Source organism: Humulus lupulus, chromosome 2 (assembly GCF_963169125.1).
Source record: "Humulus lupulus chromosome 2, drHumLupu1.1, whole genome shotgun sequence".
NCBI classification, from domain to species: domain Eukaryota; kingdom Viridiplantae; phylum Streptophyta; class Magnoliopsida; order Rosales; family Cannabaceae; genus Humulus; species Humulus lupulus.
Genome location: NC_084794.1, coordinates 228,804,169 through 228,876,257, shown reverse-complemented (window position 1 = coordinate 228,876,257; position 72,089 = coordinate 228,804,169). Strand labels below are relative to the sequence as shown.

The window sequence follows — 72,089 nt, the reverse complement described above, 5'->3', positions numbered from 1 at the left end:
TTTGTATAATTTTCCCATCTCATGTGTTGATAATTGCCCACCCTAGTCTAGGTGATCAAAGGTAATTGTGGAAGACTGTGTAGTTTGAAGATCCAATTCACTTTCTCATCATTATTCTACAACAGGAGGAACAAGGGTTAGAGAGAGTGAATGAAGGAGTCTCAATATCCACTGCGTAAAAGTAAGATTCTTAAACTTTGTTATTTGATTTACTTTATGAAATTCATTAGAAACATGTTTCTAGGTTGTTTTATATGTTAATTTGTTTTAAATATGAAATATACATGAAAATATTTATGATCCTGTCAAATGTATTCCCAACATTGAGAACATCTTGTAAATCAGAAAATTTCCCACCAGTACTCTACATGCCCACGCACGTCTTGAGTTGTAGAGATACATCTTGTAAGATCTTGGTCTGAGTATTCACAAGTCTACTTTGGATTGGATGTTCGTTAGAGTTACTAAAAGATATCGAGGATTCTTGATTGTTCTACAATTGGTAAATCCTCATCTTTTTCTTTCTCTTTGATTAATATTTTTCATATTAATGGATCCGATTATTTAAATATTTTTTAAATAATCTTTTTTGAAATCTCTGTACCTCGTGCTTTCCACTACGCATATGATAAACCAGTTACCAACAGTTTCAAGTTTGGAGGTTGACAAAATTTTGGATTCTAGTTAAGGATTCACTCTTTTGGAGTATTGTTGGTTCTTTGCTAGCTATACTTTCTACTTTGTCTTCTACCAACTTTTCTACACTCCTCATTTATGCGTGGACTATTTGGGGAGAACAAAACAATGCAAAGCATGGTTCTCCTTATCGTACTGGTTTTTTTCTTCTTCACTGGGCAAATCAGTATTATGAGATGTGGTTAAGAGCTCATCTTTTTCAACCATATTCTTAGTCACGTCCAATTTTAGTGAACTCAATTTTATGGACAACCCTTCCTCTAGATGTTAGGAATGGTGTCCTTGAAAGCATATGTATTGGACAATGCCTTATGAAATAAATAATTGAGATGAATGTTTACATATATTGATTATTTATTATTATTAGAAGAACGATATTATATGAATATCATAAAACTCCCAAATTTGTTATCATGACTACAATCTTGTATTGGTACTAGCAGATTAAGATTGTAGGGAACGAATTTAAACAGTTCACAGTAAACACAAAGTTATATGGAATCTTTGGATTAAATATTGTAAGTACGGTTCACTAATATTATGAATACATGTAATCTACATATAGATTACTGATGTAGTAGGACATCTTAGTGGAGGTACTTTGAATGTGGTTATACAAGAACTAGACTCGATATGTTATTAATACTTAACTGAATATCGTTTTGTTTTATAAGTATTAATTACATATCAATAAGATGATCATATACAAATTGATCTCAATTCTAAAGTTACCATAAACTCCTATTTATGTCATTTTATTCACTCGTTATGGTTGGTCAAAATGATCAGGCTAAAAAAAATTTTTTTGTGGACTCATTGATGTAAGTGGTTGGGGACATATATGTAATCTATACCTTTCCGATAGGAATTGACTAATGGTTCCCTTAAGGGTTAGCTTTTGGAACTGAAAGGTTATTTACCTCAAATTCATAAATCAGTTTATGAATTAACTTTCACTAGTAAAGCTAATGGTGTAGGATCTTGGAATTTAAATCTAGATGCATGCTTCCTATTATTTTTCCAAACACATAATAGAAACATAGAATAACATGACATACATATGAACATCAATTCGTAAATTAACATAAACACAAAGATGTAGAAACTTATGAATACGCAGCGGAATTGGAACAACTCATTCCTTCAATCTCTCTAACCCTTGATTCCTTTTTGTAGCAGAGTATTATCAAGAGATTGAATGTAACGACCCAAAATTACTAATAAGGCTTAGGAGCCTTTATTAGTGTGCTGGGAGGGCATAATTGGTTTATGTGTGATTTAAATGATTTAATGCATGATTATTTGATAAGCATGCTTATATGATTATATGCATATGTGAAATGCATGACTACGAGTATTAGTATGCATATAGGCCCTGTTTAGCTTATAGGGGCATATTTGTAATTTTGGCCCGTTGAGTGCATAAATGTGATTATTTGTGATAAATTGTTGAGACCACATTATTATGTGGATTTATTTGCAGCATATGGCTCGAGACGGTCCTAGTGAGCGATTTGGAAAAATAGTCACAGCAGGGATTTATACCCGGCTCGAGGGAGCCTGGGGGTATTTTTGGGAATTTAGGAGATATATTGGAGATTATTAGACTTTGGGTAGATAATTGGTGATTAATTGGATGACGGGATTTAAGTGGTAAATATTAGGAACACTTGAGGAGTTAGTGGGAATTGGGAACAAATGACAATTATACCCCTAGTTTAAGTTAAGGTTAGCTTTATTTTGGGAGGGCAAAATGGTCTTTTCCTAAACTAAGGATATATTCAACTTCTCTTAGAACCAAGGCAGAAAGTAGTGGAATTGTGAAGAAGGAAATAAAAGACTCCTTCAGCTCACTTCTCTCTCTCTCACCCACGCATCTCTCTCTCTCGCTCCTCCTTGTTGAAGCTTGAAGCTAGGCTTGGGCTGGTGAAATTTTAAAGGAACATAGAAAGAATTGAGGAGGATTCAAGCTAGGAGTTAAGGCTAAAACTTGTGTGGAATCAAGTCTTAATTGAGGTAAGTATTGGTCTGTTAGTTTGCTGAGATTATAGCTTTAATTGTGTAAGAATTTGACTGAGGAATTTAAGAGTTAAACATGATTTAGTATGGGGTTTGAGTAGAATTAGACATGGGTTTGGAGTACTGTATTCTGGTTAAATTGAGTGGGTAATTGAAGTATAATTACTGAGTTGTTGGGTGATTAAAATGTGTAGTTTAATTCTGAGTATGTTGTTGTGTGGTGTTGAATTTGGGGAGGTTTTGAGGGAAAAATCTAGGTAGAACTTAGGTGTTCTTGGCTGGGAGAAGGAGGAGAAAACCCAAGTTTTCTCTGGGTTCGCAGGGCACGCCACGACCCAGCATGGGGGCACCGCGGCGCGTGTGGCCCTTCTGGTCGTGGGAGCTCTCTGGCTTGGGGGCGCGCCGCGACTTGCTTGGCCAAGTCGCGACCCACCTCCCCTTTGGCTTGGGAGGTTGCTCTCTAACTTGGGCCAAGTCGCGACCCGCTTGGGGGTTTTGAGCTTGGAAGTGTTTTTAGTGTTGTTAGGGCTCGAGGGTTCGAACCTAGGGGCTCGGGACAATTTTTACTGCTTGGTTTAGTAGAAATTGAGGTCCCGGAGGCTAGTTTTGCTACCTAAGTATTTTATTTCTGATTGGAAGTTGATAGATACATATGACTCTTGTGACTAGGTTTGTCACCAAGGCTCGAGGCTAGGGATCGTGCTCGAAACCAGTTCACTTTCTCCACTCGAAATCAAATGTAAGAAAACTACACCCTGTTGTGTGATTATGATGGGACTAAGAGTTCCCTATACTTGTATGCAATATCGTATGATGGTATTATGCCATGTGAACATGAAATTAAACGGCCTGAGAGTGTCGGAATTAATATTGGTGCACAAGGACGTGACTCGGCCATTGGTAGCTGAGGTTAATGATATAATCACTAAGCTCGGCCTAAGCGAGCTAGAGTCAGTGGGATAAACAAAGGGTGCAGCCTAAGGGCGTCGACCTTGGATATTGAATGATATGTTTACTGTTATTAATCTGATGATTATGGCATGTTTATTACCTGGATGATTGATTTTTTATTTGCATATTGATATCGCTGATTATGTGAACAATGTGGTATGGTGAATATATAATTAATGATTTGTGAATTATTTTACTATTGATTTTTAATTATGCTATGTATATGGTTTTCTTGCTGGGCCTTGGCTCACGGGTGCTACATGGTGCAGGTAAAGGCAAGGGTAAGCTAGACCAACCCTAAATTGGAGAGCTTTGGGAGTGAAATGTACATTGTCGGCTGCTCGGCCGCCACGACCAAGGGATGATATAGGGACAAGAGAACCTAAAATGCCTATTTTTCCATTAAAGTGGCATGTGGTTGTATATCTCCTTTGAAATTTTGTAAACTGTTCTTTAACCCTGTTTATTTTTGGGATCCCGTGTAACAAACATCTATTTGAATGAAAGTTTATCTTTTACGAGAAAAATTTTTTAACCCTAGTTCAATAATGGTTTAGCGACACATTTTCAACTAAATGACTAGATTAGCAAGTCTTGCACCTTTATTAACACACAGTGTAACTGTCTTGGTTATCCAGGGCGTTACAACTTGGTATCAAAGCGGTCTAGGTTTAAGGGTTCTTGAAGGCTGGCTGGACATGTACATTCGTCGCTAAAGATAAACTCGACTCAGGATTTGGTAATTGTGTATACATGATTATGTGCTTAAGTGACTGAAAAGAAATATGAATGTTGATATATGTTTGATTAATAGGGAGCATGAGATACTGATAGGGCCTGGCTCTTGACTATTGTGTGATGATATTGAGGCATGCTTATTAACATAGTTGTTTCATGTGAATGAATACTTGGATGAACTGTTATTCTTGATTGCTTGTGATTAGTTGTGTTCTAATGGTGATGCATGGAAAGATTGTTACCCTATCATCATAGTATGACCGTTAAGTCATTGATTGCAGATTAACTTGGATAGTTATGTATCCAAGATGATCTGTATGACTAACCAACACTGGGCCTAAGGCAAGAGATGGTGACCAGAGCCACAACCCTTCGCCAGTCCCTGAGAACTGGCAGTAGATTATGGCAGATATGCAAGCCCGGCTTCAGAGCCAAGATGAGAAGATTCAACTTCTGAGACAGCAGGCTCCATCAGGGAGTGATGCATCTATTGTGCCACCAGCAGTGGCACCAGTTATACAGGCATTGGAGGTTGGGAATAGGTGGGAACCGTTGTATGAGCGATTCAAGAGATAGGATCTTCCAACTTTTGAGGGGGGACCGAATCCACTAAAGGTCAAGCAATGGATGAGTATGATTACCGCTATCCTAGACTTCATGAGGGTAGAGGGTCATGGCAGGGTGGCCTATGCCACATATATGCTGAGAGAGGATGCCCGCATTTGGTGGGAAGTGGCATCACAGACCAAAGATGTTACTACTCTGGGTTGGGACGAATTCAAGGATTTGTTCGGTCAAAAGTATTACAATGTTGCCATCAGGGCAGCAAAGGTGATTGAATTTGTGGGGTTGGTTCAGGGCAACATGACAGTTACAGAGTATGCCCTGAAGTTTGATAGACTTGAGAAGTTTGCACCAGATCTTATGCCTACAGATGCAGCTAGGCAGGATAGATTTATCATAGGGCTTAATGCTATGATAGCCCAGGATGTGAGAATTACAACAGTACCTACGGGTACGACTTATGCCCAGGCTGTTGAGAAGGCTCTTACTGTTGAGGATGCAGAGAACAAGATCTGGAGGGAGAATGTTGCAAGACGGGAGGGTCGCAGAGCGGTGCCTCCATATTCTGGGTCTGGTAGGGGCGAAGGCCCCAGTGATCTGAAGAGGAAGATCCATGACACTTCGACCACTGCTAGTCCTGACAGGAGAGGTCGGGGTATCCAGGGTGGCCGTCAGGGAGGCGGTGATACATGGAGAAGCTATCTAGAGTGCACGAGGTGCAGAAGACGCCATCCGGGCGAATGTCAGGCTAAGGCCTATTATGTGTGTGGGGTGGTGGGACACCTCAAGAAGGACTTGCTAATAATGAAGAAAGGGGGAGCAAGGAAGGTGGACAGCTTGACTCCAGCTCGAGTGTTCACCTTGACGCAGGCAGAGGCCGAGGCTAGTCCCTCGGTGGTGACAGGTCAGCTTTCTAGCGCTGGCTCTAATTTTACTGTATTGATTGACTTTGGTGCTACACATTCATTTTTTTATAGTAAGGAAATTGATAGATTGTGTAGATCTAGTGAGTATTGTACTGCGGGGTTTGGGACTATATTGCCTACAGAGGAACTAGTGGTTTCTAAGAGGTAGATTAGAGCACTGTCAGTGATGGTTGAAGGTAGGGAACTATCAGTGTACTTGATTGAGTTAGGTATGGAGGATTTTGACATGATTTTGGGGATGGATTGGCTGGCTATGATACGGGGCTACTATTGATTGTAAGAAGAAGATAGTGACCTCTGAGCCGGAGGGAGAGGATCCCTTTATTTTCGTGGGAGCAGTATGTGGACCCCGCATACCCATGATTTCAGCACTGAGAGCCAGGGACTTATTATAGGGAGGATGTATAGGCTTTCTGGCTAGTGTGGTGGATACCACTAGGGTTTTGCAAACATGGCCGAGGGATGATACAGGGACAAGAGAACCTAAAATGCCTATTTTGCCATTAGAGTGGTCTGTGGTTGTATATAACCTTTGAAATTTTTTAAACTGTTCTTTAACCCTGTTTATTTTTGGGATCATGTGTAACAAACACTTATTTTAATGAAAGTTTATCTTTTATGAACAAAATCTTTTAACCCTAGTTCAATAATGGTTTAGCGACACATTTTCAACTAAATGACTTGATTAGCAAGTCTTGCACCTTTATTAACACACAGTGTAACTGTCTTGGTTATCCAGGGCGTTACAACTACAGGCCCGGGGGAGACTAGATTGGTTCATGAATTTTTGGATGTATTCCCTGAGGATTTACTAGGGTTGCCGCCGCACAGGGAGATTCAGTTCGTCATTGAGTTGGCACCAGGGACAGAGCCAGTGTCGAGGGCACCATATAGAATGGAACCGTTAGAACTAAAAGAATTGAAGATACAGTTGCAGGAACTTTTGGACTTAGGGTTTATCAGGCCTAGCTGCTCGCCTTAGGGTGCTCCAGTTCTGTTTGTAAAGAAGAAGGACGAGACTTTGAGGATGTGTATAGACTACAGAGAATTTAACAAGTTGATCATCAAGAATAAGTATCATCTACCAAGGATTGACGATTTGTTTGATCAGCTGCATGGAAAGATGGTATTTTGAAAGATTGGTCTTCGATCTGGTTATCACCAGCTGAGGATCAAGGACGAGGATATACCGAAGATGACCTTCCGAATGAGGTATGGGCATTATGAGTTTCTGGTCATGTCGTTTGGTTTGAGCAATGCCCCAGCAGCCTTCATGGACTTAATGAACAGGGTATTCAAGGACTTTTTGGATCAATTCGTCATTGTCTTCATCGATGAAATTTTAGTGTACTCCTGTTCAGAGGCAGAGCACGAGCTACATCTTCGACAGGTCTTGCAGAGGTTGAGAGCATCGATTGTACGCCAAGTTTAAGAAGTGTGAGTTTTGGCTACCAGAAGTGACAGTCCTTGGACACATAGTTGGTGCAGATGGGATTAAGGTGGATCCATCTAAGGTGGAGGCTGTGAGAGAATGGCCGAGGCCAAGGAATGCCTCGAAGGTTCATAGTTTCCTCGGGTTGGCGGGTTACTACATACGGTTTGTGGAAGGGTTCTCGAAGATTGTTGCACCGATGACAGAATTGACACGGAAGAATTTGAAGTTTGTCTGGTCAGACAAGTGTGAGAACAGTTTTCAAGAGTTGAAGCGGCAACTTATTACTGCACCTGTGCTGAGTCTTCCTTCGGAGGGAGGAAATTTCGTGGTATATTGTGATGCATCGAGGTTGGGTTTGGGCTGTGTGTTGATGCAGAGAGGGAAGGTTATAGCTTATGCATCACGACAGCTGAAGGAGTATGAGCAGCGGTATCCTACCCATTACTTAGAGTTGGCAGCAGTGGTATTCACACTGAAGGTTTGGAAGCATTATCTGTATGGGGAGAAGTGCGAGATATACACCAATCATAAGAGTTTGAAGTACTTCTTCACGTAGAAGGACCTGAACATGAGGCAGAGGCGTTGGCTGGAATTGGTAAAGGACTATGACTGTGATATTCTTTACCACCCAGGGAAAGCCAACATAGTGGTAAATGCATTGAGTCAGAGGGGCTTGGGGCAGTTATTTAGTTCCACTCAAATTTCGAGGGAGTTAGCTGATGAGATGTCTAGAGCGAGGATAGAGTTGGTGGTGGGCCAATTGGCCAACATTACTTTGCAGTCGACCCTACTATAGCGGATTAAGGAAGGTCAGTTGGTGGATGCTCAGCTACGGGAGGTTAGAGAGAATGTCTTAGCGAGGGCATCTAAGGACTATTCTATTTCTGAGGTTGGTCTGCTACGGTATCAGGGTCGGATTTGTGTTCCGACTGATGTGGGGATCAGATGAGAGATACTAGATGAATCACATACTACGTCGTACTCGCTTCATCCGTGTACCACGAAGATGTATCAAGATCTACAGACGTTGTATTTGTGGCCCGGAATGAAGAAGGATGTGGTGGAGTACGTGGTCAGGTGTTTGACTTGTCAACAGGTGAAGGCTGAGCATCAGTGACCAACAGGGTTGCTTCAGCCTTTGGGTATTCCTGAGTGGAAATGGGATGATGTTACAATGGACTTTGTGGGAGGTTTACCCTGGACAGTGGGGTTTCATGACTTAGTGTGGGTGATAGTGGACAGATACACCAATTCAGCTCATTTTCTTCCAGTGAAGACGACATATACGGTGGATCAGTATGCATAGTTGTATGTGAGGGAGATTGTACGTCTTCACGGGGTTCCTAAGTCTATAGTGTCAGACCGGGATCCTATCTTCACCTCCAAGTTTTGGGGTACTTTGCAGAAGGCTATGGGGACTCAGTTGAAGTTCAGCACAGCCTTTCATCCTCAGACTGATGGACAGTCTGAGAGGATGATTCAGGTGTTGGAGGATATTCTTAGGGCATGCGTGATCGACTTTGAGGGATCTTGGAGTAAGTATCTCCCGTTGATTGAATTCTCATATAACAACAGTTATCAATCAACGATTGGAGTTGATCCTTATGAGATGTTATATGGGAGGAAATGTAGATCGCCCATTCATTGTGATAAGATGGGTGAGAGGAAGTATTTGGGGCCGGACATAGTTCAGAAGACTAGTGAAGCTATCGAGAATATCCGAACTAGGATGCTTGCTTCACAGAGTAGGCAGAAAATCTACGCTGATCCTAAGTGTAGGGGCGTGGCGTTCCAGGTTGGGGACCACGTGTTTTTGCAAGTTTCTCCATTGCGAGGGGTAAGGAGGTTTCGGAAGAAGGGCAAGCTGAGCCCGAGATTTATTGGACCTTTTGAGATCCTGGAGAGGATCGGAAAAGTGGCTTGCAGGTTAGCCTTGCCACCATCATTGTCGGGAGTTCATGACGTATTTCATGTTTCTATGGTTCGGAAGTATGTCTCAAATACGACATATGTGTTGAAGTATGAAGACTTGGAATTACAGACAGATTTGTCCTATGAGGAGCGACCAGTTCAGGTCTTGGATCGGAAAGATAAGGTTCTACGGAACAAGAAAATTCCTCTGGTTAAAGTGTTATGGAGGAATAGTAAGGTTGAGGAGGTGACCTGGGAGCTTGAGTCAGCGATGTGGGATCAGTATCCCAAGTTATTCAGGTAAATTTCGAGGACAAAATTCTCAGTAGGAGGGGATAGTTGTAACGACCCAAAATTACTAATAAGGCTTAAGGGCCTTGATTAGTGTGTCGGGAGGGCATAATTGGTTTATGTGTGATTTAAATGATTTAATGCATGATTATGTGATAAGCTTGCTTATGTGACTACGAGTATTAGTATGCATATAGGCCATGTTTAGCTTATAGGAGCATATTTGTAATTTTGGCCGTTGAGGGCATAAATGTGATTATTTGTGATAAATTATTGAGACCACATTATTATGTGGATATATTTGCAGCATATGGCTCGAGACGGTCCTAGTGAGCGATTTGGCGAAATAGTCACGACGGGGTTTATACCCGGCTCGGGAGAGCCTTGGGGTATTTTTGGGAATTTAGGAGATATATTGGAGATTATTAGACTTTGGGTAGATAATTGGTGATTAATTGGATGACGGGATTTAAGTGGTAAATATTAGGAACACTCAAGGAGTTAGTGGGAATTGGGAACAAATGACAATTATACCCCTAGTTTAAGTTAAGGTTAGCTTTATTTTGGGAGACGAAATGGTCTTTTCCTAAACTAAGGATATATTCAGCTTCTCTTAGAACCAAGGAAGAAAGTAGTGGAATTGTGAAGAAGGAAATAGAAGACTCCCTCGGCTCACTTCTCTCTCTCTCTCCTCCTTGTTGAAGCTTGAAGCTAGGCTTGGGCTGGTGAAATTTTAAAGGAACACAGAAGGAAATGAGGAGGATTCAAGCTAGGAGTTAAGGCTAAAACTTGTGTGGAATCAAGTCTTAATTGAGGTAAGTATTGGTCTGTTAGTTTGTTGAGATTGTAGCTTTAATTGTGTAAGAATTGGACTGAGGAATTTAAGAGTTAAACATGATTTAGTATGGGGTTTGAGTAGAATTAGACTTGGGTTTGGAGTACTGTATTCTGGTTAAATTGAGTGGGTAATTGAAGTATAATTGCTGAGTTGTTGGGTGATTAAAATGTATAGTTCAATTATGAGTATGTTGAAGTGTGGTGTTGAATTTGGGGAGGTTTTGAGGGAAAACTCTAGGTAGAACTTAGGTGTTCTTGGCTGGGAGAAGAAGGAGAAACCCCAAGTTTTCTCTATGTTCGCAGGGCACGTCGCGACCCAGCATGGGGACGCCGCGGCGCGTGTGGCCCTTCTGGTCATGGGAGCTCTCTGACTTGGGGGCGCGCCGCGACTTGCTTGGCCAAGTCGCGACCCACCTCCCCTTTGGCTTGGGAGGTTGCTCTTTAACTTGGGGCAAGTCGCGACTTGCTAAGCCAAGTCGTGACCCACCTGGGGGTTTTGAGCTTGGAAGTGTTCTTAGTGTTGTTAGGGCTCGGGGGTTCGCACCTAGGGGCTCGAGACAATTTCTACTGCCTGGTTTAGTAAAAATTGAGGTCTCAGAGGCTAGTTTTGCTACCTAAGTATTTTATTTCTGATTGGAAGTTGATAGCTACCTATGACTCCTGTGACTAGGTTTGTTGCCAAGGCTCGAGGCTAGGGATCGTGCTCGGAACCAGTTCACTTTCTCCACTCGAAATCAATGGTAAGAAAACTGCACCCGGTTGTGTGATTATGTTGGGACTAAGAGTTCCCTATACTTGTATGCAATTTCGTATGATGGTATTATGCCATGTGAACATGAAATTAAACGGCCTATGAGTACCGAAATTAATATTGGCGCACAAGGACGTAGCTCGGCCACTGGTAGCTGAGGTTAATGATATAATCACTGAGCTCGGCCTAAGCGAGCCAGAGGCAATGGGATAAACAGAGGGTGCGGCCTAAGGGCGTCGACCTTGAATATTGAATGATATGTTTACTATTACTAATCTAATGATTATGGCATGTTTATTACATGGATGATTGATTATTGGTTTGCAGATTGATATCACTGATTATGTGAACAATGTGGTCTGGTGAATATTTGATTAATGATTTGTGAATTATTTGACTATTGATTATTAATTATGCTCTGTATATGATTTTCTTGCTGGGCCTTGGCTCACGGGTGCTACGTGGTGCAGGTAAAGGCAAGAGTAAGCTGGACCAACCCTGAATTGGAGAGCTCTGGGGGTGAAATGTACATAGTCGGCTACTTGGCCGCCACGACCTAGGGATGATACAGGGATAAGAGAACCTAAAATTCCTTGTTTTTTATTACAGTGGCATGTGGTTGTATAAATCCTTTGAAATTTTGTAAACTATTCTTTAACCTTGTTTATTTTTGGGATCCCCTGTAAAAAACACTTATTTGAATGAAAGTTTATCTTTTACGACCAAAATCTTTTAACCCTAGTTCAATAATGGTTTAGCGACACATTTTCAACTAAATGACTTGATTAGCAAGTCTTGCACCTTTATTAACACACAGTGTAATGGTCTTGGTTATCCAGGGCGTTACTGTAACGCCCCACGTCACTATGGTTGCTTCCTGGAATGACGACTGGCCCTACAAACCAACACGAGTGTTTCTAGCGTGCTTTGTCCTCACTCGCACGCTTCCCGGGAAAACTTCCCTGAAGGTCACCCATCATCAGATTGCTCCAGGTCAAACACGCTTAACTTTGGAGTTCTCAAGTAATGGGCTACCGAAAAGAATATGCATCTTTTTGGCATAGGTAGTACCCATCAATCCATTTAAGCCATCTTCAACTGTGTAGTCCCATACCTACACAGTCTTAGAATCATCACACTTGACCTTCCCCAGGCGATGTGGGTTTAGTGACTACCCATCAGTCATTCATCTGTTTAAGTTAGTGACTATCCATCAGTCACTCATCTGACTAGAGCCAGGGCCAGAAGACCCAAGTGACTGCATCGTCACATGGCTATGGGTGCTGAGCCCCGTAGTGACTTGCTCGTCAGTCACTCATTATGGTTAACGAAACCTTAAAGTGTTAAATCACTCATCTAATTAGGATTGACTTGATATTCATCCATTCAGGAGGGCAGGATTCCTCATCATGAATCCCCCGTCATTATCTGAACTTGTTTGCATGCATGATTAAGGCTATTATTGCTAGGCATGCACATTATGATTTGATGACATCTTATTACTATTCATGAGCATATTGATTTTTCTTGTTGGTCTTCGGCTCACGGGTGCTATGTGGTGCAGGTAAAGGCAAAAGAAAGTTGGACCATCCTTGAGTTGGAGAGCTTAGGTAACGATGTGTACATATGCGGCTGCTCAACTGCCACGGCCAAGGGTTGAAAGAGGAACTAGGGTTAAATCCTATTTTGCCGCTTAGATCGGCTGGTTATAAATATTTTTCCTGTAATTAACCTTTAAATTATATTTTTGGGATCTCAATGTATACAGTAAACGTTTTAGTGAAACGTTATATCTTAACCAAAAATTTTAACCCTAAACCGCTAATCATACTTAGTTACACGATTATGGCCAAATGACTCGATTAGCGAGTTTAGCACTGTTTAAAATGCACACTGTAATGGTCCCTAGAGTTTAGGGCGTTACAAGTTGGTATCAGAGCGAGCCAAGGTTAAGGGTTCCTGAAGAAAAGCTGGGCATGTACACTCGTCATCATAGATAGCTTCACTCAGGGAATGGTAACTATTTGTGTAGTTATGTGTTTAATTGCTTAAATAGAATGTAAATGCTTTACCTGGATATTGTATTAGGGAGCATGAGATTTTGTTAGAGCCAATCTCTTGACTATATGATTACCTGCTCCATGTATATATATATATATAAATGTGATATTTGCATGCTGGAGTTGGAGACATGGTAGGTATGTTGGAAGAGCAGTGATTATAATTGATGTATGAATGTTATAGGCATGTTTTTAGCACTGCAGTGGGTTGTGATTATAGTGTGGTATGATTGTTCCCATGGAGAAATGTAACGACCCAAAATCACTAATGTGGCTTAAGGGCCTTGGTTAGTGCGCTGGGAAGGCATAATTGGTTTATGTGTGAATTTATTGACATAATGCATGATTATATGATAAGCATGTTTGTATGATTATATGAATGTAAATGTGGTTAAATGTTATATCTGTGAGAACCACATTATTATGTGTATAGATCTGCAGCGTGCGACTTGAGGCGATCCTAGGGAGCCAGTTAGCGGGAAGTCACAACGGGGCTTAATGTTTGACTTGGGGTAAGTCAAGGGGTAATTCAGGTATTAGATGACTATTTGGGTTATCGGGTTATGGAAATAAATATATGGAGATATATTTGAGGTTAGGAGACTTAGGCGGGAATATTGGGGAATTTTACCGTTTTGCCCTCGGGGACATTTCCGGTACCCCAAGCCTCGGGATTGACTTAACTGACTAAGATTAGACTAAGTTAATGGAAAGCAGTAGAACAAAAAGACACAAACCGACCTATTTAGCTCCTCTCTTCCTTCTCTTCTCTCTTTCAAGAAAAACACTGGAATTTAAGGGAAATCAGCTCAGAAATTCAGTTGTTTGGGCAGGAATTTTGAAGGTTTAATCTAGTGCTCAGCTAAGGGACACTCAACCAGGATCAAGGTAAGAATTGAGTTTTGTTTTTGGGTGTTAGAACTCTGAGTGTTTCGCTGAATATTAAGGTGTTTATGGTTTTGATGTTAAGGGCTGAATTGAAGCTGAGAGCTTGGGTTTTAGCTCAGGAATTTGTTAAGGAAGTGGTTCAACAAAGAAGGTAAGCTTCAATTCATAATTTAGAGGTTAAAATTTGAGTTTGCATGACTGGTTTTTGGTGTTTTGAGCTGCTGGGTTACAGAAATCAAAATGGAATTTTAGTAGGTTTTTAAGCTAGATTTATATTGGATTACGTTGTTAGAATAATGTTAAAAGTTTTATGATTAATGGGCTTTGAATTAGGGTGCTTTGGGGTTGTTTTGAAGGAGGTTAGGATGCTAGAAATGGTGAATTTTCTGGGCACGAAGGGGTGGGTCGCGGCTCTGTTCTAGAGCGCCGCGGCCCTATGAAGTAAGGAAGCCAGGGAGGCTCGGCCAAAGGGGAGGCCACGGCGACACAGGGCAGGGCCACGGCGCGTGTTTGCCCACTGAGGAGATTGGGTTCTGTTTTAGGGGCGGGCTGTGGCTAGGTTTCAAGGGCCGCAGCCCTTAGGTTCATTCTTAATCTTTTGGGGATTTTAAGCGCGTGAATATAACCTAGGGTGCTCGGGATCGATTTCACCATCGTGTTTGGTGGAATTCGATATCCCGGAAGCTAGCATTGTATCCCGAAACCTTTATTTGAGTATTAATGGAATACATTACCTTGGTTGTGACTAGGTGTTAAAGCTAGGGCTCGAGAAACGGATCGTGCTCGAGGGACGTCGCTCGTAGTCAGTGAATGTAGGAATTAAAGGTAAGAAAACTGCACCCGGTTGTGTAATTGTAATGGGACTAAGGGTTCCCTAATATGTATGCTTTGAAAGGATGGTATTATGCCATGTAAACAATAAACCAACCGGCCTAAGAGTGCCAAGGTTACACTAGCGCACAGGGCGCGTCTCGGCCACTGGTAGCCGAGGACAGCTTATTATACACTGAGCTCGGTTTAAGCGGGCCGGAGTCAGTGGGGTAAACAGAGGGTGCGGCCTAAGTTTTCGGCCCCGATAACCATGAAACTTGATTGTTATTAATGTGTAATTGCATCCTTGATTCTGAGTACATGATATATGATTAATATGAGTGGTAAGTGTTTGATCATGCTTAAAGGAATAATTATCTGTTATTGTTGTTTGTGATGTATACTATGTTTTCTTGCTGGGCCTTGGCTCACGGGTGCTACGTGGTGCAGGTAAAGGCAAGGGCAAGCTTGACCAGCCCTGACTTGGAGAGCTCTGAGAGCATAATGTACATGACCAGCTACTCAGCTGCCACGGTTGAGAGGATAACAGGAACAGAAGAGCTATAAATATATGTTTTGCCTTAGAGTGGCTGACGGTAGTCTGTGTTTTGGAAATTTTGTAAACCAACACTTAAACGCTGTTTCTTTTTGGGATCCCATACATAAATCTGTTTGAATATATGAAATGTACCTTTTGAGACCAAAACCATTTTAACCCTAGCACATTTATGGTTTAGTGACACGTTTTGACTAACTGACTTGATTGGCAAGTCCTGCAACTTTTCAAGTACACAGTGTAGTAGTCCTGGCTATCCAGGGCGTTACAGGAAAGCTCTTGATATGCTCATCATGTTTAATGGGTCAAGTTATTGACTACAGATTCAATCAGAAGGTGTGTATTCAAGGCAGATTATGAGGCCTAGTGGTGGTTATACTGAGGCAGGGAGTTTCAGCCAGGGGTTGAGTTCTTCATCTACTCCTCAGAATTTCCACCAGGTGCTTACAGATGTGCAATTAAGATTGCAGAGGCAAGAGGAAGAGATTAGGTGTTTAAAGCAACAGTGAAACATGTCGGGAGACACCTCTTCCTTTGTTATGCCAGGAGTGGCACCAGTCTTGGCTCAGCCTAGGGTTGAGAACAGGTGGGAATTTCTCTGTGGAAGATTCTAGGAGTTTTATCCTCCAGTCTTTGAGGGAGGCCTAGATCCATTCAGAGCTGAGCAATGGATGGGCATGATCATTTCCATTCTTGACAGTATGGGGCTGGTAGGTCACGATAGGGTGATTTGTGCTACATATGTATTGTGGGATGATGCTCAAACGTGGTGGGAAGTAGTATCCCAGACGCGAGATACAGCTGTGATGGATTGGAAAGAATTTAGGCAGCTTTTCAATTAAAGGTATTACTGTGATGCAGCCTAGACTACTAAGATGAATGAGTTTCTGAATCTCGTTCAGGGAAAGGCATAAGTAACCGAGTATGTTAGTAGATTTGATGGTTTGGCCAAGTTTGCTTTTGACATGGTACCCATAGATGTAGCTTGGAAGGAAATGTTTATTCAGGGATTGAATCTCGAGATAGCTCAGGGCATTAGAGTTGCCCCAGTGTATGAGATCTCTACCTACGCTCAGGTGGTAGGGAAGGCTCTTGCTGTTGAGAGCACAGGAAATCAGATTGAGAAGGAGAGTGCTGGAGAGCACGGAGTTCAAGCAGTGATGCCTCCATTTATTGGAGTAAGCAATAATGAAAACTAGAAGACTTATCCAGTATGTGCTCGGTGCAGGAGGCGTCATCTGAGAGAATGCCGAGCAAGGGCATGTTTCTTATGTAAAATGGTTGGGCATTTCAAGAAGGATTTCCCAAAGCTAAGAAAGGATGAGCAAAAGGGGATGGACAGCTCGACTCTATCTCGAGTGTTCATTCCGAGGCAGTCAAAATCGGAGACTGAGACTAGTTCCTCAGGGGTGGCAGGTCAGCTTTCTAGTTCTGATTTTTGTATTGTGCTGGCAGGTTCTGGTGCCATGATGTTTCTTTGTTTGTTGCATATAGAGAAGCATAGAGATGATATGCATATCACATGGTTATGTTATGATGGGATGTAATACTATATTGGCGATTTAAGAGATGAGTTGGATTATGGTAAAAAGGACTCATCAGTGATATGATAAGGTTGGTTATGAGTGATTTCAAGATGATCCTGGATTTGGATTGGTTAGCCAAGAGTGAGTGTAATGCCCCAGAATCCCTAATGCGGTTTAATGGCGGGATTAGTAGGCCGGGAGGACCATACTTGTTTAATTATGCCATTAATTGATAATATGCATGTATATGTGAATTATATTATAATATGATGTTAAATGCATGCATGTGGGTGCACATTTTAATTACAGGGGTGTTTTGGTAATTTGGCCCGTTGAGGGTATAATTGTATATTTGTATGCATGTCGGTGACCTATTGTTGAGACCAAATTATAATGTGGGTTTGTTCGAGCTATTCGGCATGAGACGATCTTGGAATATTAATTAGTGGTCTAGTCATAACAGGTTTAAGTTCGGGGCTCGGGATGAGTCTCGGGGTAATTTTAATGATTAGAGCGTTGCCGGGAATTAAAGGGTAACGGGATATGGATTATTGGTGTTTGAGATTATCCAGAATAGCGGGAATTGGAGAGTGTTAATTATGATTAACGAGATAAGTGGGAAATACCAGATTTGTCCTTGGGAGCCTTTAGAAACCCTTAATCGACCTAGGGGTATTTTGGTCTTTTCACCCCTAGGATTGATATAAGCCATTTTAGGCTGTGAAAGAAGAGGAAAAACAGAGTAAGTTCAAGAGCTTTCTCGTACCTATTTTCCTTCAGCTCTCCTTGTGAGTTTTGAAACATTCTTGAGGATTCAAGCTTGGGAAGTAAGCCTTGGGAGTTTGGGAGAGTGTTCCACCATTGAAGAGCATCATAATCTGAGTTTGAGGTAAGTTTCTAGCCATTGAATTCTCTGGTTTTCCATGTTTTAGCTCTGGATTTTAGTTGGGATTCCTAGGTTGAATACTTGGTTTTGTTGGGAGTTTTGGCTAGGGTTCTTATGGTTATGATGTTTGGGATATGTGAGGATGGTTTTTGGGTTCATTTGGCATCAAAAATGGGATTTGGAAGCATTGGAATCAGGTTAGAATCGAAGGTGTCGAAGAAGAAGGTTTCAGGGGAGTGCTGTTACGGGGGTAATGCTACAGCGCCCACCCTAGGGCGCTATAGCGCTACATAGGATGGTTTCTGGGTGGTTGGGGGGTTCTGAGTATAGCGCTGGGGCACTAGGGAGCAAGCGCTGTAGCGCTACTCTGTTCCTCCAGAATCTCGTTTTGAGTGTTTTTAGGGGTTTTTGGCTCGGAGTTTCAATCCTTAAGGCCCGGGATCAAATCTACTCACCGTGTGGGCATGTTTCGAGGTCCCGAGAGTGGGGTTTAGGTTAAGACCCTTTCAATGTTGATTTTCATTAATGGAGATTATAATTGGTTGTGATTAGGTAACCGCTAAGGAATCAAAAGGTTGATCATTCTCAGGAGTCGTTCTTATTATATTTCTCGCTCTAACAGGAGGTAAGAAAACTGCACCCTGTGTATATGACATGCATGATTGTTGTTAAGGCATGTTGGTTGATAAATGTGGACAATGATTGCATATTAAATGCTAGCAAATGTTGTTTACTTGTGTATGTCACTGATTAGTCAGGGACGGCACTGGTCGCGTATCACTGACCTAAGAGTCAGAAACGGCATAAGCCTCCTGAACGTAGGGCCAAATGAAGATTAGATCTAATCGATATCAACGTTGAATGACTCTGAGGCATTAACGCTGGACCGACCCTAAGGTCGATGAATCTTATAAGCACTTGACTAGTCTAAGCTAGCTACTCAGAGCCAGGGCCTAAGGCCTAGGTGACCGTTTGTCACATGGCTAGGGAACGATGTTCCAAGGTTATGACTCTATGGTCATGAGGAAGGTTATGTTGGTGACTAGTCACCATGCACCTATCCTATTTAAGGTAGTGAAAGGTTCACTTATCTGTTAAGGCCCAGTGACCCTATCGTCACATGGCTAAAGGGAGCAGTACCCACCTTAGTGACTTTTCCTCTGTCACTTACCTGTCTTGGACTGAAAGTCCTGAATGATTATTATGATCATTTTTGATATTATATCATGCTATATTGCGTTTTCTTGCTGGGCCTTGGCTCATGGGTGCTATGTGGTGCAGGTAAAGGGAAAGAAAAGCTCACCCAACCTTGAGTGGAGAGCTTAGGTGGTGATGTGTACATATGCGGCCGCTTGACCACCACGGCCAAGGAGTTCTCAGAGGAACTAGGGGGTTTACCCTATTTTTGCCGCTTAGGTCGGTGGGTTTCTAAATTTGAAACAGTAATGACCATTTTGAGTTGTAAATAACTTGTAAATGCTTTGATGGGCCCATGAACAGTTTTATGTATTAAATAAAATATATCCTTTCCTTTTGATTGGTTTTTCACCTTAGCCTGTTAATAACACTTAGAAGCACGTTTTTAACCAAAGGACTTGGGTAGCGAGTCAAATTTCTGGTTCACCATTCACCGTAACTATTCTGGGGTAACCAGGGCATTATAGTGAGGCAATGCTAAATTGCAAGAAAAGGATAGTAACTCCTAAGCTTGAGAGTGGGAAGCCTTGTGGTAGCTAGCACGGTGCATGGATTTGGTATGCTGATGACATCTGTATCTAGAGCTAGAGAGCTATTGCAGGAGGATGCATGGAACTTTTAGCTAGTGTGGTGGATCTTTGATCTGATTAGTACCTGCTAAAGATCAGGGAGAAGGATAAACAGAAGACTATTATATCAGATAAGGGCACTGGGAGTGCTGAGTTATGATTTGAGAGTTTGATTAATGTTGAGTTATCTTGATGAATTAGATGAACAAAGTATTCAAAGGATTATCTGAATTGGATTTGTGATCGTTTTGATCAATGGTGTTGTGATATACCCTCAGTTGAAGATTTGCCAAGGTCAAGGAACGCCTCGGTAGGCAGGAGTTTCCTTGGATGGGCAGGATATTATATGTGCTTTGGGAAAGAATGTTGAGTCTTTTTACAGATCAGAATCAGTTTGTAGGTTGTTATGACACATCAGTGGCATGGAAAAAAAAAAGATTTCCCATGCATCATGTTAGTTAAAGGATCTGACCAGAACTAGAGTAGAGTTTCTGGTGGGCCAGGTGGCCAGCTGTATACTTGAGTTACTCTTGCAGAGAGGATTAAAGGAAAAACAGTTAAATGAACTACATATGACAGAATTGGGGAGAATGTCTTAGCTGGATTAGCTAAGGGTTTTGCAGTGTCAGGTATGAATTTATTGTGGTATAAGGATCGAATTTGGAACCCGATGGACACTGGGATTAATTGGGAGATTCTGGATGAATCTCATGCTACTCTCTTATTCTCTTCATTCAGGCATCATGACAATGTACCAGAGTTTGAAAGCTTTATATTGATGGCCTGGGATGGAGAGGGACATAATGGTATATGTGGCAAAGTTCCTAACATGTTGGCAGGTCAAGACAGAGTATCAAAAATCAGTAAGGCTATTTTAGTCTTTGAGTAATTTATAATGGAAATAAGAAAGCATGGCGATGGGTTTCGCAGTGGGGCTGCCCAGGATAGTGAGTCAGCATGAATTGGTTTGGGTCATTATGGACCAGTATTTAAAGTGAGCCATTTCTGTCAGTAAGGACAAATAATACAGCTGATCAGTTTTCAGACCTCTATGTGAAAGAGGTAGTGCGCCTTCATGAAATTTGAGGTCTATCTTATCAAATGAGGACTCAATTTTTACTTCCAAGTCTTGAGGAAGGTTGCAGAAAGTCATGAATATATAGATGGAATTTAGTACAGTTAATTATCCTCAGACTGATGATAAATCAGAGAGAGAGAGTTATCTAGTTATTGGAAAGGTACCTTATGAGATGAGGTATGATAGAGAATGTATATCTCCCATTCATTTGGAATGAGATGGGTGAGATGTTGATTTTGGATCATGAGGTAGTTCAGGGGACCATTGAGAATATTATAGGTTAGAGCGTGGATGCTCACTTCTCATAGTAGATGGAAAAGTTTTATTGAATTGAAAAGCATGAACATAGAGTTCCAAGTAGAAGATTATATTTTCTTTCAAGTATCACCATGGAAAGGGGTGAGGAGATAAAGGCAAGTTTAGCCCTAGATTAATATGATCGTTTGAATCCTGGACAGGATCAGTCAAGTTGCCTTTTGATGGGCCTTAGTTTTGGCACTGTCAGTTGTATATAGTGTATTTTATATTTTCATGTTGAAGACATGAGTTAGAAGGAAACTCATGAGTTGAGTTATGATAATCTGGAGATTGAGGCTAAGTTGTCTTGTAAGGAATAGACAGAAAGAATAAGGTTCTGAGGAACAAAGTTATTCCTTGAGTCAAGGTATGTTGCAGAGACAGTGAGGTTGAGGGAACGACCTGGGAACTGGAATTAGTTGTGCAGAATTGGTATTCTGGGTTGTTCAAATAAATTTCGAGGACAAAATTTCTGCAAGGAGGGGATAGTTGTAATGCCCCAAAATCCCTAATAAGGTTTAGGACCTTGATTAGGAGGTCGGGAGGGTCATAATTGATTTATTATGTTATTAAATGATTATATGCATGTTTAGGTGTATTAAATATGCATGTGAACCCATTTCTGATTAATTGGGTGATTTTCATATTTTGGCCATTTTGGGCATATTTGGCATATTTGTGGTATATGCGGGGTGCTTCTTTATTTTTTTGGTTATGCTAGGGTTACCCAACACAATACGATCCTAGGAGGTAAGCTAGTGGGAAAGTCACAATGGGATTTATACTTGACTCGGAGTGAATCAAGGGATATTTAACACATTACCGAGATATTGGGTAATGGGAATAAGTATTTGATGATAAATTGGGAGTTAGTAAGATCAGGGGGAAATTATGGAGGTTTTGACTATTTTACCCCCGAGGGCGTTTTCGGGACCCCAAGCATTAGGATTTTTTTGAAGCTACTTAAGCTTGAAGTAACCTGTTAGAATCATAAAAGAACTTTCAGAACATTCTCTCTTCCTAAAAGTTCCATTTCGACACCCGATCGCATTTTCGAAGAAAACTTGAGTTCTAGGACTCGAATTTAGGCGAGGATCAAGGCATAGCAATTCTAGGGAAGATTAGAAGCTTATTAGCCGGAGGATTTAGTTGGGAACGTCATAATCGGAGGTAATCCATGTTTTAAGTTCTAAGTTTTTAAAGTTTTTAAGCTTGAATTGGATTTTGTGATTATATGAGTTTTTGGATGATTTGAGACTTGTGTTTTAATGGTTTTGGATGATTAGGATGTTTGGGAACTTTGATTTTTGGATTTGGAGATGTTTGGATAGGTTTTTGGAAGGTTTTAAAAGAGGAAAATTGAGGTTTTGGCTGGGTTTCGAGGTGGGGTCGCGGCCCTGTTCTTGGGCCCGAGCTTGGTGCAGGTGAGCGGTGGTGCTGAAGGGCTTGGTGGTCGCAGCGCTTGGTGCTGGTGCTTGAGGCTAGCGCCTCTGTCATGGCTGGGGGCCTCGGCTCAGTGAGGTGGGGCCACGGCGCTTGAGGGCATTTGTGGCCAAAGTTGTGTTTTGATCGTGAGAACTCAAACCTTAGGCCTCGGGATCGTTCCTACTACCCGCTTTAGTGGGATTCGACGTCCCAGAGGCTAGGTCTTGGTTCCGGGATTGGGTTTTAGAACTTGAACTCATTGGATCACTGTTTATGGTTGTGACTAGGTTATCGCTAGGGGCTTGGAATCAGGATCGTGCTTGTGGCTCATTTATTGGTAACCTGTGCTTGCACCAAAGGTAAGAAAACTGCACCCAGTATGTGATTCACGAGAAACATGTGATTAGGGCATGCCATGAATGTTGAATATGAGATTGATTAGAGCTTGAGTCTCTATGTTTGTGCATGATCCTAATTATGCTAGCAATTGTTAAGTAAGCATGTTGAATGCCCTACATTTGGATATTTGACATATGATATATGCCTGGTAGCATTGCTTACTTGTTCGTGGCACTGACTAATTAGTCAAATTTGGCAATGGTGTCAGTATTAACTGTGAAGTTGTGACTCACTTGTCAAGTTCGGCAGTAGTACTGAGCACTAGTAACATAATATTGACTAATAAGTCAAGAACGGTCTTAGCGTGTTTAACGCAAGCAAACAAATATTAGATCTAATCGACATCTACAATGAATGACTCAAAATGAGCATTAATGTTGGACCGACCTCAAGTTCGATGAAAACTAAAAGCGCTTGTCTAGCCTATGGCTAGTCACTTAGAGCCAAGGCCAGAGAGCCCAAGTGACTGCTTCGTCACATGGCTATGGGTGCTAAGCCTGTAGTGACTACCCATCAGTCACTCATCTGTTTAACCCCTTACGGATCACGGGATTCTGATTGTCACAATCACCCCCTTACAGGCCCGACGTCCCCGTCGGCCACACTTCCAGCTGGGTCAAGGCTCTAATACCATTTGTAACGCCCCACGTCACTATGGATGCTTCCTGGAATGACAACTGGCCCTACAAACCAACACGAGTCTTTTCAGCGTGCTTTGTCCTCACTCACACGCTTCCCGGGAAAACTTCCCAGGAGGTCACCCATCATCAGATTGCTCCAGGTCAAGCACGCTTAACTTTGGAGTTCTCAAGTGATGGGCTACCAAAAAGACGATTCATCTTGTTGGCATATGTAGTGCCCATCAATCCATTTAAGCCATATTCAACTGTGTAGTCCCATACCTACACAGTCTTAGAATCATCATACTTGACCTTCCCCAGGCGGTGTGGGATTGCACAGCTTTACCCGGTCTTTCCCCTTACGGATCACGGGATTCTGATTGTCACTGTTACATTGAACTAGATCAGCAACACAGTTTTCCTCACCAAGCCTTTGATCAACCTAGAACTAGTGTGGGCTGGTTCTCAGGACATGAGATAGAGATCTAGAAGAAAAGAAGAGATATTGGCTAAAAAAAGATTAGAGTGTCTAGGTTTTCACTTACCCAATGAATACTGACTTATGAAAACCCTAGATATCATATTCCTTATATAGACAACTTAATGAGTTTTATTTGAATTTAAATTAATTAAAATAATAAACAAAAATATAAAAGTCTTGGGCTCCCACAAATAGACTTGGGCCCAATACCTTTATTTTGAATTTAAATCTCAATTGGGCCTAAATTCAAAACCTTTTATTTATTTTTTTAATTAATTAATTAAATCCTTATTCAAATTAACTAATTATAATTTGAAACTTGATTTAATTTTATTTATTTATATTGACACCAGTTTATCAATATTAATAAATTTACCCAAAGATTCTCTTTTATTCTCTAAATCTCATATCTCTGTAAATTTTCCAAAATTGACCTAGTCAACTTTAAAAAAATTATAATTGATAATTAAATCAATTAATTGAGACATTCTAGATGATTTACTCAAAGGTGATGCGGGGACCATGGATCCATGAAATCAAGCTCCAATAAGTTACCGTGAATTTATTTACGAATAATTTCACTACCTTATTAATTCCTCGTGACTCCATTATAGACTCGGAATTGAACTCTTCAATTCATAGAACATATTTTCCAAACCATAAATACGTTATCCATTGTTATAACCATTACAGTTAGTCAATCCTCTATCAATGACTTACTTAACGAGCTAGGTGAAAATTACTGTTTTACCCCTCATCAGTATTTTTTTTCTTAACTCACACTAAGTTCCTTATAAATGATATTTCCGTGAACTTAATCACAGAAATGAGATCTCAATCATTTAACCTTTTGAACAAATCAATTAAGGAAATCAACTTTTCACTTCTCATACAAAAGTTATAGATTTCATATTTATGAATAATACTCCTACTCAATTACACTACTAAATCTCCAAGATGTAAGTATAGGCTAGACCGTAGGGTAAGCTAGTAATGAACAAGTCAAAAGATTCAAATAATATAATTAGCAGAATATTATCACTCGGAATTAAGATCGAATTAACATATGGTCAACATTGTGACATTGATTAGATTCGATAAAAACGATACTTATTTATCAATCAATAATCAATATGGGTCCTAGTCCGATGTAACCAAATACATCCGATCATATCTACTTGGTCAATGCCTTGGACAAGACATCACACATCTAATGTGTAAGTAGATCATATCGTAGATTTCCTAATCAGTGAAAATCCAATGCATTGATATAATCTTAGGACTCATTATTTTAAACATATAATTACAACTATAATCCACTATGACCTAGTCACTATAATTGTACCTATCCATATGTTCGTGATTTTATGAATGTTTGTATTAATTGAATAAACATGTAATAAAATAAGCAAAAAATGCTATTGAATAAGCAAAATGATTTCTACTTCTTTTATTGATAATAATAATGTGATACATAAGAAATATAGTTTTATTAAGGGCATAAAACCCAACAAATGGTACTTAAGGAAACAATAAATAATTAAAGAGGTAAAACGATGATTTTATCCATTCTTTAATTATGAAACATTAATAGAGGATTGAGTTATATATAATGATTAAATCGATGGGCGCTTTTTATCTTTAAAAAGTACTATGTAAATAAATGTCTATAATTGCAATAGTGCAGTCTCATATTTTTAGTGAAATAATATTGAAATGAATAAATTAAGGTTATTATATTAAAGAGATTTAATTAATAATATAAATTTATTGGAGCATGAAATTGTAGGTCTATAGGTCCCAAGGTGACTCTATCAACATTATTCAAAGTAAGAGTTGAAACTAGGGAAAATCAGTGAAAAGACATATTTGGAATAAATTTATTCTTCAGAACAAATATGTAATTGAGATTAATTAATTAATTATTAATTTTATAAATAAATTAATTATAATTTTTTCGAAATTTATAAATAATAAAAATAATTAATTTTAAATTAATTAGTTTTTATTTATGTGAAAAATAAATCTGATAATTCAAATTGAATTTGAATTGGTTTAAATTTATTCAAATAATTAAAATATTTATCTAATAAGGTTAGTTATTAGTTCTTAGATATTTTATCATTTTTTAATAAATAAATTATTAAACAATTAATAAATAAATGTGTTAAAACACATGCCCTAAAAATTGGACATGTGTTACACACAAGTCATAGTGATTGCACAAGAATCCATTTTGGATATATTTTTTATTTAATTTAATATTTTATGATTAATAGTTGTTTAATTTTAAAATTTGAATTAAATTAAATTATAAAACAATCTGGTAAGAGTTTCTAGATATTCAGAAGTTTAAGATTCAGATTTTTAACAGAGAGAAAAATATATGGTATCTTTTCTCTAAACCTGAAAATCTATCTCAGACCTAAATTCCAAGATCTCATGTGTCAAGCACATCTTGTGAATCACTAAAAATTTCACTGTTGTTGTACGTGTCCACACACGTCTTGAGGTGAGATAACACTTTGGAAGATCGTGGTCTAAGTACTTGGATATTGCTAGGATAGGATGTTCATTGGAGATACGAAAAGATAGCAATGAATCTTGATAGTTCATCAACATGTATAATTCCTAATCTTTTCTATTTCATTGATTAATGTAGGTATATTAATGGCTCCGTAGTTTAAATCAATTTTTTTTAAATCTCTTGGGCCCACAACCTCATGCATTCCGCTGCGCACATGGTAAACATGTTGCCAACACCAGGTTCTCTCAAGCTAAATGTGGATGTTGCACTCAATCTTGAGAATGGACTCATTGGTTTTGGTGCGATTGTTCGTTATTCAGAATGCTTTCCTTTAAGTTATTTTTCCAAATGACTTTCTAGATTCTTGTCATCAAAAGATACTGAGGCTTTGGCCATTTTGTTTGTTTTGTCTTGGTGTTTTGAGCTTGATTTTTCATTTCGACTATTGAGAGTGATTAAGAGGTTGTTGTTCACTCTGTTCTCTTTTTTAATGATTTTTTTCTTCAGTAAAGTTGTCTTATTAGGAACATTAGATCCTTGTTATCTATCTTTCCATGTGTATTTCTAACTCATGTGGTGTGTAATAGTAACACCGCTGCTCATGGTTTAGCCAGATATGAATTTCATATAGAAAAATTACTTGGTTGGAAGAAATTACACCTTTTATCATGACCTATGACTCCATGATTTTCATCAAATGAGCATTTGGTGAATTTGTTAAAAATAAAATTAGGGTAAAGTAGTAAAAAAATAAAGAAAAAAAAGTGTAATTGTAATTTTATTGTTTATTAATTAAAAAAAAGTGCTTGTGTTGAAAATTCAAAATCCGATCCGAATTGGGGGTTGGAAACGGTTTCCCTCTCATTCTAGTTTTTCTTCTTCATGGCTCTCAAACTTGAAATCACCAAAGGTCCTCGAGTCGGAGAAACCCTGGAATACCAGCCCGGATCCACCATTCGAACCGGTCGTGTTGTCCGGGGTAATAACCTCACCATCAAAGACTCAGGCATCTCCACCAAGCACCTCTCCCTCGAATCTGAATCTGGAAAATGGCTACTTCAAGACATCGACTCCTCCAACGGCTCTTTCCTCAACGACCAACTGTTCGACCCCGACATCCCAGTCGATCTCAGTGACGGAGACTGCATCAATATTGGAGAATCCACTTCCATCTCCGTCAAGATTGAAGTCCACGATGGGAGCTACTTGAGGCGGAGCTCTAGACGTTGAGTTCAGGAGAAGGATGGCAGAGCTTCTGGTGTGACTAATCGGGGTAGGAGAGGTAAGGTTGCGAAGGAAAAGGAGAAGGAAGTGGAATGTGCTTTGGGGGTGGAGAATGCAGAAGCGGTGGATGTAGTTGAGGTGGTTGAGAAACCAAGGCGGGGGAGGAAACCTAGGGTTTTGAAGAGTGTGGTTGAGGAGAAGGAGAAGGAGGAGCAAGAGCATGAAGAGAAAATGGGGCAGCTGCGGCAAGTGAGAACGAGGCGAACTCGGAGCTCCAAAAAGGAGGAAAATGCAATGTCTTGTTCAGTTGTTGAGAAAATTCCAGAGAATTCTGATGTAGAAGGTGAACAAATTAAGGTTGGCAATAAGAAGACTACTCGTGCCGGCGGTGGCACAAGGAGGAGGAAGAATTCACCACAGAAGTCGCCTGATTGTGTAGAAGTCATTGATCTTAAGGATGAGTTGATTATGAGTGTACATGAGTGTGAAAAGGCAGTCAGCGAGCTTGGTGTCGAAGAAGTTTGTGAAAAGGTCGTCGGGGAGCATCGTGTTGAAGAAGTTGGCGCTGGTGAGCTTTGTGTTGAAGAAATTGGTGAAAAGGAGGATCATGGCAGAGATGCGTGTGGCATCAGTGGAGAGGAAAAAAAGGATAGTGCTTCTGGTTCTAAAGAGAAGTTGGGTGAATCTGGAAAGGAGCTGGATTTGGAGAAGATGACACTTGGAGAGTGGTTTGATTATTTGGAGATTGCTTTGTCGAAACAGATAATTGAAGCAAGTGAGGAGATGATCAAGGGTATGAGACTGAAAGCCGAAAGGGTTCACAATTACATGGCAGAGCATAAGAATGAGAAGGCCAAAGTGCCTGTAGGCAAGAGTTAGAAGCACCTATTGTGTAAGATGCTAGGTTTTTCCACATTTAGCTTAGAGTTCTTCATTTAGTTCGTGCTGTAAATATAAATATTAAATGTATTATTCCTTATCCTCTTAAGGCTTCAAAAGGAAATTATTATTTTGCGGTCGACTATCTTTATATTGCAGCTTGTTACTAACTTCATGCTAATTTGTCTGCGTATTGAAGTTTTCTGCTTTCATTTATTGCTGTTGCTAATTCAATTTACTTATTCAGTTCTTCATTGGTTTTAGTAGCTTATCTTTTAAGGTTGCATTCTGCTCAATGGAGATTGTTTTTTCTTCAGAGATAACATCCCAACAAATTTCTCTTTCATGTGAGCCTATATTGAAGATTGAAATTGGAAATTTAGTTGGAATGCACTTGCACTAGAATGAAAGGCCTTTTGAACTTTAACAGCTGGTTTTATCTTGTGAAAGAATGAAGATAATATTATCTTATTGTCACTTTTAAGTTTTAACCATAAATTTTCTTGCTATACTTTCAATTAGTATTCCTTTTAATTACAAGATCTAATTTTATGAAGATTTTTTTTTATTGGCTGTTTCTTTTAAGATGTAGCCTTGTAGATGTTTAATCAATTACTCGTTTTGCAGTCTTACTGAGCTCTATCTCCACTGAAACTATCTGTAGTATAATTAGCCTCAACAAATGTTTTAAAGGATAAGCTTCTCCTTAATGGCTTCTTTTATCGTCAACTTCATGTGTACTGCGAATGCCTTACAATGCAGGCTTGGTGACAACATGATCTATAGCATATATATATGGCATCCAGGTTGGTCACGTATTACGACCTTGTTGCTGATGATGCACTTTCTTGGTAGCTCTGTTAGAAAATTTATTGCATACTTTGTATGAATATTGGAGCATATAACATGGCAAATGTATGTTGTTGCAAATGAAGAATGTGACGTTTAGAGAAATGGATAATTAGATTTTAGGATGTATTATTTCGTTGTAGGCTTATAATTTGTTTTGATCAAGACTTCAAGTTAGGTGGGGAGCTTTAAAATAAGTTTCATAGCAATGTTCTGACTGTAATTGTAATTTCAATTTCGTATTCTGTGTGCCAAGTCTGCCAAGACCCAGCTTCGCATTTGTTCCTATCCCAGCTTAATATAATTGATTATCATATTATATGTAATACTGTTGGCAATTATTTTATTAAATAGCCACCAATGAGTTGATTTTGCCATATCCTTGATTTTGGTTAAATCTTTTGAAAGCTTAATGTACTTTGAACTTGAAACCCATACTTAGACTGCCATATGTTGGTCTAGCCATGTCTAAGTCTATTCCATTTTTTTAAACCAGAGAAAGTTGAGTTTGGTAATTGGTAGTGATGTTGATTTCTTTCTTATGAAACAACAGTTTTGTATTAAAGAATAAAATGAGAGAAGATTTGAAACTGTGTTTTCTTGTATCTTCAATCAATACTAGGTATGCCCTTTTATAGGGACTGTACAAAATAATCACAATAAATATTAAAGAATAAAAAACCCTATAAATAAGGAAACTTATATACAATAAAAGACTACAACTATCACATCTAAAACTACAGGTAATATTGTGTATCTTTGTGATTTTATTTCCTGGCTGTCAACACTCCCCTCAAGCTTGACGGTTCTGTAAATGTTAATAATTCCAAGCTTGTTCGTAAGGAAATTAAATACTCATTCAGATAGTCCCTTTGTTAGTATATCCGCCAGTTGTTGATCAGTGTGCACATGCTTAACGCTGATTATCCATCCATCAATTTTTTCTTTAATAAAGTGTCGATCCACTTCTACATACTTGGTTCTGCCATGATGTACATGATTATGTGCTATTCTGATGGTGGACTTGTTGTCACAGAATAATTGGATAGGAGCTTCATATTCTATCTTTAATTCTCTAATCAGTCGTTTTAGCCATGTAACTTCACATACCCTGTGAACCATAGCCCTAAATTCTGCTTCTACAATGTTTCCTGCAACAACGGTTTGCTTTTTTACTTCTCCAAGTAACTAGATTACCCCATAGTAGGGTACAATAACCGGAGGTAGATTTCCTCTAATTAATTGATCTAGCCCAGTTAGCATCTGTAAAGACTTCAACCTTTCTTTCATTTGTCATTTTGAATAATAGTCCCTTTCCTGGTGCTTGCTTCAGATATCTCAAGATTCTATACACAGCATTGAGATGGCCTTGACACAAATCGTGCATATATTGATGAGATAGATATATAAGCTTCCCTGCTGGGTGCTGGTATCTTCCTTTCTCAACTGGATCTCCTTCAAACATTTTAGTCTTGTCTCCAAGTTCAATTGGAGTTTTGCTAGGCTTGCAACCGAGCATCCCGGTTTCTTTTAGGAGATCAAGAGTATATTTTTGTTGAGATACATAAATGCTTTTTTTGCTTCTGGCAATTTCCATACCTAGAAAATATTTTTAATGCCCGAGATCTTTGACTTCGAACGCCTTTCCCATCATCTCTTTGATTAGACTTATCTCCTCGGTATTACTTCTAGTGACAATTATATCATCGACATATACTATCAAGATATTAATTTTCCTTTTTCCTGATTGCTTAATGAACAATGTATGATCAGTTTGACCCTGTGTGTACCCAAGACTTTTGACAACTTTCGAGAACCTGGTGTAGCTTTTGGTGTAGCCTTGTAGATGTTCAATCAATTGCTCGTTTTGCAGTCTTACTGAGCTCTATCTCCACTGAAGCTATCTGTAGTATAATTAGCCTCAACAAATGTTTTAAAGCATAAGCTTCTCCTTAATGGCTTCTTTTATCGTCAACTTCATGTGTACTACGAATGCCTTACAATGCAAGCTTGGTGACAACATGATCTATAGCATATATATTTGGCGTCCAGGTTGGTTACGTATTACGACCTTGCTACTGATGATGCACTTTCTTGGTAGCTTTGTTAGAAAATTTATTGCATTTTTTGTATGAATATTGGAGCATATAACATGGCGAATGTATGTTGTTGCAAATGAAGAATGTGACATTTAGAGAAATGGATAATTAGATTATAGGATGTATTATTTCATCAGTTGTAGGCTTATAATTTGTTTTGATCAAGACTTCAAGTTAGGTGGGAGCTTTAAAATAAGTTTCATAACAATGTTCTAACTGTAATTGTAATGTCAAACTCATTGAGAGAATTTTGTGTGCCAAGTCTGCCAAGACCCAGCTTCGCATTTGTTCCTATCCCAGCTTAATTATCATATTATATGTAATATTGTTGGCAATTATTTTATTAAATAGCCACCAATGAGTTGATTTTGGTTAAATCTTTTGAAAGCTTAATGTACTTTGAACTTGAAAACCATACTTAGACTGCCATATGTTGGTTTGGCCATGTCTAAGTCTATTCCATTTTTTCAAACCAGAGAAAGTTGAGTTTGGTAATTGGTAGTGATGTTGATTTCTTTCTTATGAAACAACAGTTTTGTATTAAAGAATAAAATGAGAGAAGATTTGAAATTGTTTTTCTTGTATCTTCGATCAATACTAGGTTTGCTCTTTTATAGGGACTGTACAAAATAATCACAATAAATGTTAAAGAATAAAAACCCTATAAATAAGGAAACTTATATACAATAAAAGACTGCAGCTATCACATCTAAAACAACAAATAATATTGCATATCTTTGTGATTTTATTTCCTGGCTGTCAACATTCCCCCTCAAGCTTGACTATAGATGTTAATAAGTCCAAGCTTGTTTGTAAGGAAATTAAATACTCGTTCAGATAGTCCCTTAGTTAGTACATATGCCAGTTGTTGATCAGTGTGCACATGCTTAACGTTGATTATCCCTCATCAATTTTTTCTTTGATAAAGTGTCAATCCACTTCTACTTGATTCTGTCATGATGTACAGGACTATGTGCTAATGGTGGACTTGTTGTCGCAGAATAATTGGATAGGAGCTTCGTATTCTATCTTTAATTGTCCAAGCAATAATTTTTTCCATATAACTTCACATACCCCATGAGCCAAAGCCCTAAATTCTGCTTCTACATTGCTTCTTGCAACAACGATTTGCTTTTTACTTCTCCAAGTAACTAGATTACCTCATAGTAGGGTACAATAACCGGATGTAGATTTCCTGTCATTAATTGATCTAGCCCAGTCAACATCTGTAAAGACTTCAACCTTTCTTTTTTTTGTCTTTTTGAAGAATAGTTCCTTTCTTGGTGCTTGTTTCGGATATCTCAAGATTCTATACACAGCATTGAGATGGCCTTGACACGGATCGTGCATATACTGATGAGATAGATAAATAAGCTTCTCTACTAGGTGTTGGTATCTTCCTTTCTCAACTGAATCTCCTTCAAACATTTTAGTCTTGTCTCCAAGTTCAATTGGAGTTCTGCTAGGCTTGCAACCGAGCATCCCAGTTTCTGAGATCAAGAGTATATTTTCATTGAGATACAAAAATGCCTTTTTTGCTTCTGGCAATTTCCATACCTAGAAAATATTTTAATGCCCCGAGAACTTTAACTTCAAACTCCTTTGCCATCATCTCTTTGATTAGACTTATCTCCTTGGCATTACTTCCAGTGACAATTATATCATCGATATATACTATCAGGAGAGTAATTTTCCTTTTTCCTGATTGCTTAATGAACAATGTATGATCAGTTCGACCTTGTATGTACCCAAGACTTTTGACAACTTTTGTGACCCAATCGAACCAAGCATCTCGGTTTCTTTTAGGAGCAAATGTTTGTATATTTAGCATTAATAAACTCAATTTTGACTAACTTTAGTTAGTTAAATAGACCCTACTAGTGCAACTATGCCTGCGACAGGTAGCCACATTAACAAACTGTTTAAAAAAAATGAATTGAATATGACAGAAGGGGCACGTTTGCAATGGTTACTATAGTTCTGGAGAAATTTTTGCCAAGCATAAAAATTTGGAAGGTAAAACTCTACAAGGGCAATAGTTCAGGAGGGAAAATTTCTATTTGTCCAAAGAAAAATATATATTTTGAGAATTAGTTTTTGTTTTTTTTTTTTTTTGGAGGGGATTGAGAATTGGGTTTGTTAGGGTGGAAAAATCCCTGTCAATATTTAATTTTGTGGATGATATATATTGTTTAACAGTTACGAATAGGAGTAGTTTCTATTTTTTAATATTTCATTTATTTAGTATTCTAATCGTTTCAAATTTTTAGGGTGGTTAATTGTATTTCCCTTATATATTCTCTCTATTTTAGGTTGTAATATACACATAAATAAAAATTATTTCCCTACTGTTCTTTATATGGTATCAGAGAACTAAGGCTCTCGATTTGCTCTCTCTCCTGACCACCCTCTGGTTTTTCTCCAATTTTTATGTTGATCGTTCCTCAGCTTTCAAATGACGTTCAAAGTGCTCCAGGCGAGGTTTTATCTCTCGTGCACCAATTAAGTTGTTCCTCTGTCCATTCGCACGTCCCAAACGAAGTAGTCCAGCGTGTTCCAGGCTCTCAGGCGAATCAGTCTGTGCTCCAGGCGATTCCCTGCTTCGTGAAGTCCCAACACCTTTGTCCCTTCGTCAAGTCCCAGAAAAAAAAATAGTTTCTTTTTTTTAAAAACTGTCTGAAGCCTTATTAATCCAGGCCCAAAAACCCTATGCCTGAATCCTTATTAACCCAGGCCCACAAAAAAAGCCCTCTGTCTGAAGCCCAAGTCACCCAGGCCCAATTTTTTTTGCGCTGCCATTTTTTCCTTCAATCCGACAATGTCTACCAGTGAGGAAGTTTCTTCTGAGACGAGAGGATCTATTCCTCCATCGCAAGCTCAATCCAGTGGCTCTATAGGATCTCTGTATAGCCATGACAATAGCTCTCTTCATATCACAGCCCACAAGCTTGATGGAAAAAATTATCTTCAGTGGGCTCAATCAGTCAAACTCGTCATTTGTGGATGTGGGAAACTTGGGTACATCACTGGTGATCTCCCGACACCACCTTCCACTGATCCTATGTACAAAGTATGGCAAGCTAAAAACTCTATAGTTCTTGCATGGCTAATTAATTCGATGGATCAAAAAATTAGCTTCAGATTTTTATTCTTTAAGACTGCTAAGGAAGTATGGGACGCTGCTCGAAAAATGTACTCTGACCTTGGTAACGCTTCTCAAATTTTTGAGATCCGCACCAAACTGAGAGATTAAGCAAGGTAATTAAACTGTTACCCAATATTTTTCGAATTTACAAGACTTATGGCAGGAACTTGATCTGGATCTGGATACCACACCACTATGTGCCAACTGTACCACAATCCAGCGACAACAACTAGAGAAAGAACGCGTCTTCGAGTTCCTTACGGGGTTGAACAACAATCTGGATGAAGTTAGAGGTAGTCTGGTTGGTCGCTCTCCATTTCCTGATACTGAAGAAGCATTCTCTGAGGTCAGACGTGAAGAAGCACGCCGTCACATCATGCTCAATAACTCGAAACCACAATCAATTAAAAGTTCGGCACTTGTTTCTAAAACCGGCCAACCACAATCTGGCAAATCCAATCCTGATCCTCGACCTAATCGGAAGGGTGACAGACCTTTGTGTGATCATTGTCAACGTCATGGTCACACCCGGTCTACCTGTTGGGAAATTCATGGAAAACCACCAAACTGGACTCCTTGTCACCAGAATGAAAAAAAGGCCAACCACGTTCAGAGTGAAACTAAAAATACTGCTGTCCCTTCCTTCAGTAATGCATAAATTGAACAATTGTATACTATCTTGAGTCGATCTTCCATGGCACTCGAATCTGGATCCGAATCTCATAGTGCTTCAGTGGCACATTCCGTTAATTTCTCTTCCGCTGCCCAAACTCCGTGGATAATCGATTCTGGTGTAACAGATCACATGACAGTTTCATCTCATTTATTTGATTCTTATTGTCCCTGTTCGACAAAGACTAATGTCAAGATTGCAAATGGCACTCAATCCCCTATTGTAGGAATTGGCACCATTAAATTGTCCACTGATTTACTTCTTAAATCAGTTCTTTATGTTCCTTCTTTAAAATGCAATTTAATTTATGTTCACAAATTGACTTTTGATAACAATTGCCTTGCTAAATTTGTTAGGAAAATATAAATTGCCTCAATGGAAATTGATAATGATATGTTACAACTCTATGCAAAATATTATAATAGACAAGGATTGATTAAATAAAGTGTTACAACTCTATAACTGAAAATACAAATAAAACAAAGGAAATGAAGAAGATGATGAAGAAGAATAGAATAGTAAAATACAACTCTAAGCAAAAGGTTACAAATAAAGTAAAGTGTTTGAAACAAAAGAAAAGAAAAGATTACAACTCTTGAACAAGAAATACAAGTAAAAAGAACAAGAGAATAAGAAGAAAACAATACAATAGAAAGAATAACAGAAATACAAAAAACTCTCACTTACACAACCTAAGTGAAGAGGGTTGGGGATCACCAACTTGAACAAGGTTTAAAACCTTTGTCCAAAAGCTTATTTCCCCCTAACTCAAGCACTAAGGGATCTCTCACAGATTATAGGAAAAGCTTTCTGGAATTATCAAGCCTCAAGGTGTTTCTAGCCAAGTGCTCTAATGGATAGAAATGTTGTGTCTTACAAGTGAGCTATAGGCTCCTATTTATAGAGTTTAGAGACACCCTTTGAATTTCAAATTCCACCAACCCCCATGGCTGTTACCAATGTTTAATTGGATTAATATGGAATTAAAAATGAGATTTGGGAGTTATTTGGGTTTTTTGAGCCGTTCAACAAAGATTGAAAAAACTGAAAATTTGGTCAGTTTTGGCCTATGGCCGCGGCCAGAGACATTAGTGGTCGTGGCCACTGGTCTCTGACCCACAGACCATGGCCACTGAATGTTGGTAGCCGCAGCCACTTACCAATTTCAGCACAAAAAATGTGCTATTTTTCTAAACGGTTCCAAACCCTCCCAAATGATTTTGTAACTCCCAAAACACATTATTGGGGTTAAAATCATATCTCTAACAGCCATATCACATATGGTTTTATGAAATTCATCTCAATATTGTGTAACAACAATTTTACACAATAAAGGGTAATATTTGGAAGTTACAAATTTGTAACACCAAATATGTTACATTATTTGGATATATCTCATATATCTAAATATTGTAACTCTCTATTATATGTTACAATATGTGACACACTTTGTCACATTTATTTAATCTAAAACATTATATTATAATATAATATAATATTACATTATATTATAAAATAATATAACAAAATTTGTGTCCAATTCTTGCCAATGTTAGGATCTATCATCGGGGAGGACGATTGGCAATGCTAAGATTCGTGACGGACTTTATTTCTTCGACAGGAAACATCCAACCAACAAAGTTCCAAGTTCCTTTTCTACTTATGTTTCAAACTCTGCTTCTGATTCCAATTTTAATACCATTATGTTATGGCATTGTCGACTTGGGTATCCAAGTTTTTTATATTTAAAACATCTGTTTCCATTTTTATTTTTCAATAAAAATGATGCTGAATTTCAATGCGATATCTGTCAATTTGCCAAACATACACTTGTTTCATTTCCTCCAAGGATGTATATACCTTCTAGTCCTTTCTCTCTTGTTCATAGTGATATTTGGGGGACCATCCAAGGTCTCTACTGCTCATGGTAAGCGTTGGTTTATTATGTTTATTGATGATCACACACGTATTACTTGAGTTTATCTGCTTAAGCATAAGTCTGATACATGTCAGGTTTTTCAAAACTTTCATCATATGATCCAAACACAATTTCAAACCTCTATCAGAATACTTCGTGCCGACAATGGTACTGAATATTTCAATACCACTCTTGGTCCCTACCTTCTCCAAAACGGGATTGTTCATCAAAGTTCGTGTGTCGATACTCGGCAACAGAATGGGGTTGCTGAACGGAAAAATCGTCACTCTTAGAAGTAGCCTGTGCTCTCATGTTCACTATGCATGTTCCAAAATATCTTTGGGGCAATGTTGTTCTCACTGCTACATACCTCATTAACCGCCTTCCAAGTCGACCCCTTCAATTCAAGACACCATATTTTTTCCTTCAATCACTCTATCCTCACACTTCTTCAAATTCTCTACCAGTCAAAGTTTTTGGCTGCACTGCTTTTGTTCACGTTCACTCTCACAATCGTAGTAAACTTGATCCTAGAGCAATAAAAACAGTGTTCCTGGGTTATTCTCCTACCCAGAAAGGTTATCGTTGCTATTGTCCACTCACAAAAAAATCATACATGTCAAGTGATGTAACTTTTTTTTTTTTTAAATCCATATTTCACCCCACCTTGCTTCAGAGGGAGCATAGTCATCACAAGCAAGAAGCTCAGTGGCCGTGGGGTTTAGAATTACCTCTAGACACTCCATTTTCTTCAGATCCAGAAAAACCTCTAGACACTCCATTCTCTTCAGATCCAAGAAAAGAAAATCCTTCTTCTTCTTCAGAGAACATCTTAGAAACAGAAAGACCTCAAGACTTACAAAAAAAAATTCAGGTGTATTTCAGAAGAAATAAACAAGTCACAAATCCTCATCACAGTCAAGAGCCTGATCCAGTGATAGAACCACTTCCCACAAATGATTCAGGTACTCCTCCCTCAAACACTTAGTCAGATCTAGACATTCCTATTGCGTTAATAAAAGAAACTAGATCTTGTACTCAACACCCTATTTCGAAATTCATCTCCATCTCCATTTAAATTTTTTACCTCTAGTCTATCAGAATTTGTGATTCCCAGGAACATCAATGAAGCACTTGATACTCCTCAATGGAAGGCAGCAGTTCTCGAAGAGATAAAAGCACTTGAACAGAATAGAACTTAGAGACTGGTGGAGTTACCACCAGATAAGAAGATAATAGGGTGCAAATGGGTGTTTACAGTCAAGTACAATGCAAATGGATCCATTGAGAGGTACAAAGCTCGATTAGTTGCCAAGGGATTTACTCAAACTTATGGAATTGACTACACTGAGACATTCGCTCTAGTTGCGAAACTCAATACTATCAGAGTATTGCTCTCGTTAGCAGTCAACTTGGATTGGGAATTGCATCAACTCGATGTAAAAAATGCTTTCTTGAATGGCGAGCTGGAAGAAGAGGTGTACATGAGTCAGCCTTCAGGTTTTGAAGAATCTCCCAATTCAACTAAAGTCTGCAAACTAAACAAATCTCTCTACGGTCTAATTCACACTACAACAAAATAGACATTTAATGGCTATATGGGGGAGACATTGTAGACATTTAATGTCTCCCCCTAGGGGAGACGTTGTTGTAGGAGCCATCTAAAGTGGCCATATGACGTCTCCCATGGGGAGACTTTGTAGACTTCCAACGTCTCCCCCTGGGAGACGTCATAGGGTGTACGTGTACAACCTATGACGTCTCCCAGGGGGAGACGTACGAAGTCTACAAAGTCTCCCCATGGGAGACGTCATAGGTACCTACAACGTCTCCCATGGGGAGACTTTGTAGACTTCCAACGTCTCCCCCTGGGAGACGTCATTGGTTTTTGTAATTTTTTTAAAAAAATAATTAAATAATTATTTTCAGTATATTAATTAATAGAATTAAATATATATATATTTTTGAAATAGAATTAAATATATATTTTTTTGAAATAGAATTAAATATATTAATTAAAAAATATAAATTATATGCAAATTTAAATTGTGAATTTTCATTAATAAAAATGAAATGTGTATATAATATGTTTTTGTTAGCTAAATATACAAAATTGTAATATTTGTTGTTAAACATACAAAATTAACAAATATTACTCTAGCTAGCTAGACATAAGGTAAGAAATAAAATGTAAAAAAAAACCTAATATGTGGGACGATGACCTTGAATTATCGGTAGCATATGGTTCGCCCAGTGTTGTCGCAGTTCATTAATATGTGCTGGTGTATATGGCGTAGTGTTTAGCTACAAAAAAATACAAAGTAAAATATATTAGTTAATTATTATTTAATTATATATACTTTAATAATAAATAAATTTTTAACTATGTCTATGAAAAATTAAACTAAAAAAAAATACTAAATAAGCATACGAAAAATTGGGCAGCATTTCCCCTATATTAGTAACTTAACCATCTGTCAATCTAATCAAATCCAATCGAATAAGCACAACACAATACAAATATAATAATAGAATAATAAAATACATAATTCTAGACAAAATCAAGCAGCATTTCCCCTATAATAGTGATCTAACCATCTGTGAACAACAAGTCAAAAAATTCAAATAACACACAATAAGTTTCTTCCTTATAGCTCCGCAGCACACAAACAAATTTTCCAGAACCTACTTCACTAAAACACACAGTTCTCAACCTTCTGTTATCACCGAAACACACAATTTTAATCTCAGAACCTACTTCACTATGAATGAATATTTAAGATATTTAAACTCCTCTAACAAAAGTTTAATAATACTAAAACAAGAAAGAAGATAATGTATGTACCACTTGCAATTAATAATCCTTGCTAACAAATTTACTTCACTTTGCAAAGAGCACACTTTGCTATTAAATTCACAACCTACAAAACTAAATTAATTAATAAATAAAATATTAATAAACAAACTTCATTAAATAATTAGATTAACAATAATTTATTATTGAAATTTTAGAAACTTAAAAACCTCAAATGTGTGCTTGAAATAAAAAATTTGAAGCAAAAATCTCAGTTAAAACCACAACTTAAAATTTTTAATTAATTAATTAATAAAAGATTACTAAATCAATAAAATAACATAACTATATATAAATAACCTACTTAAATTTTAATAAATATTACAAATATATATAATTTTCTAATTAAATAATAATATAAATTAAAAAAAATTATAAACATTATAAACTTGAATTACTATTTTGTATGTAAAATTCAAATTAAATTATTTTTCTTATTTTAGACAATTATTAAATACATTTTAGCAAAACATATTTACATATATATACTTAACAAACATTAAAAATTAATTAAAAATGTATAATTTTCGGATTAAATAGTAATAAAAAATTAAAAATAGTAAATAATGTGGTATCATCTTAAAATTAAACAATATAGTATCTCAAATATACATAAAAATTATTTTTCATACTTTAAACTAATATTTCTAATAAAACCCACAAATCATAAAAAAAAATGCACAAAAACAATTTTTTATACCATTCTAACTATAATACATTGTTTAATCTTGAAATCCTACCTCAAATATGCTTTAAATCCACTTTGTTGAGCCAAAAATCACCCAAAACCGCAACTCATAAACCCTAAAATCTCAATATCAATTCCTTAATAACTAGAGACAATAAGTATGAAAATTATCCTAACTATTATACAACACTTATAAATAATAAAAACTTACCTCAAATGAGACTTTATAGCCTAAAATCGGCCAAAATCGTCAAAAAATTGCCCTGAAATTGCCCAGAAAATCGCCCTTCTCCGCCTCTGGTTCGTGCGCTCGGGGAAGAAGAAAGAAAGGCTGAATATATATATTAGGCCAAACATTTAACGTCTCCCCTGGGAAGACGTGCCAGACATCTAACGTCTCCCCAGGGGAGACGTTAGATGTCTGGCACGTCTTCTCAAGGGAGACGTCAGATGCTCTTACAAGTCTGATATTTTATAAATAAATAATTTTATATTCATATTTTTCAATTAACGTCTCCCACCACTTTTAATGACTTACCTTGGTAGTCATCAACAATAACTTTTAATGACTTACACCATTAGACTTTAAATATCCCTGAATACTTTTAATGACTTACACCATTGGTGTAAGTCATTATAGAGAGTCATTAAAAGTGAAAATTGTTGTAGTGTCAATCTCCTCGAGCATAATTCAATCGTTTTCTAAAGGTTGTCAAGGAGCTTGGATACGTGCAAGGTCAGACTGACCATACTCTCTTTATCAAACACTCAGTCGAAGGGAAAATGTCAGTTCTGATCTTGTATGTTGATGACATAATTGTTACTAGCAACCATACTGAAGAGATGAGTATGATTAAAGAAAGGTTGGCAAAGGAGTTCGAAGTCAAAGATCTCGGTGCTCTCAGGTATTTTTTGGGAATGGAATTTGCTAGAAGCAAAAGTGGAATTTCTGTGTCCCAAAGGAAATACACTCTTGATCTCTTAAAGGAGACATAAATGCTCAGTAGCAAGCCCAACAAGACTCCAATTGAGCTTGGAGACAAGAGGAGAATGTTCGAAGGAAGTCCAGTTGACAAAGGGAGGTACCAACAGCTAGTAGGGAAGTTTATCTTCCTCTCACATACTATACCTGACATTGCCTTTGCGGTGAGTCTAGTCAGTCAATATATGCATAATCCTTGTCAGGGACATCTCAATGCAGTATATAGAATTATGAGGTATCTCAAGCAAACATCAGGAAAATATCTTTTCTTCAAAAAGACAAACGAGAGGAAAGTTGAAGTGTTCACAGATGCAGATTGGGCTGGGTCAGTTGATGATAGAAAGTCTACATCTGGGTATTGTACGATTGTTTGGGGTAATGTCGTTACATGGTGAAGTAAAAAGCAAACGGTAGTTGCGAGGAGCAGTGTAGAGGAAAAATATAGAGCCATGGCCCATGGAGTATGTGAAGCAATTTGGATTAAACGCCTACTAGAGGAGTTTAAAATTGAGTATGTAGCTCCTATTTAGCTTTATTGTGATAATCAGTCTACCATCAACATTGCACATAATCCTGTACATCATGATCGAACTAAACATGTGGAAGTGAATCGTCACTTCATCAAAGAGAAGATTGAAGGAGGAAACATAAATATAACAGATCAACAGTCAGTCGATATTCTCACAAAGGGGTTGTCCGAGCGAGTATTTGATTTTCTTGTAAACAATCTTGGACTTATCATATCTTTAGTCCAACTTAAGGGGTGTGTTAACAGTTACGAATAGGAATAGTTTCTGTTTTTTAATATTTCATTTATTTAGTATTTTAATCATTTCAGTTTTTTTTAGGGTGATTAATTGTATTTTCCCTAGATATACTCTATTTTAGGTTGTAATATACACACAAATAAAAATTATCTCCCTACTTTTCTTTATATATATCATATTCTCTCTAAATGATTGTAGATTGGAGAAACATAGTTTTGTTAATAACTTGTTATAAAGTTTAAGAAATTATTAGAAAATTTTATTCTATATATTTGAGTTTCAATTATTCATTTCTTTAATATTCCTGTTGATATGTATATATGTTCATACATGTGTTTTTATTAATTCTGTTGCAATAAATTTATTGCAGTATTGCATATTTTTATACTTGAAATAAATATCTAATATTGATAATTAAAAAAAAAAATACTTGGGTGGCAAGACTATATTTTTCCAAATGCGAGCAGAGATTGAAACGTGCTTGACTAGTCTAGTCCTATTGATGTATTCCCTTTCATTCAATGAACTGATAAAGAAGGTCATGTGTTAACTCTTTTACTCTTCTTTGTCGATATTAGGAAGGTCCCTTGGAAACTTCTTGATAAAATATCTAGTATATATAAATTTCATTCTTGCTATATTGTAGTGTTAGAGCCTATACGAAACTGATCAGTACTGACCACTAGCTAGACTCCATTAATGGAGGACTCTGATCAACCTCTTCATGTCTTCCGTGTCCATAAATCTTCCATCATCTTTAGCAGATTTCAATCTTTCCTTCATGTATTAGCAGTATTATTCTTGATCTATTACAGGGCCTCTTTCTTTCTCCAAAATGACATCGAGACCAGACGAATTATACCATCTCTACCATGGCTTCTTCTCTTTCTCTCTGAGCTGTGTCTCTTCCTTATATGGCTTCTAGCCCAAGCCTTAAGGTGGCATCCCGTTTCTCGTTCTGTATTTCCAGAGAGATTGCCAGAAAATGATAAACTTCCAGCTATCGATGTCTTTGTTTTCACAGCAGATCCAGATAGAGAGCCAACTTTGCATGTGATGAACACTGTCATATCAGCCATGGCGCTGGACTACCCTCCTGACAAGCTTCATGTGTATCTTTCCGACGATGGTGGTTCTGCGGTGACTTTGAATGGAATGAGAGAGGCTTGGAGATTTGCGAAGTGGTGGATTCCATTTTGCAGGAGGTTTAAAATCCAGAAGAGGTGTCCAGATGCTTATTTCTCATCATTAATGAATAATGATGGCCATTCGGAAAGTTTTGATGAGTTCACGACAGAACAAGAGAAGCTTAAAGCATGCTTTTTAATTTCTTTCGTTATCTACTTCTAAAATTTTACTACAAAAAACAGAAAATGTCTTTGTTCGAAATAGCTATGCTGGTATTAAGCAATATTTGTTACAGGAAGGATACCAAGTGTTCAAAGAAAGCATTAAAGGAATAAAACAGACCTTTGTAGATACTAGTGGCTTCACTGGTAAAAATCACCGATCTGTCATTGAGGTACTTACTTTCCTCTTGCCACATGTAAACAAAATTAGGGGGGATTAGAGATTCTGTTCTTACTATTATCTTTTATCAGGTGATCCAAGGAAATCCCAGTGACAACACAGAACAAGAAGAGATAGTTATGTTGCCTCAACTTGTATATGTTTCTAGGGAGAAAAGACCTTCTCATCCTCACCATTTTAAGGCTGGAGCATTTAATGTTCTTGTATGTTTTATTTCCTTTTTCCTTTACATAAACAACAACATATTCGGTATCATAATTTGTTTTTCTTCCGTAAATCATAAATCATTGAGCTTCGCTGATCAACCTGTTGCCACAGCTTCGAGTCTCCGGTGTGATAAGCAATTCTCCATACATACTTGCTCTTGACTGTGACATGTATTGCAATGATCCAACATCAGCAAGACAAGCTATGTGCTTTCATCTTGATCCAAAAATATCTTCCTCTCTAGCTTTTGTGCAGTTCCCTCAGAGATTCCACAACGTTTCTAGAAATGATATCTATGACAGTCAGTTAAGGTCAACATATTCGGTAAGCAAACAAAATCTTGTCATTATATTAGCTCAATTAGATATGTTGAAACATCATGGACTTTGTTATTAATTGGTCTGAATTCTTTTACATCTCTTAGTTGCTCTGGCAAGGTATGGATGGACCTGTATTGTCTGGTACAGACTTTTTCCTGAAAAGGGTGTCCTTATATGGCAGATATGTGGAAGAAGGTAAGGCCGTTGTTAAATTACATCTTTATATGACAGGATAATCATTTGTTAGCAATATGTGTATGTCTTACCTAAAAATAGTATCTTGAACTGGTTATCTGTTTTTATAAACAGGTGCTGATCCAATGGAACTGAAAAAGTATTTTGGGCCATCCAATGAGTTCATCAAATCTCTTTTTAATCACAAGAAGCCTAATGTAGCAAATATTAGAGACTCTTCTAATGCATTGTTACAAGAGGCCAAATTTTTGGCTTCTTGCACCTATGGAAGTGAAACAAAATGGGGTCAAGATGTTAATGTGTGACTTGCATTTCTTGACTGTTAGTTAAAACCGTTATCTTGGGCTGCAGACCAAGTGATTGTTATTATTCTGTTAAGTCAAGTTAAATCAAGTTAGTTAGTTAAGGTATCTATATGTCTTTGTAAGCCTTATATCTATAAAAGGCATAGATTATTTCAGAAAAAGGCCAAGAGAGTTTAGTGTGCTAAGAGGCTTTGTTTTTGTCTACTCTGTTCTTGTGGAGAAAGAAAACTAGAGTGACTGTAAGCTTTGGGGTTTTGGCCTGGTGAATGGCTTGTAAAGATCTTAGCTGGTGTATTCTAGTGCTGTAAATCTCTCTTCTTCGTACACTACTACAAAAACACCTTTTTAGGAAACTATTTTAGGGCACTCACCTAGATGCGAGTCCTAAAAATAAACTCCTGGACTTTTTAGGACTCGCGTTGCGAGTCCTTAAAAAATTTCTTTTAGGACTCGCATTGCGAGTTCTAAAAACTATGTGTGTCCTAAAAGTTTGAGTTTTTTTTTTTAAAGAAACACCTCCTAGACATTTTAGGACTCGCAATGCGAGTCCTAAAAGAATATTTTTAGGACTCGCATTGCGAGTCCTAAAATCTTATGTGTGTCTTAAAAGTTTGAATTTTAAAAAATTTCAAATTCTTTCCAATTTTTTTAAGTAAAATTACGATAATGTATTTAGGACTCGCATTGCGAGTTCTAAAAACTTATGTGTGTTTTAAAATTTGAATTTTAAAAAATTTCAAATTCCCTCCAATTTTTTAACTAAAATTACGATAATGTTTTTAGGACTCGCATTGCGAGTCCTAAAAACTTAGTGTGTTCTAAAATTTTGAATTTTAAAAAATTTCAAATTCCCTCCAATTTTTTTAACTAAAATTACGAGAATGTTTTTAGGACTCGCATTACGAGTCCTAAAAGAATGATTTTAGGACTCACATTGCGAGTCCTAAAAACTTAGTTTGTTCTAAAAATTTGAATTTTAAAAAATTTCAAATTCCCTCCAATTTTTTAACTAAAATTACGAGAATGTTTTTAGGACTCGCATTGCGAGTCCTAAAAGAATGATTTTAGGACTCACATTGCAAGTCCTAAAAACTTAGTGTGTTCTAAAAATTTTAATTTAAAAAATTTTCAAATTCCCTCCAATTTTTTAACTAAAATTACGAGAATGTTTTTAGGACTCGCATTGCGAGTCCTAAAAGAATGATTTTAGGACTCACATTGCAAGTCCTAAAAACTTAGTGTGTTCTAAAAATTTTAATTTAAAAAAATTTCAAATTCCCTCCAATTTTTTTAACTAAAATTACGAGAATGTTTTTAGGACTCACATTGCGAGTCCTAAAATAATGATTTCATTATTTTATGACTCACATTGCGAGTCCTAAAAACTTATGTGTCTTCTAAAAATTCGAATTTTAAAAAATTTTAAATTCCCCCCAATTTTTTTAACTAAAATTTTACTATTTATTACTTCACAAAGAAAAATAAAACACAACAGCCCATTCTCTCTCTCTCTCTCCTTGCTCTCTTCCCCCATTTCTCTCTCTATCTCTCTCTCAAGAACTCCACAACCAAGCAACGGACGGCGGTGCTCCGGCCACCCCTCTCCTACACGCGTCGGCGCAATGGACGCAGAAGGTCGGCGACCTTCGACCCCCGCGAGCCCAGCCCCTCACGCGCCGCCCTCCGCCGCCTAAAGTCGTTCGAAGTTGCGGTGGTGCTATTTTTCCCAAAGTCTTCTGAGTATTTTCCGACCGCCTCGAGCCACCCCGACCCAAACGAACACCACCAATACATTCCTTGTGCTTTGGGAATCAAAACCCACTAAATGATTGATCATTTTCCCGAACCACCACCGTGGGGTGGTGGCACCGCCGTTAATGTCGGAGCTCCAACGGGAGCTTTGGCTATCAATTAATTTTTTAAAATTTAAAAATAAGACTTTTTAGGACTCGCAAAAATTAAAAATAAGACTTTTTAGGACTCGCATTGCGAGTCCTAAAATCATTCTTTTAGGACTCGCAATGCGAGTCCTAAAATCTTACTTAAAGGCACTCAATGGGATTTTTTAAGGCTCTCAAATAGAGGACTCGCGCCCTGCGAGTCCTAAAATCTTTTTTAGGACTCGCAATGCTAGTCCTAAAAGGCCTTTTTTGTAGTAGTGATAGTGGATTCGACTAGGGAAGATAAGTTCCCTGCCTTGGATGTAGGAGTTCCTAATTGGAATCTCTGAACCAAGTAACTTTGTTTCTGTTTTCTCTCTTTCTGTCATTACTTTTCTTGTTCCTTTTGCTGTGTGTGTATTGTGTTCATTTCAGATATCAAGCAAAGTTCTCACAAGTGGCATCAGAACCAGGTTCCGTGGCTGCTTTGATATCAAGATCTCAATCAAGAAATCATCAAGAACAAGAACTCAGCAATGGGGTCACGCATAGAGATAGAAAAGTTTGATGGAAAAGGGGATTTCAACATGTGGAGAAAAAAGATGAGGGCTGTGCTGGTTCATCAAAAGTGTGCACAAGCTCTTTTGGGAGTGAAGTCTCTGCCCGACACACTCACAGCTGCCCAGAAAACTGAGGTAATGGAATCTGCTTTTAGTTTGTTAATTCTGAACCTTGCTGATAATGTCTTAAGACAAATTGATGATGAAGATACAGCTGCAAAAATCTGGTTAAAACTTGAATCTTTGTATATGACTAAGTCACTTTCAAATAAAATTTATCTTAAGGAACAATTGTTTGGTTTTAAGATGGATTCAACTAAATCCTTAGAAGATAATTTGGATGAATTTAAAAAGATAACAGTGAGTCTTGCTAATATTGATGAAAAAAATTCAGAAGAAAATCAAGCTGTTATTATTTTAAATTCTTTGCCTGGAAATTATCAAGATCTAAAGACTGCCATCAAGTATGGTAGAGATACTTTGTCTTTGGATGATGTTTTAGGTGCACTTAGATCAAAAGATTTGGAGCTAAATTTTGAAAAGAAGGGTACTGCAGAAGGCTTAAATGCAAGGGGCAGATCACTCAAGAGGAATACTTCTAGAGGGAAAAGCCATTCAAGATCTCAATCTAGGAATGGTGGACAAACTAAGAGGATATGCTGGCTGTGTAGAAAGGAGGGACACATAAAGAAACTCTGTCCAGAATGGAAGAATTCAAATGACAATGGTACATATAGATTGAATGGAAACAAAGCTGATAATTCAAAGTCTGCTGAAGGTCATGACAGTGCAAATTTGTCTGAAGGATATGATAGTGCAGAAGTTTTATCAATCTCTTCAACAAAGATACAACATGAATGGTTCATGGACTCTGGTTGCACGTTCCATATGACATACAGAAGAGAGCTACTCTTCAATTTCCAACCTGTGAGTGGTGGAAATGTAATCATGGGGAATGACAACTCATGTGAAGTCACTGGAATTGGAAGTGTTCGACTGAAACTTTGGGATGGTTCTTACAGAATATTAAAGGAAGTTAGGCTGGTTCCAAAACTAAGAAGAAACTTAATCTCTCTAGGAATGTTAGATAAATCTGGTTGTACATACAAAGGGGAAAATGGATTACTCAAGGTCATGAAGGGTGTTATGGTGGTTCTAAAAGGATGCTATCAGCAAGGGCTATATATATTACAAGGTGAAGCTGTAAATGGTGAAGTTGCAGTTTTAAATTCAGCACCAACTCAAACTTACTTGTGGCACAAGAGGCTCGGACACATGAGCTTAAAAGGCCTACAAGAACTAAGCAAACAAGGGATCTTGGAATCAAAACAGATTGGTTCAATGGAATTTTGTGAAACTTGTGCTCTAGGGAAGTCTCACAAACTGAGTTTTGCAAGATCTGTACACACTACAAAAGAAGTCTTAGAGTATGTACACTCAGACTTGTGGGGGTCACCTCAGGTACCAAATTCCTTATCTGATTCTCATTATTTTTTGTCCATAATTGATGATTTTTCTAGGAGAGTTTGGGTTTATTTCTTAAAACATAAGCATGAAGCTTTTAGTAAATTTAAGGAATGGAAAATCACAACTGAAAATCAATGTGGAAAGAAACTTAAAAAACTAAGAACAGATAATGGTTTAGAATTTTGTAGTGGTGAGTTTAACAAATTTTGTGCTGAGAATGGAATTATAAGACATAAAACATGCCCTGACACTCCTCAACAAAATGGATTAGCCGAGAGAATGAATAGGACTATCCTAAATAAAGTTAGATGTATGCTATCCGAATCGGGTTTGCCTAAGTGTTTTTGGGCTGAAGCTACTTCTCCTGCTTGCTACTTAATAAATAGGTCACCTTCTTCAGCTATAGGATTTAAAACTCCTATGGAAGTATGGACTGGTAAAAGTCCAAACTTGTCTCATTTAAAAACATTTGGTTGTATTGCTTATGTGCATAAGAATCAAGGAAAATTAGAGCCAAGAGCTCTAAAAGCTGTTTTCATTGGGTATCCTAGTGGTGTTAAAGGTTATAAACTATGGTTAATAAATGAAAGAAAATGTGTCATTAGTAAGCATGTTATTTTTGATGAAAATTCTTGCTACAAAACTAACTTGCAGGGACAAAATATTACTGAAAATTCACAGTTTAAGGTGGACAATAAATCTGATGCTGGTCTACAAGATCAGACATATACAAACTTTGATTTTTCAGGTAACAATGACACAATTAAGGTGGAGCATAGTGAAGAAAATCCAAGGGAAGAGCCTGCTGAAACAGAAATTGAAGTGGAGCAAGCTGATACCAATGAAGATCTAAGAGACTACTTGCTGGCCAGAGATAGAACAAGGAGAGAAATAAGGAAACCTGATAGATATTCAGCCCAGTTTGCACAATCCGAGATCACTGCATATGCTTTGAATATTGGGGACTCAATAGAGCTTGGAGAGCCAACCTCCTTTGCTGAAGTAAGCAAAAACAAATATAGAAGGGAATGGACAGCTGCAATGCAAGAAGAAAAGAAGTCCCATTGGAAAAACCAAACTTGGAAGCTTGTGGACAGGCCAGAAAATAAGAAAATAATTGGATGTAAGTGGATTTATAAGATCAAGCCTGCTATTCCTGGTGTTGAAAATCAGAGGTTTAAGGCTAGAGTTGTGGCAAAAGGATTCTCTCAAGTCGAGGGGGTTGACTATCATGAAGTTTTCTCTCCAGTGGTGAAACTATCATCTATAAGGCTCGTGCTTGCTGCTATAGCAATGCAGAATTTAGAATTAGAGCAACTCGACGTGAAGACTGCTTTCTTACATGGCAACCTTGAAGAGAATATATACATGTCTCAGCCAGAAGGTTTTGTCAAGAAAGGAACAGAAGGGAAAGTCTGTTTGCTCCAAAGATCTCTGTACGGATTAAAGCAGTCACCAAGAATGTGGTACAAAAGGTTTGATGATTTTATTCTAACCAAGGGATATAGTAGAAGTCACTATGATCACTGTGTTTATTTGAGAAAAATAAGAGAAGGTGTGATGATTTACTTTCTACTGTATGTTGATGACATGCTTCTAGCATGCCAAGATAAGGAGGAAATTCGAAAGTTAAAAGAGGTTCTCAAGGCAGAATTTGACATGAAAGACCTAGGGCCTGCTAGAAGAATACTTGGCATAGAAATCAAGAGAGATAGAAGAAAGGGACTGTTAAAACTATCTCAAACAGGTTATATCAAAAGGATTATAGAAATCTTTGGTCAAAAAGATGCTAAAACTGTTTGCACTCCTACTGCTGCAAATGTCAGATTAGAAGCTGTCAAAGGTGAGCTATCAAATGAAGAGGCTAAATATATGGATAATCTTCCCTATTCTAGTGCTGTGGGAAGTGTTATGTATGCAATGATAGGAACAAGGCCTGACATTGCTTATGGAGTTAGCCTTATTAGCCGATTTATGAGCAAACCTGCCCGATCTCACTGCAAGCTGTTAAGTGGCTGCTGAGATATTTGAAGGGAAGTTCAGAACTGGGATTAGAATACAAAAGAGGAGAAAAAGAAGTTATAGGCTACTGTGACTCAGATTATGCTGCTGATCTAGACAAAAGAAGGTCTTTAACTGGTTTTGTTTTTACATTTGGTGGAAATGTCATCAGCTGGAAATCAAACTTGCAACACATTGTGGCTTTGTCTACCACTGAAGCCGAATATGTGGCTCTTACAGAAGCAATAAAGGAAGCAATATGGCTGCAAGGTATAACCAAAGAGCTGGAACTGAATTCAGCAGATACTAAGGAGTATTGTGACTCACAGAGTGCCATACACTTGTCCAAGAATAGTGCTTACCATGAAAGGACAAAACACATTGATGTTAGGCTGCACTTCATAAGAGATGTAGTGGCACAAGGAGAGATAAAAGTAGAAAAGATATCTACTTTAATTAATCCAGCTGATATGTTAACCAAGGGAATACCAACAAACAAGTTCAAGGAAGCTTTGGACTTGTTAAATGTTGGTCCTACTTAGTTACTACAGCTGGAGCAGGTTTCCCTATGTCGATTCCAACTAAGTCCTATAGAATTGCCAGTCAAGGTGGAGTTTGTTAATGTGTGACTTGCATTTCTTGACTGTTAGTTAAAACCGTTATCTTGGGCTGCAGACCAAGTGATTGTTATTATTCTGTTAAGTCAAGTTAAATCAAGTTAGTTAGTTAAGGTATCTATAGGTCTTTGTTTGTAAGCCTTATATCTATAAAAGGCATAGATTATTTCAGAAAAAGGCCAAGAGAGTTTAGTGTGCTAAGAGGCTTTGTTTTTGTCTACTCTGTTCTTGTGGAGAAAGAAAACGAGAGTGACTGTAAGCTTTGGGGTTTTGGCCTGGTGAATGGCTTGTAAAGATCTTAGCTGGTGTATTCTAGTGCTGTAAATCTCTCTTCTTCATAGTGGATTCGACTAGGGAAGATAAGTTCCCTGCCTTGGATGTAGGAGTTCCTAATTGGAATCTCTGAACCAAGTAACTTTGTTTCTATTTTCTCTCTTTCTGTCATTACTTTTCTTGTTCCTTTTGTTGTGTGTGTATTGTGTTCATTTCAGATATCAAGCCAAGTTCTCACACAAGATGTGAGCTAGCCTTGGTTTATGGACTTGATTTCATTTCTCAACCTTTTCATTGATTATAATTTATATTGACTTATTGATTTCTTCTCCTTGAAATGGGAACCACAGGTTGGTTTTCTGCATTATTCAGTAGCAGAAGATTACTTGACCGGCTTCACCTTACAATCCAAAGCCTGGACTTCAATCTATCTGAGCTCATCAACGCCGCAGTTTTTGGGCTCTGGTGTCACAAATTTGAATGATCTGTTGACTCAAGGAATAAGATGGAGTTCAGGGTAGGTCGAAGTCGGTATCTCAAAGTTTTGCCCTTTTGTTTATGGTCCCTCCAAAATGTCCTTTCTTGAGAAAATGAGCTATGGATATCTCTCATTTTTTCCCCTTTACTTCTTACCTTTGTGGTGTTTTGCTACTGTTCCTCAACTCTGCTTGCTGAGTGGTATTCCTATGTATCCTGAGGTAAATATCATATACACCACTCGTTATCAAAATAGTAATATCAAAATCACTATAGAATTCCCTAACAATAAATCTACCTTCTCTAACAGGTTTCAAACTCATTTTTCATTATATTTCTGTTCATCTTTGCCTCCTCACTTGTTCAACATTCTTTTGAGGTCTTCATCAGTGGCTCGCCTCGCTCAGTGATAAATGAGCTAAGGTTATGGATGATAAAATCAATCACATCTCATCTCTATGGGAGCTTGGATGCTTTCATGAAGATGATTGGTATGAGGGAAGCCAGTTTCTTGCTCACCAACAAAGTTGATGATGACGAAACAGTTGAACTATACCGAAATGGAAAATTCGATTTCAGAACACCAGCTATGTTTCTTGTTCCGCTGGTTGTTCTAGTTATCCTGAACGTGGTTTCTCTTCTTGTGGGAATCACTAGAGCTATCCTTGTTGGAAATTTGGACAAGATGTTTCTACAAGTTTTCTTGCCTCTCTATATCTTGGTCATAAGCTACCCCATAATAGAAGGGATGGTAATAAGGAAGGATAAGGGACGAATTCTAGCATCGATCACAGTATCATCTGCTACATTTTCTATGATAATTTTCTTCCTTATGGGGCTTAGATTTTTCATGTACTAGTGCTTGTTTTTACCCTTTTTTTTAGTTTAGTTTTAATAAAGAGAAGCTTTTCCTTGCCTTCTCCCTGTCTCAACGAGATAAAGATTATAAATTAGGAGAATATTTAAATACTACTACTTGTGGGACTGTTTTATGTATTTAGTTATTTTAAAAGGAAATTCATTGAGGCTAGTTACTCGCTCATGGTATTTGACATATTTAAATTAATAACTAAACAAATAAAATACGACAAATAAATTTTGATGAAGTTACAAATAAATAATGAAAAGATATGCACGTAAAAATTAGCAATTGTAACATGATAACAACTTTTCTCTTTATTGGCTATATAATAATAAAAGGAATTAAAAGATTTAGTCAAACACTCTCCATTGTCAACAGATATTGTGTTGTGTTCTTATAAGATAACAGGACGAGGAAGGAGAGTGCATTTCATTTTATTCCTTACGAGAAAGAACTCCCATACCACAAATAAAATGGTTCAATGCTCAATAATGAAACTCCCAAACATCCATTAGATGTATCTATATTAGACTTTGAATGTGGTCTCCTCAGATATTCGTCTCACTTAAGTAATTGTGTATATTTGAATGTAGTTTTACATAAAAATAAAAATAATAATAATGTAATTTATATATCATATCAATATACATATACATATACATATAACTGAGATAATTACAGTTATAGATAATTTTACATCATTTATAAATAAACTAGAAAACATAACCGCGCTTCGTGCAGTCTTTTGTAATAATTAAAAAATATTTTTTTCTTTTAGAGATTGTATAGTAGAGATTCTTTTTTATCCTACTTGTACAACATACTTCTTTCATGGACACGTGAGGATGTCTCGACCATAGTTTTTTAATATTGATATTCATTGTATAGCAAATCTCTTGTAGGTTTTCGAAAAATTCTGAATACTAATTTGAATATAACTATTAAGAATTTGAATAAGTCAGTTATGACACTATTAATTACTTTTATATTTTTTATTATTTATCCATCAAAGTTATTAAAAAAATAATGTGGGAAGAGTTTTTAATTTTAGATATTTATAGATATTTAGATAGTTTATGTTGACGCGGTTCTTCGGCAACAGATAATTATATGAATAAATGGGATGGATTAGTGCTAAATGATGAACCATAATATATGAATAATCTCAAAGGAAGGTTATAACTTGTTTACTCTTTTTAGGTGGTTCGAAGGTTAAAATCCCTCTAGTCCACCAGTCAATATTATTGATATATCTCTGGTATTCCTTACAGGGTATTTCTTTTCAAATTAGAAGCCAACCCTTTGCAACACCCAGGGTCTCTATATTTATAGGGAGAGGACACCTAGGTGTTGGCAAAGGGGTTCATCCCGTGACCTTCTTACCCATCATGTCACTTCTGTAACATTCATGATTAATTCCTAAAACCTGACAATGAAGTGTGGTCTAATCAATAGGTAAGGGGGATAATGGGCCGCATGGCCCAAACCAGTCGTGGGGTGCCTGAACACGCACGTTTATGCTGTGTGTCCGAGAATTCAGGAATGGAGTAGACGTGTGATGTCTGATATGCGCACGTTTACATTGTGTGGTTGACTTTATAAAGGGTCGGAGGTGTCAGCTCCAGAACGTACCTCGAGCTTGATGTAGTCTCAGCTCGTGGTGTCCACACTACTGACCCGATGTCTTTGAGTATTCTTACTAAACCTTTGGCTACCTCGAGCTAAAGAGGTAGAGACTCGTAATAACAGCTCCAGGTAGGTGGCTTCCACGTGGATGATAGGATTATGCCCTTTTCCAGCTCGCTAATAACCCGTGGATATTATTTAGGGCGTACATTTGCCTCCCAAGCCCCTGCTCGTGGCATATGACGTCACCTGTGGCCACAGTGGGGGCTTTTAGGCTTCCTTGTAGACTCTTCATGTCCCGCCCATTGCGCTGGTATCGGATACGTGGAGCATCATGGTTGGTGACGGTCCGTCTTCCCAGAACCGCATTAAATGGCCTAGCCTATCTTTTGCCGTCATTTCGTCTTTCGAGTTGTGATCCTCGTATCTCACATCAAGACGATCGAACGGCCCTCATTCTTTTGCCTTTTACGTATATATAAGGTTGGCCACCTTTCGCATGAGCCACCTTTTTATTTGAATTTTTTTCTCATCTTCTTCCTTCTCTCTTCTCAATTTCAAAACCCTTTTTTTTCTTCCGGTCATTGTTCCAGACGTTCCTGAGTTCCAGACACGAGGGTTCTTTCGAGACTCCAGTTCTAAAGATTCCACTAGGATTCCAACTCCTACGCTCTTTTCAGTCTTTACGCAGCAACAAACTTCTGTAAGTCCTCTGTCTGCTGTATGCTTTAAATGTTTCCATTTTTCTTTGCTGGTAGTTTGTGCGTAGGTTTTTATCCTAGGGGTATCGACCGTAGGAAAGAGAATGCTTAGGAACATCACTCATAGGACAAAATTCTGGGGTGATTTTTCTGGGTTATCTTTTTAAATGCATGTTTGGAGAGGCGAAGGCAACATATTTCTGGGGTGCAAAAATCGAGTAGCTTAGGGGAGACGCTTCATAGGCGGTTTTGCCTTTCGAAACTTTCCCTCCAAGGCAAACTTTATCCTGACCCTCCTGACACACGGATCCCGAGCAATCAGGGACCCGTTGGGAGCACAGGCGCGTGTTCATAGAACCGCGTGGTCTCACTCGCCGCGGGCTGAGATTACCTCAGCCCGTGTAAAGGAAACCATTCTTCGTGCTAGATTCTTTCTTATGCTTTGGTCTCCTTTTCTAAACTTTCTTCATCTTTGTTCGTTAGGCGACCAGATGGGACCCAGGAAGAATATGCCCAAGAAGAGTGCCGGCAACTCGTCATCCCAGCAGGCCAGCAAGGGGAAAAAGGTGGCAACTGACTCTCCTATTCCCCACTTCGGTCCCACTGTGGAGAAGGAGATCGAGGTGGGACTTGACGCCTTCTTCAAGGCCGAGAAGATTTCCTCGAAGGTTACAACCCAGGGGAAAGTCAATAAAATCATGCTTTCCCAAAACATCGAGATAGGGAAGGGCGCCCTAGTCGTCCGTCTCTCCCTTGAGGGCGAGCGGAGCTGCGCACCGCTCGATGAGGAGTTCGCGGCCTGGAGCGACGAACACCTCAAGGCTGGGGCCTTTCTCCCCCTGGACCAGTACTTCGCGGATTTCCTGAATTTTGTGAAGCTGACCCCCTTTCAACTCCCCCCTAACTCCTACCGTCTGTTAGCGGGGTTGAAGTACTTGTTCCTGAAGCAGGAATGGGAGGTCCCCACACCGGCGAACATCCTCTACTTTTTCTGCCTCAAAGCCAGCCCGGACCAACAGGGGCGAGGTGAAGGGTTCTACTACCTGACCCATTTTCCCAACTCGGTCGCGGTCATCGAGCTGCCCAGCCACCCCAATGAATTCAAGGATCAATTCTTCATGTCAACAAGGTTTCGCAACTGCAAATACCATTACTTCAACCGTCCTCGTAAGTTCCTTCTAACTTTAGCTCGCAAGATCGTCACTGATTAGTTTCTTTCCATTCGTTATTGACTTGAAAACTATCGTGCAGCTATTTTCGTGAGGACGGCTAAGTCGGTGACCCTTGGGGGTCAGTACGAAACCTTGGCAGGGCTCCCCCCAAGTGAAAAAGACTACCGCCAGCTCGTGTTTGATGAGACGATGTTGGCGTGTAAGTTAATTTTTCCGGGTCAGACTCTGGCCTTGAGGAGGCCACGGACCATCCCCACAGCTCGCGAGATGGCACCCATCCCCGAGGAGGAGGCCGCAAATGAGGACGAGGACGAGGAGGATGAGGTGCCCCTCGTGCACCGAAAGCGAGCTCTTGAGGTCTCCCAGGAGGTCAATGTAGAGCGGACCCAGTCTGGGGCAGCATCCGGCCCCTCCGGCCAAGGTAACCCTTACTTGTTTCGGGATTTAGACAAGGTCGCCGTAGACCTACGACTTGCTAGGTTTAACCCCAGCCAACTCGTTCACCGCCACCAAAACGACCCAGATCGCAACATCACTCTACTCCAGTGTGTTGACCAGCTAGTGTTGTGTCATGACATGGGCTGCCCTAGGGGTATTGTAGTAGTAGATAATACCCTGGCCTTTAGGTCGACCTTCTTTGAGGAGTACGGGACCAACCTTAGGTCGTGGCCCTCCATTCTGGAGGGTTGTAACGACCCACTAATCTAGACTACTTGGACCATTAACGAATCTATACATAAAACTTACATTTTTGCGGAAATACCATAATTTTATTGAAAACTTATGGAAACAAAGGTTACTTTCATAAAATAAGTAGGATATGGGTACCCATTGTCTTTAAAACAAAAACATACTTAAAGTAAAAAAAAGTTACATAGAAAATGCGGAAAAATACATTTAAAAACCATAAAAACATAAATAAGACTACATCCTCGAATCGAATAACGCTCGGCCCCTTGACTCCATTCACCATCGATACACATCCTCTAAGCGTCACGAATCTTTCCGCCTCTAAAGCTTATTTCCTGCACATAAACAGAAAGGAATGAGCCTAATGCCCAGCAAGGAAAATCTAACACATAGTCATAAACATAAACATAACTTCATAATAACGTAAAGACATATCATAACACATAATTCACTTATTATAATGGCCATTATTACTTGGGGTCCCATAGACTAAACAAGCATATGCCCATGGGATTAGTGGGGTCCTACTAGCTAAGTAGGTCATATGCCCATAACCCATTTGGGGTCTTGTTAGTCATATGGGTCATATGCCCAAGCCTACAAACATACACATATACATATCATAACACTTTTAATAACATAAAACATATAGACAACATAAGCACATAACATATTGATTCTAGCCTATTTTCCTTACCAAAGTTACCGGGATTATGGACTGAGTTGGGACTTTTGGAACACTCCTAAAACCATAAGAAAGAGTGAGTCTAAAGAAAGGAGATGAAATGAAAGAGATGGAAAGACTAAACCATAAAAACATACTTACCAACTTATATGCTTAAGAGCTTGGATTCCCTAACCAAAATAAGAATAAGGTTAGGGGACTGAGTAGAAGGTTTTGAAAAAGGAAATAACATAAAAATACAGAAAAGAACTAGAGTTTTGGGTTTACCTCAAAGATTGCAAGATCAATCTAACATCCACCGAAATACTATAGCACTCACTTCCCAAAGTGTTTGATAAGCTTATGATGTTTAAGCTTATAGTTTTTCCCCAAACCAAGTGTTTACACTCTCACACTCACTTAACACTAGCAGCCTCTGAACTTAGAGCAAATGGTGAATAATGGCTGGGTACTAGGTCCTATTTATAGAGTTTGGGAATGAAAATATCTTGATTTTACTTGAATAAAAATAATGGCTTTTTAGGTGAAAATCATTTGAATAATCGTTCAGCAGAGGCTGAAGACTCGTTCAGAAGATGCTGGACTGTTGAAGGAGTTTGAATGGCTGAAGGGAAAGGAATTCAAAAGTATTTGAATTCATGCTGGTGGAGGCGATATATCGCCCCCTGTAGGCGATATATCGCCTGGGCCAGTATGCCCGAGGCGACCGTGCATCGTTTCGTGTTTTCCGTATCTACGTGATGCGACATATCGCCCCCTATAGCTGCGATATATCGGCACACGTTGAATATTTAAACACGAAATTACACATTTTTAGCTAAGTTTGAATGGAGTAAACAGCCTTGACTAAGCCCTCAACGTACACAAAGCTGCTGACTGACCCTATAACATTCAAACTTTACTCCTTATTATATTTAATCCTCAAAAATCTTTAATCCTTAATCACCATTCATAACATGTGCTTAAAATCCTATTGGTTGATGTCTAAACCTTATAATATAGTAAATATAATCTTTAATATCAGTCACATTAATCAAACCTTAGGTTAACTTAATATTCTTAAACTATAGATTAAACTTAGAAAATCTATAAGTACTACTATGAGTGTCCAATTAATTCCCAGTCTGAACCAAAAATCCATAGTAACAAAGATAATGCTATAAATACTATCATACTACTATCTATCTTAGCTAAGTAAAGTTCTTGGACTCTACAATTCTCCCCTACTAAAAAGAATTTCGTCCTCGAAATTTACTTACCAAATAATTCCGGATACCGGCTCTGCATGTCCTCTTCCAACTCCCACGTTGCCTCGCGTTCAGAACTATTGCTCCATAGGACTTTAACTATAGGAAAGCTCTTGGACCGTAACTGCTTCATCCCCCTATCTAGGATGCTAACCGGTCGTTCCTCGTAACTTAAGTCTTTCTGGAGTGCTATGGTATCGTACTTGAGGACGTGAGATGGGTCTGACACATACTTGCGTAACATCGAGATGTGGAAGACGTTGTGACTATCGGCTAGTGCTGGCGGTAGGGCTAGTCTATACGCAACTGGTCCCACTTTGTCCAATATCTCAAAAGGACCTAAGAATCGGGGACTGAGCTTGCCTTTCTTCCCGAACCGCTTGACACCCTTCATAGGAGATATCTTCAGGAAGACTTGATCTCCAACTTGGAACTCCACATCGCGTCGCTTGGTATCCGCATAGCTCTTCTGTCGGCTTTGAGCAGCAAGCATACGCTGTCTAATAAGCGTTACTGCTTCTTGTGCTTGTCTAACAGCTTCGGGCCCTAGAAGCTGCCTTTCTCCTACCTCGTCCCAGTGCAACGGTGATCGACACCTTCTTCCATATAGCAACTCATAAGGTGCCATCTCGATCGTTGACTGGTAGCTATTGTTGTACGAGAACTCGATCAGCGGTAAGTACTTGTTCCACGATCCTCCGAAGTCAAGTACACATGCGCGTAGCATATCCTCTAAAATCTGAATTGTACGCTCAGACTGCCCATCTGTCTGAGGATGGAAAGCTGTACTAAGACTTAACTTAGTACCCATGGCTTGCTGTAAGCTTCTCCAAAATCTTGACGTAAACACTGATCCTCTATCTGATACTATCGTCTTGGGGATTCCATGCAATCGTACAATCTCTTGAATGTAGATGTCTGCATATTGGTCTGCCGTATAAGAAGTCTTAACAGGCAGAAAATGAGCCGACTTGGTTAGTCTATCTATGACTATCCAAGCGGAATCATTCTGCTTATTCGTCTTTGGCAGACCCGTTACGAAGTCCATGGCTATATCGTCCCACTTCCATTCTGGTATGCTAAGTGGTTGCAATAAACCTGCAGGTCGTTGATGCTCCGCTTTCACTTGCTGGCATACCAAACACTTAGATACATACTCCGCTATGTCCTTCTTCATCCCTGGCCGCCTTGATGCCATGAGTCATCTTGGTAGACCCTGGATGAACTGAGTACGGAGTATTGTGCGCTTCTTCTAGGATCGTCTTCTTTATACTTTGATCACTTGGCACGCATACCCGATCCTTATATCTTAATAATCCTTGGATAGATATTGAGAAATCTGTATTCTTGCCTTCTCTGGCTGCTTCCATATGTGCTGCTAGCGTGTCATCATGTCTCTGACCAATCCGTATGTCCTCTAGCAGATTCGATTGGATAGACAAGTTAGCCAGCTTGTCTATAATCACATCTATTTCGGCACTGATAAGCTCTTGCTGTAGAGGCTTTTCAATTCCGGATAAGGCTGCTAAGTTCCCATAGCTTTTCCTTACTAAGTGCATCGGCAACTACGTTCGCCTTCCCTGGGTGGTATAGGATTTCGTAGTTGTAATCCTTGACTAATTCCATCCACCTGCGCTGCCTCATGTTGAGCTCCTTCTGCGTAAAGAAGTATTTTAAAATTTTGTGGTCCGTATAAATCTCGCACCGTTCTCCGTAAAGATAATGGCGCCAGATTTGCATCGACCACCGCTGCCAACTCCATATCGTGAGTTGGATAGCGTTGTTCATACTCCTTCAACTGTAGTGAGGCGTAGGCTATCACTTTGTCGTTTTTGCATCAACACGCTTCCCAATCCTAGCTTTGATGCATCGCATTAGACAACGAACTTATCGTCGGGTGTCGGTACACTAAGTACTGGTGTTGAGCAAGGCTTATCTTTAAGTAACTGGGAGCTTTCTTCACACTTATCGTTCCAGTTAAACTTTTGTTGCTTCCGGGTCAGGTTGGTGTGTGGAGTGGCTATCTTAGAAAAAGCCCTCTACAACTTTCTATAGTAACCTGCTAGCCCTAAGAAGCTTCTTATTTCTGACGCGTTCTTTGGTCTAGGCCAATCCTTCACGGCCTCTACCTTCGATGGATCTACTGCAACTCCGTCTTTCGATATGATGTGCCCGAGGAACGCCACTTGTGAGAGTCAAAACTCGCATTTCTTGAACTTCGCGTAGAGTTGGTGCTCCTTCAATCGCGTCAAAATCATCCTCAAATGTTCCTTGTGCTCTACTTCATCCTTGGAGTATACTAAGATATCGTCGATGAATACAACGACGAATTTATCTAAGTAATCCTTGAAGACCTTATTCATTAAGTCCATAACGCGGCTGGTGTGTTAGCAAGACCAAAAGACATAACCAACTCGTAATGTCCATAACGAGTCCTAAAGGCTATCTTAGGAATATCTTCTCCTTTTACCTTGAGCTGATGATACCCGGACCTTAAATCGATCTTAGAGAATACAGTCGCGCCTCGGAGTTGATCGAATAAATCGTCAATCCGAGGTAGCGGGTACTTGTTCTTAATCGTTACTTTATTCAGCTCACGGTAGTCTATGCACATGCGCATACTTCCGTCCTTCTTTTTCACGAATAGTACCGGAGCTCCCCATGGTGAATGGCTTGGCCTAATGAAACCCAAGTCTAGGAGTTCTTGTAGCTGCGTCTTTAACTCCTTGAGTTCCGTAGGTGCCATCCGGTATGGTGCCTTAGAGATAGGCTCGGTGCCCGGTACTAATTCTATCGTGAAGTCTATTTCTCTCTTTGGCGGCAATCCTGGCAAGTCATTGGGAAAATACCTCTGGAAATTCTGGTATAACTCGAACATCTCCATCCTTAAGTGGAATCTCCCTTTCCACGTTCGTGCTGCTGGCTAAGAACGCTTGCCATCCTTTCTCTATCCTTTGTTGAGCTTTGAGAGATGACACTAACGGGGTGCGTAATCCTGAAGCTTGTCCCATGAAGCATCGTCTCTGGCTGTCAGGGGTCTCGAACATCACCTTCTTGCGTTTGCAGTCGATCGTTGCGCCATGCCGTGCTAGCCGATCCATGCCTAGTATTACGTCAAAGTCCTTGATCACTAGCTCTATCAGGTCTCCTTCTAGTTCTATGTCCTCAATCATGATCGGTACGCCTCGTACTATTCGTGATGATAGAACTACCTTGCCCGAAGGCAACTCGGTTACAAACCTAGTTCTAAATCTTTCACTAGGTTTGTCTAGTTTTTCTATCATTCCTAACGAGATCTACGAGTATACAGCTACCAATCAAGCGATACTAGAAGATATACTATCGAGGATAAGATCTGACCTGTAAATCCTTGTTACTAGCAGGGGTTCCTCCTTGGGTCAATGCAAAGACTTTGGTCTGGAACCATCGTTTAATCCTTCTTCTCCTCACTAACATTCATCAGAATCCTTTCTACTTCGATTGCCGTTTCTAGAACATTGGCATAGGTAGTGGTTCCCAGGTTTGCTAACTTAACCCCTAATTCCATCTTTGGTCTAAGTCCTCTTGGTCAACCTCGAAAAGTCGGTTGGGACCAACTCTGGTGCAAACTTGACTAATCTGTTGAACTGACGAGCATATTCTTCTACCATTAGCGATGACTGCCGAGGAGTAATACTTCTTGTGGAACGGCTCCACAAATCTTGTCCATATCATGGTGGTGACATCGTTAGTCTGCTGAACTAAGTCCCACCATATTCTGGCATCCTTCCTGAGTAATGACGAGACGCAGGATATGCGGTCCGTATTACTGAGGTTCATGTGCGTAAGAATTGGTTTTACATTCCTTAGCCACTCTTCTGCCTCAAAGGGGTCTATAGTCCCTTCGAAGTTTGGAGCGTGCTGCTTGCGGAACCTCTCATACACTGACTCCATATTCGGTACTGGATGTGGCGCGTAGTTCGTCACTGGCCATCCCCCATATGAACCAACTTGTTGGGGTGCTAGGGCCATTTGTTGTAGCTGCGGCTGCGGTTGCGGCGGAGGCTGAGGCTGAGTCTGCGCCTGTTGACGTTGTTGCTGCAAAATTCCTCGACTGGTTGTTGCAGTCTGGCGATCTCCACAGTGTTGTCAGCTTGTGGTGTCGGCGCGTTGCGGCTAGTAGTAGTATGCACTCCCCTTCTGCGAACTGGAGGGGCTTCATTTGTTGCTGGGACGGCGTTGGAGGCGTGTCCGTTGGTGCGTTGCAGATCTTCGGAGCGACATCTTCACCAAAAGTTCTAACAGTCGAGAACTTGTTAGAACTTACCCTAATAGGTTCTAAGGCAAAAACTTATTCTAAAACAAACATATCTCGGACCTATTTATTATGACTTCTTATGAAAAATTATATAGGTCTTTATTTATTTTTAGAGTGGGTTTCTATACTTAGAAGAACAAGTCATCTTTATTTTCTAAGTGTGTTTCTAATCATCCTATATGACTTAATTCTCAGGCTCGAAACTTATCTTTGTTCCAAAGTTAACCATATTGAGGGAGGGCTGGGATCAGTAAAATCGTTCCCACTACTAAGGCCCCCTAACTCTCAATAAAGAAACTTGGTTCATTGATTTGTATCCACCCTCACTGAACTTAGTCATTATTTATTTTATTTATTACTTATTATGATTGCAAAAATAGAATCAAACTCATACATGATAAAATAACATGAAATTAATTTGGAAAAAATAATTTTCACTTATTACAATCATAAAATAAAGAAATAAACAAAACAAACAATGAAAAACTAGCTATTCTAAAAATCGGGATCTTCTACATCCGATCCTTCATCTAGCATATCATTATCTATCTCCTTATAATCATCATTGTCTTGAGCCTCAAAATTTCCTCGGGGAAGATTCAAGAAGATCCTATGTTGTTGCTCATTAGTGAATTGAAACTCTAAGTCATAGGTGAACTTAAGTATGAGAGAATAATATCTTAGGGCTGCTTGTAAGTCATCATCATTATTTATATTCTCCCATATTTCTTCTAAAGTTAAAATTGCTGAAGGAAAATCTTTTAAAAGCCTAATTACTAGGACATATTGTTCTGCAGCTCTCATCATGATTTGCTTAGACTCTTGAAGGTGACCTATCTCTTTGTGGAACAAGATCAATCTTTGAGTGATCCTTTCTAGTGCTCCTACGGTGTTTCTTGGCTCCCTTATTCTTTTTAAAGCCTTAATGGCTCGGATATCCTCATTGCTTAAAGCTCCGTTCATTCTTAACTGAAAACATAAACACTAAAGTTGTTAGCTATACACATAGACAAAGTAACTTGTAACTTAAACACTTACTTGGCGGTCCGATTCGGAGCTTTGAGCGTGTGTATCGAGGAGAACTTCATGCAAAAGAACCGTTTCTCTGATACCAACTGTAACGACCCACTAATCTAGACTACTTGGACCATTAACGAATCTATACATAAAACTTACATTTTTGCGGAAATACCATAATTTTATTGAAAACTTATGGAAACAAAGGTTACTTTCATAAAATAAGTAGGATATGGGTACCCATTGTCTTTAAAACAAAAACATACTTAAAGTAAAAAAAAGTTACATAGAAAATGCGGAAAAATACATTTAAAAACCATAAAAACATAAATAAGACTACATCCTCGAATCGAATAACGCTCGGCCCCTTGACTCCATTCACCATCGATACACATCCTCTAAGCGTCACGAATCTTTCCGCCTCTAAAGCTTATTTCCTGCACATAAACAGAAAGGAATGAGCCTAATGCCCAGCAAGGAAAATCTAACACATAGTCATAAACATAAACATAACTTCATAATAACGTAAAGACATATCATAACACATAATTCACTTATTATAATGGCCATTATTACTTGGGGTCCCATAGACTAAACAAGCATATGCCCATGGGATTAGTGGGGTCCTACTAGCTAAGTAGGTCATATGCCCATAACCCATTTGGGGTCTTGTTAGTCATATGGGTCATATGCCCAAGCCTACAAACATACACATATACATATCATAACACTTTTAATAACATAAAACATATAGACAACATAAGCACATAACATATTGATTCTAGCCTATTTTCCTTACCAAAGTTACCGGGATTATGGACTGAGTTGGGACTTTTGGAACACTCCTAAAACCATAAGAAAGAGTGAGTCTAAAGAAAGGAGATGAAATGAAAGAGATGGAAAGACTAAACCATAAAAACATACTTACCAACTTATATGCTTAAGAGCTTGGATTCCCTAACCAAAATAAGAATAAGGTTAGGGGACTGAGTAGAAGGTTTTGAAAAAGGAAATAACATAAAAATACAGAAAAGAACTAGAGTTTTGGGTTTACCTCAAAGATTGCAAGATCAATCTAACATCCACCGAAATACTATAGCACTCACTTCCCAAAGTGTTTGATAAGCTTATGATGTTTAAGCTTATAGTTTTTCCCCAAACCAAGTGTTTACACTCTCACACTCACTTAACACTAGCAGCCTCTGAACTTAGAGCAAATGGTGAATAATGGCTGGGTACTAGGTCCTATTTATAGAGTTTGGGAATGAAAATATCTTGATTTTACTTGAATAAAAATAATGGCTTTTTAGGTGAAAATCATTTGAATAATCGTTCAGCAGAGGCTGAAGACTCGTTCAGAAGATGCTGGACTGTTGAAGGAGTTTGAATGGCTGAAGGGAAAGGAATTCAAAAGTATTTGAATTCATGCTGGTGGAGGTGATATATCGCCCCCTGTAGGCAATATATCGCCTGGGCCAGTATGCCCGAGGCGACCGTGCATCGTTTCGTGTTTTCCGTATCTACGTGATGCGACATATCGCCCCCTATAGCTGCGATATATCGGCACACGTTGAATATTTAAACACGAAATTACACATTTTTAGCTAAGTTTGAATGGAGTAAACAGCCTTGACTAAGCCCTCAACGTACACAAAGCTGCTGACTGACCCTATAACATTCAAACTTTACTCCTTATTATATTTAATCCTCAAAAATCTTTAATCCTTAATCACCATTCATAACATGTGCTTAAAATCCTATTGGTTGATGTCTAAACCTTATAATATAGTAAATATAATCTTTAATATCAGTCACATTAATCAAACCTTAGGTTAACTTAATATTCTTAAACTATAGATTAAACTTAGAAAATCTATAAGTACTACTATGAGTGTCCAATTAATTCCCAGTCTGAACCAAAAATCCATAGTAACAAAGATAATGCTATAAATACTATCATACTACTATCTATCTTAGCTAAGTAAAGTTCTTGGACTCTACAAGGGTGTAGTAGCTCCGGGTCTTAAGAAGTATGTAGAGGAGTCCAACCCTAAGGCGGATCCGGACCCAGAGCCTCCTCTCATTCGTGAAGTCATTATCTTAGACTCCCCCGTAGAAGCTCCGGGGCCAGAGGTCTTGACAATAGATTCCTCCTCTAGCTGGGAGGGTAGGATCCTTTTCAATACATACTTTAGATTTTTTTGTTTTGCAATCAAATATTTTTACATGCATACTAATGATTCGTTGTCTTTGTTTCAGACGAGAAGATGTCGCAACCTGGGGACAATGTTCTGCGATCTATGTCCAGGGGGGAAATCCTTCCTCCGGGTTGTCCGGTCCCCTTGGTGAAGAGGCTCCGGTTGACCAAGAAAACCCCTGGGACTTCTTCCAAGTCTCCTGCCAAGGGGAAAAGTCAGGGTTCTGCTGCCATAGAGAAGGTGCCTCCACCCCCTCCTGCAGTGGAGAAGATGGTTCCACCTCCCCCGCAACCTCCTATCCCTAATCGGGAACAGGAGGTACCAACCGGGACCTTGTCAGCCCCGACTCCCGGCGTGCGCGTCCTGGTCAACCCTCAGGCCTTGGAGAAAATCCCCGAGGTCTTTAGGGGGACGGTTTACGAGACCACGACCTACATGGTGGACCACTGCTACAACATCAGCTCGAGGGACTTGCGAGAGATCGAGACGAAGAGCCCCGAGAATGTGATGGAGTCTTCACTGGGGATGACCCTCACGGTAAGTTCGCTTTACCACTGGTTCTTTCTGTTGTTTTTTTTCTAAGGCACTTGCCTTATTATATTTTTGTCTTGTAGGCGGCTTTGGCTCTCCACCGAAGCATATCTCGGTCTAGGGCCAGGATTGACGAGATCCGGAGCGAGCACCAGGCTGCCCAGGCCGCCCTTGTGTCCGCTCGACAACAGGAGCAGGATGCCAAAGCTACCCTGGCGACTGCCCGGGAAATCGAGAGGGTCGCGCAGGCTGCCATGGTTGCTGCGCAGGCCGAGCTGGAGGCATCTCGGGCCAAGCTGCTGGAGGCCGAGGCGTCCAAGGTCGCCCAGGACCCCGCGAAGGTCGAACTTGAAGAGGCCAAGGCTGCCCTTGTGGCGGAGAGGGCATCTTCCAGCTCCTCCATGGAGGCCATGCTGTACCATTGCTGGGCCTTCAACCAGGATGGTGACTTTTCCTTCCTGGGGCCAGACATGTGGGAGTCCTTCTTGGAGAAGTTCAAAGCTCGCCTTCAACAAGAGGCGCCCTCTGAGACCGGGGAGACTTCCACTGCAACCGAGCAGGATGCCGAGGGGGTGACTTCATCAGAGCAGCCTGGCGGGGCTTAGGATTTTTGTTCCTTTCTCTTATCATTTTTTTTATTTGTAACTTTTCATTACGAGGTTTTTTATCCTCGAGACAATTGATTTCCTTAGATTTATTTTAATCTATTTATATATATTTGTGGTTTAACTTTATTGTTACTTCTCTTTAATGCATTTGGTGAGAACTTAGTTTCTGTTAGTGTTATGATTGGCATCTTATGCTTTTTAGGAAAAGACATCTGTTAATCACTTTGAACCAACTTCTAAGCCTTAGGACATGGTTGTATCCAGGACATTAATTTTAAAAAACTTAGTTCGCGTTAATCCTTTATCGATATCTCGTGCTTTTTAAGAAAAACATCGATCAATCAATTTAAATCAACTTCTAAGTTTTAGGACCTGGTTGTATCCAGGACATTAACTCAGTTCGCGTTAATCCTTTATCGATATCTCGTGCTTTTTAAGAAAAACATTGATCAATCAATTTGAACTAACTTCTAAGTTTCCGGACCTGGTTATATCCAGGACATTGATTTTAAAAACTTAGTTCGCGTTAATCCTTTATCGATATCTCGTGCTTTTTGAGAAAAACATCGATCAATCAATTTGAACTAACTTCTAAGTTTCCGGACCTGGTTATATCCAGGATATATGCCCCCCAAGCAATCAGGAAAGGGTCTTTCGTAGTTATTTGACGTTACATCCACAAACATATACAACAATGCAAAAAGATTAACTCGTATTACTCTAATAAACAAAAGATGGCTTTTCTAACTAAGCCTTACAAAGATATTATTGATAATATTTCTTTAAGTGTATAGCGTTCCAAGTCCGTGGGACTGCTTCTCCATTAAGCCGAGCTAGCTTGTAGGTTCCTTCTTTCACGACCTCGGTTATTTGATAGGGCCCTTCCCAGTTTGGTCCCAACACTCCGTCCTTGAGATCCTTACTGGCTAAGAAGACTCTTCTGAGTACCAGGCCGCCTACGCTAAAGACGCGTTTCTTGACCTTTGAATTGAAATAGCGAGTGACCTTTTGTTGATAATGCGTGAGCTGCAGCTGTGAATCTTCTCGTTTTTCATCAATTAGGTCGAGGGACGCGCAGAGCAACTCGTCATTTCGGTCTTGGTCAAATGCATGGACTCTATGCGAGGCTACCTTTACCTCGACAGGATGGACTGCCTCACTCCCGAAAGCTAGGGAGAAAGGAGTATGACCCGTCGGTGTTCGATGTGAGGTCCGGTATGCCCACAGTACCTGGGGGAGTTGTTCGGGTCAGACTCCCTTGGCTTCATCCAGTCTTTTCTTAAGGCTTGCCTTTAGCGTCTTATTGACAGCCTCGACCTGCCCATTGGCCTGGGGATAGGCCACGGAGGAGAAGCTTTTAACAATGTCGTGCCTCTCGCAGAATTCGGTAAAGAGGTCACTATTGAACTGCGTCCCATTATCCGACATGATCTTCTTTGGCAGTCCGAATCGACAGATAATACTCTTGACCACGAAGTCGAGGACTCTCTTTGAAGTGATCATCGCCAGGGGCTCTGCTTCTGCCCACTTGGTGAAGTAGTCGATAGCCACCACTGCGTAGCGAACTCCTCCCTTTCCAGTAGGGAGGGCACCAACTAGGTCAATACCCCAGACCGCGAACGGCCATGTGGACGAGATCATCTTCAGCTCGATCGGGGGAGCCCGGGCAATTGTGGCGAATCATTGGTACTTGTCACACTTTTTGACGTAGGAGATCGAGTCCTTTGACAAAGTGGGCCAATAATACCCTTGCCTTAGTATCTTCAGGGATAGGCTTTGCCCCCCAGTGCGATCTCCGCAAAAACCCTCGTGCACTTCCTACAAAATGGTCTTTGCCTCGCTTAGCAGAACACACCATAGGAGAGGTAAAGAGTGTCCAGGCCGATACAATATCCCATCTATCACTGTATACCTTGGAGCCTGGTAAAGTACCCGCCTTGCGTCATTTCGCTCCTCGGGTAACTTTACTGCTGTGAGATACTCGAGGATGAGAGTCATCCAATTCGGTCTGGCGTTAATCATCTCGACCTCCGCCCCGACTTCCTCTCTGCTTGGTCTTTCCAAGAACTCTACCGGCACCAGCCCCAAAGTCTCCGCCTCCCCAGAGGTAGCGAGCATTGCCAGGGCGTTCGCGTTGGCATTCTGCTCCCGAGGTATCTACTTGATTGAGCCGCACTCAAATGCGGATAGTTCTTTCTTTACCTTGGCCAGGTAAGCAGCCATCTTGGTTCCCCGTGCTTGGTATTCCCCTAACAGTTGGTTTACCACGAGCTGGGAATCGCTGTAACATTGGAAGGAGCTGGCCCTCAGCTCCTGGGCCACCCTTAGCCCAGCCGGTAAAGCTTCGTATTCGGCCTCGTTGTTGGACGCTTTGAACCCGAATCATAACGCCGAGTGGAATCGATGTCCCTCTGGGGATATCAATATGATTCCAGCCCCGGAGCCGTTCTCGTTAGACGAGCCATCTACGAAGACCTTCCATGAGGCCTGAGCTGATTCTTCCGCCGGGTCTTCTTGGAACCCTGTGCATTCTGCCACAAAATCAGCCAGAGCCTGGCTTTTTATTGCAGTTCGGTATGCACAGTATCTCAAATTGGCTAAGCTCGATAGCCCACTTTAACAGACACCCCAATGCTTCAGGTTTCTGCAAAACCTGCCTTAAAGGTTGATCGGTTATGACGTGTATTGAGTGGGACTGGAAATACGGCATGAGCTTTCGGGAGGCCGTAATAAGGCAGAAAGCCATCTTTTCCATCAACGGATACTAGGGGTGAGCACGGTGTGGTTTGGGCAGTTTGAAGACTTTTTAATACACCACGCCACAAGTGCGGTTTAGTAACTAGAACACACCATGCGGTGTGATTTGGTTGCACCAAACCGACCAAACCAAACCATTTTTTGCAGTGTGGTTTGGGCGGTTTTCCACGGTTTGTGTTAAAAAATATGTCATAACAAAATTTAAATTTAAAAAAAAAATACTTAATCCTTAGTTCATAACAAATCCTTAATAAGTTCTAAACAACATCACAAGTTATCAATTAAGTTCAGTGAAACACAAAAAAAATATACAAGTCTCCCATTTTTCAAAAAAAATATACAAGTCTCCCATATTGGGTAACTTTAAAAAATGGTATATATGTAAAGTTTATTTTTTTTTTAATATATTTGTAAGTATGCGGTGCAAACCAAAATTTTACACTGCCAAACCGCGCACCGCACGGTTTAGCTCAAATACAAACCATACCGAACCATTATACTTTTGACACCGCGGTTTGCGGTGTAGTATGGTGCAGTGCGGTCAGTCACCGCATTTTGTCGGTTTAGATGCTCACCCCTAACGGATACCGGGATTCAGCTCCAAGAAGCCTCTTGCTGATGTAATAGACAGGTGTTAACCGAGATTTTCGGCAACTATATTAATGAACAATATTTACTGATAATAATAATGAAAGTAGAAGATCGACATGAGGTTTTTACGTGGTTGGGGCGTTAACTAGCCTTAGTCCACGAGTCTATATATTAGAGCTATAAGAAGATTTTACAATGGAGTTTTCTAACTCTATCTGAACAGAGTTTTTGCCTTTTTTCTTCCTTTTCTTTTTTTTTTTTGTGCGTTGTTCTACAGCTTATATTTATAAGCTGAGGGGAACACCGGGTCTGGGCCGGATCCGACCCGGGCCCATCAGAGAAATGGGTACAAGGGGCCTTTCTAGTGGAGGCCCAATACAGAAAGGTATACAATACACGAAATTCAAACCAGCTAAGGCCCAATTGGTTGACCTGAGACACAAGCCTTCGCCCAAAAAAACGGCGCTTTAGCTCTGACCACTTCGAGTCACGAGGCTGATTCAGGAGACAAGACCGGTCAGGGTACTTGGCTGCGCAGTCCTGACACACCAGTGGGCAATCCCGAGGCGACCTTTTCTGCAGGCGAAAAGTGGGGGACAATGCCCACGCGAAATGAGGCGGTCTCAGGATCCTGGACGCCTGGCCCTTCAGCTGGGGAGGAGGTGATCCAGGTCCGTTTACCTTCGGCCCGCTCCATTTACCTCGGGCCCGGATCATACCAGGCTCCGGGATAGGGACGCGTAGGCCGCGACGGTCCGG

At 39.3% G+C, this 72,089-nt stretch overlaps 3 protein-coding genes and 1 pseudogene across 3 annotated transcripts; all 4 read left to right on the top strand.

Annotated features, from left to right (window-relative positions):
* Positions 1-26,652: 26,652 nt before the first annotated feature.
* Positions 26,653-29,382, top strand: LOC133815235 (FHA domain-containing protein At4g14490-like). Its single transcript, XM_062248091.1, has 3 exons — positions 26,653-26,745; positions 27,675-28,554; positions 29,169-29,382. Exons 1-2 carry the CDS (start codon positions 26,653-26,655, stop codon positions 28,539-28,541), a joined length of 960 nt encoding a protein of 319 aa, XP_062104075.1. The 3' UTR covers positions 28,542-28,554; positions 29,169-29,382.
* A 12,168-nt stretch (positions 29,383-41,550) lies between these two features.
* LOC133815234 (uncharacterized mitochondrial protein AtMg00240-like) lies at positions 41,551-42,144 on the top strand. Its single transcript, XM_062248090.1, has 2 exons — positions 41,551-41,672; positions 41,772-42,144. Exons 1-2 carry the CDS (start codon positions 41,551-41,553, stop codon positions 42,142-42,144), a joined length of 495 nt encoding a protein of 164 aa, XP_062104074.1.
* Positions 42,145-43,156: 1,012 nt separating this feature from the next.
* On the top strand, positions 43,157-53,378 carry LOC133819028 (cellulose synthase-like protein E1; annotated as a pseudogene).
* Positions 53,379-66,902: 13,524 nt separating this feature from the next.
* Positions 66,903-68,097, top strand: LOC133816561 (uncharacterized). The gene is made up of 2 exons (XM_062248986.1): positions 66,903-67,380; positions 67,458-68,097. Exons 1-2 carry the CDS (start codon positions 66,913-66,915, stop codon positions 67,977-67,979), a joined length of 990 nt encoding a protein of 329 aa, XP_062104970.1. The 5' UTR covers positions 66,903-66,912; the 3' UTR covers positions 67,980-68,097.
* Positions 68,098-72,089: the final 3,992 nt, after the last annotated feature.

What these genes read in the sequence shown, in the direction of transcription:
- LOC133815235 (XM_062248091.1), top strand. Translation starts at nt 26,653, where the DNA reads ATGGTAAACATGTTGCCAACACCAGGTTCTCTCAAGCTAAATGTGGAT. An exon ending in TCATTGGTTTTGGTGCGATT is followed by an intron (nt 26,746 to 27,674) that starts GTTCGTTATTCA and finishes CGTTGAGTTCAG; the next exon opens with GAGAAGGATGGCAGAGCTTC.
- LOC133815234 (XM_062248090.1), top strand. Translation starts at nt 41,551, where the DNA reads ATGTCAGTTCTGATCTTGTATGTTGATGACATAATTGTTACTAGCAAC. An exon ending in AAAGATCTCGGTGCTCTCAG is followed by an intron (nt 41,673 to 41,771) that starts GTATTTTTTGGG and finishes ATAAATGCTCAG; the next exon opens with TAGCAAGCCCAACAAGACTC.
- LOC133816561 (XM_062248986.1), top strand. Translation starts at nt 66,913, where the DNA reads ATGTCGCAACCTGGGGACAATGTTCTGCGATCTATGTCCAGGGGGGAA. An exon ending in CACTGGGGATGACCCTCACG is followed by an intron (nt 67,381 to 67,457) that starts GTAAGTTCGCTT and finishes TTTGTCTTGTAG; the next exon opens with GCGGCTTTGGCTCTCCACCG.